This window comes from Corylus avellana, chromosome ca1, assembly GCF_901000735.1.
Source record: "Corylus avellana chromosome ca1, CavTom2PMs-1.0".
Lineage (NCBI taxonomy): Eukaryota > Viridiplantae > Streptophyta > Magnoliopsida > Fagales > Betulaceae > Corylus > Corylus avellana.
The window spans coordinates 41,868,813-41,939,559 of NC_081541.1; the positions used below are offsets into that span (position 1 = coordinate 41,868,813).

Below are 70,747 nucleotides of genomic sequence, written 5' to 3' on the forward strand. Positions count from 1 at the left end.
TCATCCTCTAACATTTTAATTTCCTCAAACTTAGAAACTAACATTTGAAGTTTTGAAGCTTTAACAAGATTTGTTCATTCATAAGTAGTTTCTAGGATCTCCCATGCATCTTTGGCACTATCACAATTTGAAATTCTGGAGAACTCAGTTTGTGAAATTGCCAAGCATAGAGCATTCATAGCTTTGTCATTCGCCATACGAGTTTGTTTTTCATCATTAGACCATTCAACTGTCGGCTTATCTAGAGCTTTAAATCCAGATTCAATGACATGCCAAATGTCTATAGATTTTAAGAAAAATCTCATACAGGACTTCCAATAGCCATAATTTGATCCATCAAAATTAGGCACAGTGTTAAGGGTTTGAGACATCTTAAACAAGAAACAAAGATCACACTCGGGAATTTAATCCTTCACAGAGTGAACCCGCTCTGATACCAATTGAAAAATTCTAAACAGATAAATATCATAATTTTATGCGGAATTAACGGATATTTATCAAAGCAAACAATCACCAAAATATGAACAATCACACACAAAGATTTTGGTGACGAAGAGGAAACCTTTTAGAAAACGTTCTAAAAGTAAAACCTCTCCGAGGCAGCCAAACCTAGGAAATCACTATCAAAAGATTATCCAGAGATTACAGACAGTAGGAATACGTACAACCCTTTCCAAGACCTTGACTCTATAAGATCGACAAGCCTCCAACTTGTCTCCTCGCTCACAATCTTCTTCAACATGATTCTCCTTTATCGGACCCTTCTGATAGACTTCAATTAAGCACACAATCAAAACTAACAAAAATCCTCTAAGAGGAATCAATTTGGCTCATAACAAAATAATCACTCAAGCACAGCCTCACACGAACTCTCTGGGAGTGAAAATTCATACCTCTCTCTTCTATAATGATATATATATATACCCCTGACAAGACCCTAGACCTAACCCATTTAAAATCGTGTTTTTTAGCCTAAAACTTATGGGGTGTCCGGACAGGTTAATGGGCTGTCCGAACAGGGCCTTGCGGAGCAAAATTTTAGTTTCTGGAAATGCGGTCCGGACCCGGGGAAGGGCGGTCCGGACTGGGCATGCAATCAGCATTCTGGAAATGTTGTCCAGTCTTGATCAACAGCTCCGTTCGATGGGCGTTTGTGGTTCGATTGAGCTAAAATTTTGCAGAGACGTTCATAACACATGAATATACATTATGAACGGTGGAGATTGGATTCTGAGTATTCTATATCAGTGTTTGAGCTCATGAACAGTAACCTCTGCATTTTAGAACTGAATTAAGCCAACACAAGAACTAATAGTAACTAATCACCAAAGGAAAAACAAAAGCAACTATACTCAAAAATACGTAGTGTTGAAAAAATAGACTTAATCTCTCCGGCTAAAATCAGGGCTTTAACAGCCCTAAAGTTTTAGCCCTAGCTGAGCACCTGGTGCTGAAATTAGAGAACATCTCAAAACTTCCAGGGCAATTATGCAAATAAACACATACACAAATGCTTCCAGCAAATTAGCAATCCTATTGCATGGAGGCTAAAGCATATAACTTGTTAGAATATATTCAGAATTCTGATTTTATTTATTAATTTATATTTGTTTAGGGCTTAATTTTGTTTTCCACCATCCAATCTACTGGAGCTTACTTTTGTAGGTGTAAAATCAAGAAAAAAAAAAGACTTTTCCAGTTCTAATGAAACCTCTTAACATATGTTGAAATAGCTCTGATACCATGCACATTGAAATAATGATTATGCAGAAATAAGAGCGGAAGTAATGTTGAAAATAAATACAAAGAACTTACGGGTGGTTCGGTGTTAGACATCTACGTTCATCACTATGAATACTCCTAAGGGCTACATTGTGCTCATTAACTTAATTTGTCTACAATACAAAGGTCTCTATTTATAGGGTAATATCTAAATACAAGTTTGGTAATTAAATCTCTTTGATTTGATTACAATCTCAATATATAATTATAATCAACCCATAAATAAAGAATATTTCAATATCGGCATAATTATGGAATATATGAAAAATATAATATATTTTCTATATATTTTAACAACATATATAAATAGTGATTAATTTAATCAACCAACTTAATTCTTAATATGTTGCGCATACTCTTTCATGTAATTCCAAGGGTTAAATAGTTTATCAAAAATTGAATTTAGTTTATTGCATGTGGATACGGTTTTGGTCAAATATGATTGAGAGCCAAATAAGGGTTCCTATAATAAAATCTAAGTCAATATTAACAACTCTAGATTCATTGTAATCTTGTTTCTTTCTTCTTCCATTTTTTTTTTTAATAGATAATTGTAATCTTGTTTCAACTTGCATAATAGTTTGAAGGACCCATTCTCTATGAAGCAATCTCATTGGTTTTCAAAATAAGAATTCCTTGGTTACTATCTGAGCATCTGTCTCACATTATTAGGTTTGCGTACTTAGATAGAAGTTATAATTTTGTAGTAATATTCATTTAGAAGCTCTGAGTCTATATCGATAAGAATTAATGGTATTTGAAGATATTTTAAATTTGTCTCAAATAATATTTTCGGCTTTTCACTATAGTATATTATGATAATTATTTAATTTTAGGGGCGTTATATTGCATCACTAGTTGGGTGGATTACCCGTGGTCAGATCCAGTCTAGCAACTAGGAGATGGCTTGCCATGTGAATTTTCGGGGCACCAGGATCCCTGAGGATTTTTGAATATTAGGGATACATGACTTTATGAATATACATTTCCACTGCTTAGTTATCTGGTTGATCAGGGGTAGTGGTAACAATTGAGATTATTTACAGTTGAATAAATCCAGGGACACTATAGTAACAATCCAAACTATTACTAGTTAAATAATTTGGGGGCGTTTCAGAATTATCATAGCTAAATTGGATTATAAACCTCCCAATAACAATGATAGAAAGAAAATATTATTCAGAACATGCTCATATCATTTAATTCAAGCCAATATCTATTAATGATATGCTATAGATAATTTGTGATAGGTCTAGCAGAATAAGAAAAATTTGAGTTTCATTTCAATACGGCCTCCATAGAAACGAGGCAAGTTGCTTTTTGCCTCATCGTGTTCTCAAATGGATACTACTCGTCTTTTAATTTAATTTAATTTCCTAATGACTCTACATCTCTATTTTTATTTTTTTAGTCTCTATAACCTTTTGACCAATGCGAGGGAAACTAGTTTAAAATTAAAGAAGTTATCATTTTTAAAAAATCACAAATATATATATATTTTCATTCAATTATATTAACATATAAAAATCAATTTTTATTTATAATGCCAAAACATTAATATAAAATTTAATATGACTTCTAGAATAGATTAAAGGCCTGCATATATATGGATAGTATGAAATGGGTTGTATAAAGTTATAAAGTTAGTGGTGACGAATCTATACTTAGTATAAATAATTTGGATTAATCTCTTGTAAAAAATATGGGGTACACCATTTATGCGGAGTCCACATAAGTGTACGAATTTAATGGTTGATTTGTAAGATAAAATAGAAAAAAAAAAAAATATATAGAAAAAGTATTGACACCAATCATTTCTCTTTTTTTAAAAAAAAAAAGGTCCATCCACAAAATTAGTGTTCTTTTTTTTTTTATTCAAAGTGGGAGAGCCGAAAAGGGGAACAGAAAATTAGTGTTCATTAATGAAAAAAATGAGAATAAAAATTACAAAATACATGTCAAATCTTAAGTTGCTTTGAGAAGAAATATGGAGAAAATAGTGAATAAAAAAAGTCTCACAATCTTTGTTTCCAATAATAGTTGAAAAAAATATTATTTTAGAAGACACTCACATGATAATCTCCCACATACTTATTATTTGGGGGTAATTATATTTTCTCCTATCAACTACAACGCATTGTCACTTTGCCCCCATGAACTGACAACCCTACTATCCGACCCTATCAAAATGGTAGTTTGATAGGGTCAGATAGTAGGGTTGTCAATTCATGAGAACAAAGTGACAATGCGTTGTAGTTGATAGGGAAAAAGGTAATTACGTACCCCTATTATTTGTTTAGAAAATCTATGAGGTTTTTTTATTTTATTTTATTACTATTCAAAAGGAGGAGGGAGTTTTTTTGCAAAACTTTTAAGGCACCATCCCCTTATATATTTTCTTGGTTTCGGACCAGAATTTGAATTGGAGAGGAGCCAATCCTATAAAATAGGAGACATGAGAATTTTACATTCCATAAATCTTGATAGATTTCCAATCAAGTCAAGCATGGGCATCAATATATTTGTTGCATTTAGATTATCAAACATATTGAACACAACCTAATAAAATGACAATCTCGTTCCAAGTAAATCAATGTAATTTGCTATCACTTCTGGACCTCAATTTTTAAAAGAGGATCTTTGCTTGCTTTATCATATCGATCCTTGGAAATAACATTTTCTCACATTGTGCACCACTTTTGATTTGTTTCACAACTAGCTTGAATTGTTACTTATCCTCGGAAATAACATTTTGTCACTTTGTTCACAACTCTTGATTTGTTTCACAACTCTGTTGAAGCTGCTGATTTGTGGATTTTTGTTTTATGTTGTTTCTATTATCCTTGTATTTTTCTATTTTCTGTGTTTATTGTGGCTAGTTGTCTCCCTGCTTGTCTCTGGATTATTCATTTGCTGGAGCTTGTTTTGTTCTTGCCTTTTTTCTGTTTTTTTGGTAGAGTTATTCCCTTTAACCTATTTCATCGTGTCGGTTTTACCAATAGGGCTTTGGGTAGAGTTGAAGGATATTTCAATGGTCATACCCCAGTCTGTGTTCTTTGTTTTTGGGATCCATGTAGGGTTGAAGGGTTTTGAGATGGTCATACCCCTTCTCGCCCCATGTTGGTCCGTAGGATATTCCATTTTTGAAATTTGACCTACCTTTACTGCCTTCTTTGGCAGTATCAATTCCTTTGATGTTTCAGGTCATTTATTTGACTCATTTTCAATTGTTCTAAAAATGGCTCTTTTGCCTTAATTTTTTATTTTCTTGTAATCTCCCTCTTCCCTGCATTGAAAAAAACGATTAAAAGAAAAAACTCATATATCACTACCACTAAAAGCCACTAGCGTCACTGCGATCCCTCATATGTTAAATGAGCCATTGACTTTATATCTACAATTACGGAATAGAATCATTATAGCTACATCTACTCAAAATTGGATTATAAACCTCCCAAGAACCATAATAGCTAGAAAATAATATTCAGAAGAAGCTCATACCATTTAATTCAAGTCAATATCTTTTAACGATATACTATGGTGAATCTACGATAGGGTTAGAATAATAAGAAAATTTTGATTACTAAGATATTACTTCTTGAATAGAATACTTTTATGAAATTTCATTTTCAAGATGGCCTCCATAGAAATCAGGAAAGTTGATTTTTGCCTCATCATGTTCTCACAATCCTTTAATTTATTTTCATTTCTCCATTGAGTCTCTATATCTCTTTTAATTTTTTAGTCTTTATCATTCAATGGTAACAACTAACAACCTTTTGAAATACGAGGCAACCTTTCAAAAAAGGAGGGCTTTGATTTTTCTTATAATTTTTTTTGCTTCTAAACCTTACTATATATATGTTTCATAGAATTTATAACATTCATATCTACTCAAAGGTTTTCATCCTTCAAGACAATATGGAGCGTCATGTCAAAAGGGTTCCACTTCATTTCTTATTCGTTCTTGTGTGGTTTTTGTTCACTCTTTCTGTTAAATCAATGTCAATGAAGAGGTCCTCATATATTATTCACATGAATGGGTCTCACATGCCCAAGGCTTTTAGCACTCCCCACAATTGGTACGTATCCATGATTAATAATTCCCTTCAATTTGCAAGCCCTACGTTATTGGACAACCATAAGCCCCAACCATCTCTTCTATACACCTATAACAATGTTCTTCATGGTTTTAGTGATGTTTTAACTCTAGATGAATTGGAAGCTTTAAAAAAGTATCCAGGGTTCATCTCAGCTTATATTGACACAACTATCACGCTTGAAACCACCCACACTCCTAGCTTTCTCTCCCTTGATGTCTCTAATGGCATATGGAATGTCTCCAACTATGGTAAAGATATTATCATTGGAATTTTAGATACTGGTGTATGGCCAGAAAGCCCCAGCTTCAATGATAAGGGTATTTCTGCTGGAGTTCTATCTAAGTGGAACGGTTCATGTGAAGGAGGAGAAGATTTTAATTCTTCCATGTGTAACGGCAAGATTATAGGAGTTAGGTACTTTAACAAAGGTATGAAAGGATTTATAGATCCTAGCAAAATTATTAGCAAAGACTCTGCTAGGGATGATATAGGGCATGGGACCCAAGTTGCCTCTATAGCTGCAGGTAACACAAAATCTATTAAAATGATATATGTTCTTAAAGCATACAATACTCACGTACATTTTTAATTTTTACAACTAACTATGTCCACACCTACTTTGTCCTTCTAGGTAACTATGTTGATGAAGTGTCTTACTTCGGTTATGCTAAAGGAACAGCCGTTGGTATTGCACCACATGCAAGGTTGGCCATTTACAAAGTCTCGTGGAATGAGGTAAGTAGAACTTCTGATACCGTTTCAGGTCTACGTCAAGCCATCGATGATGGCGTGGATGTGATAAACATCTCCTTTGCCACTAAAGTAACACTGCCATTGTACGAAGATGCTATTGCAGCAGCATCATTTTCAGCCATGGAGAAGGGCATAGTGGTTGTAGCCGCGGCAGGGAATAAAGGACCGAATGATGATACCGTATCCAATGGGATCCCATGGGTTTTAACTGTCACTGCAAGCACTATTGATCGATGGTTTGCTGGATCATTGATTTTCGGAAATGGTGAAACTATTTCTGGATGGTCTATGTTTCCAGGTGAGACCATATTACAGAACCTATCATTAGTGTACAAAAGGGCCACTCTATCATCATGTACTTCACTTGAACTATACAACGTCAAGGACAAGATTATCATGTGCGATTCAGGGAATTTCACTGATCAAATTGATTCTATAGCTAAATCAAATGCATCAGGAGCAATAATTGTCTCCGACATTGCAATATTACGACAAAATCAAGACATAAGACGTTTTCCTTGTCCTTGCGTTGTGATCAGCTCAAAAGAGGCTAGAGTTGTAATGTCTTATATAAATATGGAGAATAATGATTCGCCAATGGTCACCATGAACTTCAAACAAACTTTTACGAAGACAAAGCCTGCACCGACTGTGGCTTATTATGCTTCGAGAGGACCATCATTGAGCTTCCCATATAACTTGAAGCCAGATATAATGGCACCTGGGTCATGGGTCTTGGCTGCTTGGGTTCCAAACATACCAGTGACCCATACTGGTTTTAAAACAAATTTATATAGTAGTTATATCATAAACTCTGGGACATCCCTTGCTTGCCCTCACGTTGCTGGTGTAGTAGCGCTTCTAAAAGCTGCACATCCAAACTGGAGTACAACTGCCATTATTTCTGCCATAATTACCTCTGCAGATAAATTTGATAATACTTTTTCTCCAATTCAAGACTATAATTCTCATTTTGCTTCGCCTTTTGACATGGGAGCGGGTCATATTAATCCTAACAAGGCACTTAACCCAGGTTTGGTTTACGATGCAACCCCCCAAGATTTTGTGAATCTATTGTGCTCAAAGTTCAGTGAGGAGCAAGTCTTCACCATTACTACGCGAAATTGTTCCAACCCATCACCTGATTTTAATTACCCATCATTCCTCTCCTTTTATAGTGATCGTAAAGCATCATTTGTTCATACATTTCAGAGGACCGTGACCAATGTTGGGGAAGGTGCTGCAACTTACGAAGCTAAAGTGGTACCTGTACCTCTGTATACTATAGTTGAAGTCTCACCCATGACACTGGTGTTCCAAAAGAAGTATGAGCAACGATCTTATAATGTAACTATTACATACAAAGGAATGCTTAGAGATCAGGAATTTACATATGGCGAGCTGGTTTGGGTCGATAAGACTAGGAAATACAAGGTGAGCAGTCCTATTGTCGTGCATCCTAGGGTTGAAGGTGTCTTCTGAATTTGTACAATTTTCTCGAAGAATGTTTGTTAAATAATTTTTGTGTTAGTGTTAAATTTGAATTAAACATGTATAATTTTATCTCAAGTATATGACAAAGTTATCTCTATTCGACTCCTACGTAAGATGTTTCAGCATGATGCAAAGGGTATATGTTGAAAACCCTTTCTTTTCTTTCTTTCTTTCTTACTCTATTCTTATCCATAAACTTAGTTGAAGGACACTGTTCGCTTGATCTGGATGGTTCGTACATGAAGATCAACCAATTAGATAACGTAATATAACGATTGGATACATTTTTAATTGATAACTATACATATTTTCTTTTATTATCATTGTCAAATTGTTAAATTACATTTTACTCCCCCTAAATTACAACCACGATGTCGACTACACCCATTAACTACAACTCACGACTATTGAGATCCATATTGATAAGGCAGTAAGGAAAAATGCAAAATGAGTTCATGTGGTATCAAAATAAACTCATAAATTCTTGAGGTAGGCATAAAAAATAAAAATAAAATAAAATTAGTCCCTACACCTAAATTACGTCTAGTAATTTATCATATTCTGTTAGTATGATACTGACTTTGTTAGGACATGGATCGGCCAATACAAAGCCCAACACCTCTAGGCCCGGCCCAATGTGCAAGCCCACTAAAGACAGCCCCAGGCCGAGACATGATCGGCCCAATCCGAAGCATGGCTAGCCCACCGAGGGCATAACAATCTTTCCACCAAGGGTGCAATGGTCCTTCGGCAAGTGAAGGAGACCCACGTTCACTAATGAACGTGGGAATGCACCCAGCGCCCAAGCAAAGCCCCCACGTTCACCAGAATATGACCCAACTGTCAGTGCCAAACTAGACACGTGTGCCTGAGGATAACTCAAGTACCCACGGGCCACGTCCAACACAAGCGTGGTCGAGCCACCCACTAACACACTCCACGATCTCATGATCCTGGAGTAACCTACAACCCACGATCCACTTCACCAGCATTGTGCACATGGATCCTCAGGAATGTGGGGTCGAGAATTACGGGGAGATAACTACTACTTGATACCTATAAAAGGGAGTCATCAATTCATTATTTGGGTAATCTCAACTCTCTCTCTCTCTCTCTCTCTCTCTCAAGCTCTCATTGAGCATTTGCTCTTTCCCTCTCAGATCAACGATTGACTTAGGCATCGGAGTTATCTCCCGCCGGCACACCACCGGCAGCTCTTATCCTATCTTTGTTATTTTTCAGCCCAACGACTCCTCGTACATTGTGCCACATCACACCTCGGAAAACTGTCATCAAAAAACTTAAATAAAATATGTGTCACAATTTTATTGGCTCTACTATCATATTTTATTAAGCCAGTAGACGAAATTTTGCTGTAAAAACTAAATTGTTTTTTTTTTTTTGATATACTTCAGGGACCTCTGAATTTATTTTAATACCACAATGAACTAATTACAAATCGGACAAACTACAAAGACTGATTTTATATTTTTCTCAAAAAGGTGACATGGAGAGTACTTCGTTTACAAAACAAAAGAAATAAAATGAGGGATACTTTTTCATCCCCATCACACATTTTAATATATATATTAAAAATTGATTCGGGTCTTCTAGATGATAAAAATTACACATTTTAAAATTGCTATAGACCTTAAAACTGTAAAATCAAGTGCAACGTTTCAACCCTTGCCTAGAGCCTATATAGTAAGAGAACTTTTTTTTGACTTTTATAAAGCTATAGAAAATTTAGAAACGCAATGTTGCTTGCTTCGTTCGCATTCTCACATGCATGCACTAAAATAAAAGTATATAATTAAAATGAACTTTCGAATCGAAATGTTAAGTATTCTTTTAATATTTTTTTAATGTCTTCTCAACTGTGATATAACTTTTAAAATCACCGTTAAATTTGATATTATCATTATTGACTTTTAAAATATATAAACTCTCGAATCGTAATATTTAATCAAAATAAATAATTGGCCCAATAACAATATAAATACATATTACATTTTTCCTTATAATTTATTGATTAAGTATTGTATCCATAACTATTGTTGCTGTTTGCCAACGAACCGCCTCTTGTGTTGCCATTCCAAACGATAAAAAAAGTCAAAACAAAATTTCTTTCATCTTTCCAGACTATACCTAATAGATGGATTGTATTGTGGGAGCAAAATGCCTTTTCGTGGTCAGTTTCATATTTTACTTTTGACTTGAGTTTTTAACTACAAGCCAAACGCCATTTCAAAAAGCCCCCAAGAAAAAGGGAAAGAAATTTATGCAAGGAAAATAGAATAACTAAGGATCACGTGTCTTTTGACCTAATGGCCAAATATTGGAGTACTCTACTTAACCCAGATGTTAAAAAGTCCTAAGTCTAGCTATAGTTTTGAAGGTTTAATTTGCCTCAAAATTAAGTTAGCTTACATTAATTTCAAGATGCAATTAATCTTTACTTTGGTTCATGGACAAGTGAAATATATATATATATATATAATTTAGTTTCCTAAAAAAAAAATACAAAATTTAGCTACATAATAGTGATAGCTAAAAATAAAATTTACCAATAAGAGCATAAAATTTATTAAATAAATAAGCTAATAAACGTTTGCTACAAAATGTTTTATATATATATATATACACACACACACACCTATGCTTTTAAGGAAAATTTTGACAAGAAGAGTGGTAAAAATATAAAAATCCAATCTAAATAATATGGTTATCTCCCGATATAAAATTCTAAAGCAATTATAAGTCAAAAAGAAAACATAAAATAAGAAGATCAATTTACACTATTAGAGTTGTTTCACATTGCGATTTCGTAGATTATGATTTTAAATCAAATTGAGAGTAATTTTTTAAAAAAACAATAATAATCTGTCTTTTCAAATAGTAAACAAGAAACTACATTTTTAAAAACACAATTTAGGTTTAAAAGTCAAACTATACTTTTACCAAAAGATTAAATGTATTTTAAAATTACAATCTTAGAGCCTGTTTGGAATTGTTTTTGAGAAATAGAGCTTTTAAGGGCCCATTTGAGATTGTGTTTGAGGGGTCTAAAAATGCTTTTAACACTCAAAAAGCCCATTTGAAGAAAAACGTACTCGTTTGGTTAAAAAATTAAAAGCGCTTTTAAGGATCCAAAAAGTTTAAAAATGACTAAAAAGCACTTTTGGTAAAAACTTAAAAATGAAGCTTTTGTCCAAAAGCTCTTTTTGACTTAAAAACTCTATTTCTCAAACGCAATTTCAAACAGACTCCAAGTCAAAAAGAGATTTTGGACAAAAGCTTTATTTTTAAGCTTTTGTTAAAAATGCGTTTTGGTCATTTTTAGGCTTGTTGGACGTTAAAAAGCGCTTTTAATGTTTTTACCAAAAGAATACTTTTTTTTTTCAAACGGATTTTTTGAGCGTTTAAAACATTTTTAAGCTCCTCAAACACAACTCCAAACATGCTCTTAATCTTAAATTAAACACGCGCTAATAGCTGATGTGGAGTACACTATCAGGAGATTTGCGTCACACCAAATCCACGCGCTTGATCAACCATTTAAGAAACAAAAGTATGCTTAAAAAAAGAGAGACAGAAAGTATAATACAATTAAATAACGAATAATATTTAAATCAACTAAAAATTTTTAAAAAAAAATAATAATAATAATTAATCTGGCAAGAGATGTGCATGTTCCACGTGAGTAATTGAAGAACTTTCATGGGAAGCACCAAAATAATTCATTCTCCATCACCAAGCGCACGAGCATCTCAAACTCTCTCTTCTATCTTCGCTATAAATCAAAAACCCTCCAAAGCTGTTTTCCACAGTCACCGATCGACGCAAAAAAAGTACAACTTTCCCAATATAGTAAGTGTTAGCCAATACCATTTATCAGTCGATGGAGTCGGACTTGGCAGTTTTGGAATCAATCCGGCAACACCTTCTCGGAGATCCAGAAACTACTGGGAGTTTCTCGGCGATGAGTTTCGAGAATACCCAGGTGGTTAGCAATGTTGTTCTGGAACCGATCCGGCAATACCTTCTCGGCGATTCCGAAACTGCTCGGAGTAGTTTCTCGGTGATGAGTTTCGACAATGCTCAGGTTGTCAGCAATGTTGTTCTCAGCGAGAATTGGGGTGCGTCACTGCAAACAGTGACCGAGGAGCGTGAAGAACACACGCCACGATATAGGGGCGTGAGGAGGAGGCCGTGGGGGAAGTATGCGGCGGAGATAAGGGACCCGAAGAAGGGCGGCATGAGGGTGTGGCTCGGAACTTATGAAGCGGCTAAGGATGCAGCTTTGGCTTACGACCGAGCCGCTTTCAAGATGCGCGGTTCAAAAGCCAAGCTCAATTTTCCGCATTTGATTGGCTCGGGTGAAGCCGAGCCCGTTAGAGTGACTCCCAAGCGCCGTCACTCGTCAGAGCTGCAATCTTCATCGTCGTCGGATAATAGCTCTCCGAAACCAAAGAAGAGGAAGAGCGGCAGCGATGGTTCAGTGGTTCGAGCCGAGTCGAGTTGTGGAAGTAGTCCAATAGAGATGTCAATGGTTAATGATCAATCAGTTTCATGGTGGACGTTTGATCATCTGACTAATGACATCACTAATCCCTTCTTTACATTTGATCAACAAACAAATTGTAATGAGTGACCCATTAATCAAATTTTCTTTTTTTCACTTTGTCTTTTTCCTCGAGCAATATTAGAATATAAATTAAATGATTAAATTCATATTTTTCTATTCGCTTAAGTTTTTAAGATAAATGGTAATTTAATTAATATAGTATCAAAGCCAAATGTACCATGAGTCCAAATCTTATCTCTGTCATTCACTTTTCATTTGAATTAAATATTGTACATAATGGACCTCATTAGGTAAATGGGAGTTTAAAACCACACGTAAGAAAAAAAGTTAGAATATAAATTAAATGATTAAATTTACGTCTTCTTATCGACTTAAGCTTTAGGGGATAAACGATGATTTAAGAGTTTAAGTATATGTTTTATCATTGATATTTATCTAAATTCGAAATTCATTTTCTTAAAAAAAAAAAAAAACAAAACAAAATAAAAACGAAACGCATCTCAATTTGGTTCTTTTGTTTTCTAGAAAATTTTGTTTTGCTCTTTTTCTTTTTCATCATCTATATTATGGCGTTGAATTAATTGAGTTGATGAAAAGTTTTCAATGATGTTTCTCATTTTTTTGAATTAGAAAAGTCTAGTCAGAAACCAGCAAAATTAAGCAATAGGGGCTTACTAATTCTCCTCCTAACATGTGTTTCGGTTGCTAATTAATTAGGTGATATAATTTTTGAAATTGTATCACGTTCTTTTTGAAAAAAGTCTCACTTCAATCATTTTTGTCAATTCATTAAACAATGTAGGGGAAAAAAAAAAATCAAACTATATTTTTTAGAGAACACAGACCAATAAAAGAACTTAAAATTTATATCGTTTATCGATGAGGAAGCATAATATTTTAACCTTAAAAAAGAAAATGAGCCACTCAATTACAAGTTGGAATAATTAGTCAAAGACATTTCCAATCTCTTGTTTTGAGCTTATGTTTGTTTCTGAGGAAAAGGCAGGTGGGAATATCTTTCAAATTAATATGCATTTCCTTCAAGCTACATATATATATATACATCTATGATTCCCTTCACTTCAAGTTTGAGAAATCGATCTTACACATTTGATTCAAGATTTGACATTTAAATGTATAATGTTTATTTATTCACCTAAAAGAAAAGGAACTTAACTGTACGTATTCATATTTGATCCTATTGGGCCTGATCAGAAATACGAGAAAAGCAATGACTTTGGTGTGTGTGTGTGTATAAATATATAATAAAACTTATTTAAGTAATTTATAATTAGATTCCAAGTTTTAAAAAGAAGAGGAAAATTATGGGATAAGTGTCAGATTTTCAAGAGAAGGTGGGCAATAATAGAAACATGTTTTTAATTATTTGGTGTATCATGTTACACACTGAACACTGATCATCACAAAATTATAGCACCTAAATCTTGATGTATTCCAAAAAATGGTAATTAGAGTCTTGAATTTATTGAGATATTATAATGATTTTATTTTGACCATTATGTGATCCTAAGTGGGGGGAGATAAGATCTATATATGGCTTATTCTGTGCTACCACTTAATCCATATCTGTATATTAATTTCCAGAAGAAGTACTAAATCGATCGAGTCTTGAATTGATTGAGACATTTCATTAATTTCTTTTTGACTATGTGATCCTAAGTGGGGGAGACATGAGTCTTTTTATTTGTGTTGATTAATCTCAATCTTAACAAGGGAATCGAAGTGGGAGGCAAGAATTAATGAGCAATAGGGAAAGCTAATTAATGTCACTTCTTTCTTGTAGAAAAATACAATAGAAAGTATTTTTTGAAGTGAATCATCAATCTCCAACCTTTGTTTTTTTTTTTTTTTTTTTTGAAGTAAATCATTAATCTTGAAAAGTTAGGATGCATGAAAAAAAATGCGCCGTAAGTACAACGCTACGAATAAAATTTGGACTTTCCTCCGTTCACACTTGGTCTATGAAATACAATCTACAATAATCAAGACATGAAATACTGTAATATATTATGAGAAGAATAATATTACTTTTCACATTCATTTATTACATTCATGTCATACTCATCTGACATAGCCTATTTTCAGTGGTTTATTATAAACCACTTAAAGCATGTCATGTCAACAAATGTATCATAGTGTGATAAATGGATGTAAAATATAATATTACTCATCAACTTTTGAAAATAAAATAATGGTATATAGTATTATTTAACATTCTAAAATATCATCATAATATTCTGTGCACCATCTATTATATGATAATCTAACATTCAATAGCATATCATAATATTCTTACATTTCTAATCACGGATAACCCATTTAAGATTTACTCTTATATATATATATATATATCATCTACATTCCGTGTATTTGTAACCCGCAAGTGCAGTTGGAAAGAAGAAAATGATTAAGGAATATTAAAGAGCATGAATTCTACATGTTATTCCAAACCCAACAACATATAAAAAGATGCTAAAAACGCGTAGATTTGACTGTGAAAATGGTCGAAAATTGTCCTCATGCTTCTGGAATGGCAGCCTGCGAGCTCTGACCACTGCAGAATGCCCATAACCTAATATTGTACGTAAAAGCAAACTCAATTATTTCTTTTCCTCAAAGATTCCATTCATTAAACCAATAAACTTCTTCCCATATATCTATCACTCCTCCCCATAAAGATTATAGAAATAAACAAATGAACCGACGATTACGACACGAGCACAATCAAATAAATAAATAAATAAAATCATTCCCAGCACAAAAAACACATGCCCACAGGAAACGAAACTTCGTAGAAATGCATGAATATATATATATATATATAGCGATCACCCAATAAGTTATTATCAATCCCCACGAAGATGTATAATTAACCATGTTCGGAGAAACCACAACTTCGGAGTCCGACGCTGCTCTTTTAGAGACAATCCGGCGACATCTTGTGCAAAACGATCTTCAAGACACGGCGTCGTTTGTGGCAAAAGTTTACGACAGCAACACGCTACCGTTTAGTCGAAGCTCGAGCTTTGGCAGTCACTTTTTAATGGAGAGCTGGGGGGAGTTGCCTTTGAAGGTGGACGACACAGACGACATGGTCGTTTACGGTGCTTTACGTGACACTGTGAATGTTGGATGGGCCCCGTTAGATAATGCTGCGGTGGCGCGTGAGGAAGGTGTTGATATGGCGCGTGAGGCGCAGGTAGCGGAGAAGTACAGGGGGGTGAGGAGGAGGCCGTGGGGAAAGTATGCTGCCGAGATAAGAGACCCGAAGAAGAGCGGCTCGAACTCAAGGGTGTGGCTCGGGACTTACGAGACAGCTGAGGATGCGGCTTTGGCTTATGACAGGGCCGCTTTCAAGATGCGCGGCTCGAAAGCCAAGCTCAATTTTCCTCATCTTATAGGCTCGGATGAGTGTGAGCCAATCAGAGTGACTGCCAAGCGTGGCTCTCCGGAGCCGTCGGCTTCGTCTTCCACGTCGGAGCCTAAGCCAAAAAGGAGCAAACTTGACTCCGACGGTGCTCGCAATTCGAAGTAGACTGCTGAAACGTGGCGCCCAGTTGGCTGATGAATTGTATATATTTTTTTTGGTTTTTTTTTTTTCTTTTTCTCTCAAATATCCCAATCCAATCCACTTCCGCCGATATTTTTAAGGAATAAATGTAAAATTAGTTATTTAGTTGGTCTAAATTACCAAATTATTTTATGTGATATAATAAATAATTTATAAGTTATTTTAGTTGATCTAAATTATAAATCACTCTATGTGGTATACAAAATAATTTATACGTCTTCAAAGTAGGCCAAAATAACTATTTACTTCTTGAAATCAATTTCCCTTAAGTAACTCTATCACGTCATACTCAATAAAAACACGACATGTGTTTTTATAAAAAATTTTGACTTTTAAAAATGACAACTACGATTTTTCAGGTTGTCATTTTTTAGAACAGAAATATCCTTCAAATCAGGAAGAAATATCCTCCAACCAATTTGAAATAGTGTTAAGTGTCTATAAACATTTAAAACATACATTAAATTCTTAAGATCATTAATTGCAGTTTACTAACTTAGACTAATGTTTTAAATGTTTATAGACACTTAACACTATTTTAAATTGGTTGAAGGATATTTCCTCTAGTATGATTTGGGGGAAATTTTTGTCTCATTTTTTATACGATAGGAAATAATTTGTAATTTAGGTCAACCACAATGACCAATTTTACATTTATCCCTATTTTTAATTTCGCTCTCGGTCTCAATTTTTTTTTCCTTTAGATTTGGTTTAAAAAAATTAAAAAAAAAAATCAACTCAGTTTATTAAATTTTTAATTGTAAATAAAAAAAATATGTATATAAATCACACGTGTGTAAACGAAATATATAAACTGCGATGAAATTATTTGGGCCCTCAAACTTTATAATGTTTTTGGTTTTACCGTTAGATTTGGGTAGGAGTTAAGAGAGGTGGTTAAGGTGGGGGCTCTCAAATATTCAAATATATATGATTCCTGAATCTTAGTTGTTTGCAGCATCATCATCATTCATGTTTTAGTCCCTTCATTCTTGGGAAACTATGATCTCCTCAACTATTATCATAATTGTGATGTTTTTTTTAATGTTTTAATTTTTGCAGTGTTCCCACAATCTACCACTTACAATGTCCCTCTTCCATTAAAATTTGTTCTTAAATAAAAATAAATAAAAAATAAAAAAAGAAGAGAATATAATGGTCATTTTGTGACCCCAAAATATATATATATAGCTTAAAAAAAAGACCTACAGTGTCGCTCCAGATCCACAACGTGGCCATGGGTCACAAAAATTATTAATATCCCGGTGGGGTTGAATCAGACTATAATTCAATTGGTATTAAGGAAGTGTGTGTAGTTCATATCATCTAGGCCCCTCCGAAGCAATTCACAATGGTCAAGTGCTACTATAGTTACGCCCAGATAGAGTAGTCTCAGTTGGCTGCTCCATCTTGCTCATTTGCATAGAGGAAAAAAAAAAAAAAAAAAGTGGGAGGGGTATTTTTTATTTAAGAATTTTTTTAAAAAAATCAATGGTGTAATTGTTTGTTTTAAATTTCATGGGGCATAATGGACATTTTGCATCTCTTTCTGCTTAACTTTACAAAATTTTCGAATGGAGGAGGGACATTGCAACCCCAATATTAGATTTGAGGGATATTGCAAAAAATGAAACATTAGAAGAAGAAAAAAATAAATAAAAATAAAATAAAATTGAGTGAAGGAGAATAAGTACTGTTTTTCCTTAAAAATATATATCATTTTAAGGTGGTGGTGAAATATTGCATAATAAATGCTATGAGCACATTTTTTTCATCTACTTTCTGTTTTAATTTTTTTTTGTAAGTACATAAGAACAACCAAACTAGAAACAACAAACATAACAGCCAAAAAAAAAAAAAAAAACAAGCAAGTTAGCGAAAAATTCCAATTTAGACAAACAATAATTAGCACCTCACTGTTTTGGAGGGAGACCTCAAAGGTGGAAGTCGAGTGAGAATGCAACTAACAAAGCTGGTGGTTGTAACCCATGATGAAAATCAGGAGTACTAATAAAAGAACCCCATAAAACTTAGCTTATGCGCGCCTAGCTTAAGAAGAAACTGAAGAGACTAAGAAAAATTACAACAATTAAGGGCTTTCCTTCTAAAATGGTGAGCTTGATAGCATCATTAGGAGTCAATTAATATTCCTATTATTGTTTGAAAAAAAATGATAGGAGTATTAAAACTTTTATTAAAATTGTTTTGCAGCATCATTTATAGTCTACTGTTTAATTATAGATATGGGTGTCACATGGACTATCACGTAACTGTCTACATTGTAATAGTTGATGTGACAAATACTATATATAATGTCGTAAGACACTTGCAATAAAAGTTATAGTACTCCAACGACGCTCTCATTTTTTTTTTTCTTATCACCCTTTATACTTATCATGCACGTTATGGAATACATTAAACAAATACATATATGATATATTCTCAGTGGATAAGATAGAGTCAAGTTGCAGCTTTACTTTTACACATATCAAGGCTGATAAGATAGAGGCCTTTCCAAATTTAAGCAATCATTCATCTCCATCTCCAGACAAGCTAAGAAATAAACAAATATTTACAAAAATAAAAAAGAAAAGAAAAGAAATAAAAGAAATAAACAAATATTACATCGTATTCCCATCTAAAACATGTGCAAAAATTACTTGAAGAAGGAACTTTCATGGCGGTATGAAAAAGACATGCATTCAATATTCAAACTAGCTAATTAATTACCTCCCAAAATCCAAAGCCATGCAAGTCACACTTTGCCACCAACTCTACCTTTCTTGTCACCGACTCTGAAATTCCATTCTGCTCTCAAATTGTGTTGAATAAGGTTTCCCTCGTGAATGAATATTACTATTTAATTCATTTTTCTTTTCTTTTTCTTTTTAAAGAAAAAGTTATAACATGCATTCACATGATCAACCACTATAATTATCAACTAATTAAACCTCAATATTCTCTCTCCCCCTCTCTTCTTCTTCTTCTTCTTTTTTTTTTTTTTTTTTTTTTTTGACATATCCGTACAAGAGGGGGAAGCGGATTCGAACTAGTGACCTTCGCTTCATTAGGCATGTTCCCAACCGATTGAGCTACCTCTTGAGGACTTCCCCTCTCTATATATATATAAAGAAAAACTACATTTTTCCTATCTAACTACCGCTCGTTTTGTAATGTTTCTCTTAACGTTTTAATTTTTGCAACATCCCCCAATTTATAATTGGAATTGCAATATCTCTCTTCTACAATACAAAATGATAAAAATACCGTGAAAATTTAAGAAAAAAAAAAAAGTCAGAATGCCGGATATTTTTGCTATTTTCTATTGCAAAATAGGGATATTATAACTCTAATGGTAGATTAGGGGACGGTGTAAAAATTAAAACATTGAAAAAAACAGAGGTAGTTTGTGGGGGTGAAGAAAAAAAAAACCTAGAACATGAGGTTGTTATCATTTATATTGACCTAGTTAACATTTGTTTAGTTCTCTTCCACTTTTGGCATTTTGTCTTCTTTTCTATTCCTAGACGTTGTTATTTGTTAAAGCATCTGTTTGACATGATGTGAACGGAATGGAAAACATAAAGTTGAACAAAGATAGTAATTTTCACCTGTTCAGGCTGGTGGCTGGCCACTCCCGACAGTAGCAGCCCACGTTCAGACGACGACAAGGTCGTGTCCCTCTCAACATATTATATTAATAATAAATAAATAACTTCAAAAGAGAATCGGAGAAACATGTGCTCACCAAATTGTATTGTGACATTGTCCAACTACCACGACTATCAGAATAAATAATTGGTTCACACAAGAGTTTCTAATGATTAAAATATTAATTTAAATGATTGAGTTTATTATTTTTTATAATTTAATTTTTTTAGATGAGTAGTAATTTAATCTAGTATTAGAGTTGGGGTTGTAAATTTAAACATTGACTTCACAATTTACCTTCAATTAAATATTATTTATTTTGGATCTCGTCTTGTTAATTTAAATTATTAAATTCACAATTTCTTATCAGTTTAAACTTTTTATATAAATGGCAATTTTGATTGCAAAGAAACTACTTGAGCTTTCGGAGAAATGCTAATTTTTCTGAATTTCCCAAAAATAAAAATAAAAATCTCTTCTACAATATCATTCAAAATCTACCTGAAAACTTTAGCTAATTAGCTCTATACACAAATGTGTAGTGACGATAAACTTGAAGTTCCCAGGATATGTGATTTGTGTTGGGAAAATTGATAATTAATTGGTTAACAATTTCCCACCAGCCCTTTATGCGAAAGACAAGTTTGAAAATAAAACGCACGAGAACACACACCAATCACACACGTACACAAAGTTTACGTGGTTCGGCAATATGCCTACGTCCACGGGGCGTGATCCGATCTCCTTCTTTACTATTAAGAAATATTGAGTACAATGGTACAAGCCTGAACCGCTCAAGTTTAATATCCCAAACCCAAGCCCTTAACCCCTTGTACACCCCACTCAACTGTCCCTCTCAAATATCCAGTAAAGAAAAACTCTCTACACTTTGTAAATGTCACAAAGTGCTCTCACCAATTTGACTTTTCCGGATCCCCACTTAACCAAAGGACTGCATGTCCTTTTATAGTGGCTAATCACGAAAAATAGGAGAACAATTTTAATCCAATTGCTACTGGGAAAACGAAACCATCATGAATACAAAGTCTTTTCCATGATGAAGATAAGCATTGCAACCCACATGTTTATCCACACACGTTTTCTCCAAAAAATCAAATTCCAGTTGTTCTTAGACTCCTTTTAAAACTAACCTTATCCTCTTATAGATAAATATGACTTGAGCCCACAACTTGAATATTGATATTTTTCAGCAATTATCTTCACACTTATTGACAATTTGAGCCATTATCAACAATCTCCACCTTGGCGAAAATTTGGCAACAACTCCACCTGAGACCTCAGGTCCGTATCTTGACCGATGCCCATCCCCACGCCCTGGGATGTCTTGCAAAACACTGTCTACACCAACAGTAATAATTCTACAAGAATTATCATGCTCCACCATAAAGAGCACATGCACTTAGAATTAAACCATTCCAAGAATTTTCATTTTTAGCACATGTCGAAAAAATCCTGCTAAAAAATATGGTGCAACTTCCATGTTTGGTTCCCCCGGAAGTTCATCAACCATCGACACCATTTTCCACCACATACCCGACATAAAAAAAAACCAAACCAATGTCTCGTATGCAAATGTGGACCCGCTAATAGAACACATCCATTATCCTGACATTTTTAGCGGTCATACCAGAGGATGTACATGCCCTTATCAAAGAACATCATCATCTCTCTCTGTAACGAGAGAAATAATATTAGCGTTTTTGGAGCAATCTGCCAAACCTGCTGCTCTCAACGTTTTTGTGTAGCCCAGATTGGATGTCCTTGACTTGTATTTGCCACAAGCCAAAGTTCATTCTTCCGTCGAACCTTTCAATCCCAAACTTCAAGGACTGCATTTCTTCTTAACTAGTAAAAATCCGCAACCAAGCTCTGATACCAATTGTTGGGAAAATTGATAATTAATTGGTTACCAATTTCCCACCAGCCCTTTATGCGAAAGACAAGTTTGAAAATAAAACGCACGAGAACACACACCAATCACACACGTACACAAAGTTTACGTGGTTCGGCAGTATGCCTACGTCCACGGGGCGTGATCCGGTCTCCTTCTTTACTATTGAGAAATATTAAGTACAATGGTACAAGCCTGAACCGCTCAAGTTTAATATCACAAACCCAAGCCCTTAACCCCTTGTACACCCCACTCTCAAGTGTCCCTCTCAAATACCCAGTAAAGAAAAGTCACAAAGTGTTCTCACCAATTTGGATTTTCCGGATCCCCCACTTAACCAAGGACTGCATGTCCTTTTATAGAGGCTTAATCACGAAAAAATAGGAGAACAATTTTAATCTAATTGCTGCTGGGAAAACGAAACCATCATGAATACAAAGTCTTTTTCATGATGAAGATAAGCATTGCAGCCCACATGTTTATCCACACACGTTTTCTCCAAAAATCAAATTCCAAGTTGTTCTTGGACTCCTTTTAAAACTAACCTTATCCTCTTATAGATAAATATGACTTGAACCCACCAACTTGAATATTGATATTTTCCAGCAATTATCTTCACACTTATTGACAATTTGAGCCATTATCAACAATTTGCTATTAAAGCTGACATGTAAACGAATCTATTCAGGCAGCCACCAAGCTTTGAGAGAACAAAGTTCATTTGTTTTGGCATAAAATACTTTTAGTTAATAACATTTTTTTAAAAAAAAATTTACTATTTTTTGATTTTTTTTGCAACCTTAAAAATGGTTCAAATAACATTTTTTAACATTTGGTTCATATGAAAAATCGTCAAATATTTCTTATATTTTTCATATAATCCAATGAGTTACAAAAAAGAGAGAAACGACAAAGAGATACGGAAGAAGAGTATGAGAATAAAATTTTTCAACCCTTCGGAGGTGAGGTTAGAATTCAATGCAATTGTCTGCATATTACTTGCAATTCTGGCATGCAATTGTTAAAAGCCTCTTGTAAAACCCACTTGTCCAAACAAGTGTTAAGACAACCCAAGACTTATTTAGACAGGTATACCCCATAAAGGGCCCTATCACATTTGTATGTCATATGGTATGAGAAAGCAATGAAAAATTGTTTAAGAATGACAAGCGTAAACCATTTTATGCTTTGTAAAAGTTATTTTTTTAAAATATTTTCAAGTTAACCAATATTTTACATCGCGCCAAACACTCAAAAAATAAGATAACATTTTTCATAAAATATTTTACGCTGAAAGGCTGAGTTCATCATTTCATCTCAAAAACCTAAAATTCCTTTCATGTCTACAGCCAGTGCAATTAATTTTCACATTACATCCAACCTGTTAAGAAGGTTTCCTCAATAGATGAGGGTTATATACAGTGAAGAAGTATGATTAGACTCCATAGGATCAATTCCAAAAGATATTGCAAACACAAAGTAAAGAGCAGATCCAGCAAGCTAAATGGGTAGGCATACTGAGCATTCAGAACTCTAACTGTGAAACAAGACATTTAAAGATATGTTGAAACAAATATACTATTAATGGGTAGCCCAGACATCTGAAACTATTGCAGGCAGCCATTTTCTTCACAAGACAAATTAATACGCAACATCAATAGCCACAAGTACCTAGCTACATAAACAAAAAAACATTTAAGCCGCACCACCAAATCTGGTCTTTTTCTTGCTGACTCAGGAATACAAGCTAATGATTATAGCAACAATGACAAGTTCACCATCAATGAAGAATCATTGTCCCCAAATGCAGAACCATCCGTTGCTTGAATCCATGAACAGACAAAAAAAAAATAACAGGCGAAGCCCAAAGCCAATCCCATGAGCTCCCTCCATCCATGTATTCGTTCAAGCAATCGGATGCCGCCTCCTGCATTTTTCCAACTTGTTAAGTCAAACAGTAGAATTTTTAAGCAATTCAAATTGATGATCCAAACTAATATTTAATGCAATTGTAATTAGGGCTCAACCTCCATAACCCTATCTACTTGCTTGTTCCCCGCTGACATATTAAATCCATACTTCAAATTGAAATAAATAAAAGCAAATAAAAGAAAATGAAAAATCCTGATGTAGTTGTTGGAAACTGTACTACCAAAAAATAACTTTAGAAATCCATTTTACCGAGTATTATTTTATAGGATGCGATAGATATAGGGAGAATGTTGACTTCACCAACCGATAGTAGATTGGTGGTAAATAAATCAATCGATGAAACAAGACTGTAAACACAGAATCAGATTAAAACTTCGACCGCGACTTCACGGGAGCAGAATCACTAAAAATGGCAAAGATGTATTGAATTACCTCTTGGGACGACTTCGGTCCTCCTCGTAGTCCATCACTCCACCAGGTTCAGAGTAGATCTCCTCATGCCCTCGGAAGTCAATGTCGGCCTGCTTACAGTGTGTAACTTCTGCCACAATGTAAGTAAGACACATCGACCAACATATCCCATACAATGAAATAAAGACTTTTAATCTAATAACATTGTAGCTACAGGAGATCAAAAGGAGTGTGTCATGAAACACATGCGATTTTTTTTTTTTTTTGGTGTACTCGAAATATCATTAAAAGCACAAAACACAACCCAAGTATACAGAAAGTATACAAAAGAAACGCTTATCTAAACGGAGCAAACAAAGAAGCACATGCAACTGTATAAAACCATAGGGTTGCAACTTCTGCCACAACGTAAGTAAGACACATCTACCAACATATCCCATACAATGAAATAAAGACTTTCAACCTAATAACAATGTAGCTACAGGAGATCAAAAGGATCATTAAAAGCACAAAACACAACCCAAGTATACATGAAGTATACAATAGAAACGCCTATCTAAAAGGAGCAAATAAAGAAACACATGCAACTGTATAAAATCATAGGGTTGCAACTTCTGCCACAATGTAAGTAAGACACATCGACCAACATATCCCATACAATGAAATAAAGACTTTCAATCTAATAACATTGTAGCTACAGGAGATCAAAAGAATCATTAAAAGCACAAAACGCAACCCAAGTATACAGAAAATATACAAGAGAAACGCAAAATCATAGGGTTGCAACTTCTATAATCTGATAACAATATACATAAAAGAAAGTTATACTTCCAACCCCCTTAATAATCTCTGGGACTCCCCAGAGCTTTGACTTGTGACGCACCCCTTCTGCTTGCACAGAGGGCACAAAATTAAACAGCATTAACAGCAACATCATATAATTCAATTCTATCCCCCAGTTATTTTGTTTCATCCCCGCCAGGCACCAGCAGCCACTTGGGTTCTCATTTCTATGACAAGCTCTAGAACTACATCAGTAGCAAACCTACGACAAAATGGTTCTATTCTCTGTTTAAAATTTTAAATTGGTTCTCTGAACTTGATTTGGTTCAGAAATAAATAATTAGTTATGCGGCCAATTAGATTGATTAGCTGTTTTTATTATTATTATTATTATTATTATTGGTAAGCTACATCTAATAACATCATATTCCAATGAGCTGGTCATGCTACACTTCTTAATAATGCCAACCCCATCTGAACTACAGACTCTCAGTTTTTGTTCTAGGTTTAATAGTTGCCATTCCAGCACATCTAACCAATTTTGCTCCTTTAACAACTTAGCCATGGATCGTACTTTTAAATGCACATAGAGAACTAAGAATTAAAAAATAATAATAATAAATGTCTTAAAAAACTAAATTAAATAAACAAACAAGGAGACTAACTTCATTTCCATAGGATGTCCCATATTCTGCATTTAGATAACTAGTTTTAAATTATGGAGAAAAAGGACAACATAAGCAATTCAAAACATAAAACTAGATTAAACTGACCTTGAGTGAAAGGGACTTCTTTACTTCTTCCACCCTATCCTCAACCTCCTTCCGGTGTTTCTTGTCCAACTCACTCATGCTATCAGCCCATTTAATCTTCTCTTGAATTGAGACAAGTAGATTGTCTGATGTAGCCAACCTATCAATGTTCATAAACCAATATTAGACATAATACTAACACCTATGAGAACTATTATCTTGAAAGACAATTTTTTATTAATGAACAAGTAGCTATAGCAATAGAAACATGTGACATGCTAGGTCAAGAATTGGAACACGAATTTGCTTGGACTTCGCCAGCTGGATTAAACAAAGGCTAACATACCTCCAGATGTCACACAGAACATTATTTGCTAAAAGGACTGAGTAAAGGCCACAGAACATGCAATTACTAAAGCTCACTCAAAAAGTTATATCACTCTCCAAGTGCTAAAAGTAACATAGCACCGGAGTTTATAAATGAAAAATTATAAATGCACCTAAAAGCAGGACCACTTCATGGAAAATAAGTTCTTCAAGAGAAGAAGATTGATCTAGCAATCAGACAAAAAACCAAATATCATCACAGAAATTACTCAAATGCTATTGGAACCAGAGACACTACCAGCTTGACAGCGTTTGTATCATGCCGCCAAGTTGACCAGGTCTTAGATCCCTCCCTGCTGCAAATTGAACCTGCAATACACAATCATAAACAAGTTAATAAAAAGAAATGTGGCAACTCAAAGAGAGGCAAGGAAGATGAGCTCAGACCTCAAAGCATCTTCGCAACTGATCCAGCTTCCCTCTAACTATGCCCTAATAGCAAGAAACACAAACAAAACAATCAGTACATTCTTATTTATGCTTTTTCTCATCTTATCAGTTATAGACTTATAGCAGACCCCTAACCAAAAGATACATATAATATAAATAAAGACCCATTGTAATTATTAATACATGTCCTCAAAGCCTTAAACAAAAAAGAGGTGTTCAGGACAAGAAAGAAAAGAAAAAACTTCCATTTGTCATCCATACCATCTGTAAAATTACAAAAGAAATCTATCTACATATAATAAAAGCATGAACTCCTAAAGTGAAAATTAAACAAGCAAAATACGCTAAACGAAGTAACAGGGGTTGGAGTTCTAATTAGGTGATATTTATTGTTAATTTAATTGAGAGATGGCATCATCCAAAAGAAAAAGGAAAAAAAATTAGAAAAAAAAAAGAAAAGAAGGAAATACGTCATAATAATTTTTTTTTTTTTTTTGATAAGTAAAGATATATTATCAAGGCGCAAAGGGGCGCAAAGGAAATACGTCATAATAATTACCAAAAGAAGAAAAGTTTAAAAATAACAAAAATCATAAAAATAAATTACTTAACAAGGAGTCAGCATCAAATATAAGGCGTTGTTAACATACACCCTATCACATATATAGTGTAGACAAGAAGTTAGCATTTGTTAAAAATTACTTAATTAGTGAACTCATAAAAAGGGAAGTGACCTCCCAAATATTTGCTTTATATGTATTAAAAATCCTGTTAATATATCTGATAAAACAAATTGTTATTTGATTTACCTATTATTTTACCTAAAAAAAATATCAATATAAACAACGATGTAGCATTAAAAAGGCACTAGGTGCAAAGCACATGCTGTTATACTTGTAACAAAAAGCAGTAACCATCATAAAGTGATTAAAGCATTTGAACACGGTTTCCTGTCATTCAAAGTATGATAGTGTGATAAAATAGTCATATTCCAACATCATAGAAAACATAAAACACCCCCAGAAGAAATAAAAATATATATATACATAAATCAGTATGAGTTCTACTTATAGCCCCTGAAATCATTCCCTTCAAATTTGATTTACTGACTACAAAACTCTATAGAAATAACAACCCTACTTCCCCACTACATGCAGCAGTTAAAAGTATATCCAAATATAGTAGGTCATTGATATTGAACAGAAAAATGGAATTCAAAGGGAGAATACCTACCGCATACATGCACTCATTGATTAGGAAGTCTTCAAGTTCACGTACATTTGTGACATCTAACTCCTGCATCAGTTGATCATATGGTAGGACCTGGGTATGGACTTAACAATTAGACCCTAAGACAGATAACAAGACATGTCACAAAGAAGCACCTAGAAGGGAAAACCTTCTGAATGACCATGACCTGTATGGTTCTAGTAAAATACATATAAGTAGGCAAAAAAGCATGATGCAGTAACCACTATCACTATCACTTAATCAGACAGGTAAATCAGCCTGTTCAAAAAGATATGAATTTGTTAAAAGAAATTGTTCAGAATCCAAGGAAGAATACCTTGTTTGTCTCAGCCAGTGTAAGCACAGTAAGTTGCTTTAGCTTGAGAACTTGTTCAGGGACCAATTGCAGAAGACGGTCAGCATTACCTATACGCATACATATTTCAATAGCCAAAATTCTATCACATTATGCCTTGCAGAAGCACAACTCAAATAAGGCTTAAGGGCAGGAAATTGTTAGAAGAAATTTGATAAAACAAGCATTACTAATTTACTATGATAAAACTCAAGATGAGTTTTTGTTAGTTGAGTGCCACATAATTAACCATGTTGCTTCCTTCTGTCAAATGGCCAGTTACAGGTGGGTTATTCCACAAGCCATTACAGCCTTCATTTTTTGCAAAGTTAATTAGCTTAAAGGCAAAAGAAAAAGATCTTGTAAAGTTCAATCATTCTAGCCAACATCCAGCTGGTATGGGAGGAAAGAGCTACAGGACCAATAACTAATGGATCAAGAGTGCTTGCACAAGTATGAAGCAAGTCTGTGATATTGTATCTTGAGACGATGTCTCATTTTCTTGGATTCTTAAATCAGATAATCATTATTCCAAACATTATGGGAGACTTGCAATACTCCGCAATTGTAATAAATTTTATCATTCATCTCATATTTTCAAAATTATTGATAGCCATAAGTTTACTCTGAAACATTCCAACCTCTTTCTTCTAAAAACTCCCAAGAAAACCACCAAGAGACCAACCGCCCCAACTACAGGGCAAAAACCAGCTGAAATTATTATAATTAGAACTCAAGAAAGCAAACTGAAAAGCAACAAGAGTAAGGAAATTTTACAAGCCACTTCTCAAAACCAGAAAATATATATATATAGCTCTTAGCTGTAGGTATGATTTTGATCATACAATATCAGAAAAAAGCAGCAAGTTTATAGGTTTTTTTTTTTTTTTTCTTTTAAAGCCTGTGCACATTTTCAACTTACCTCACACACAGTGATAATGTTCAACTGAATTGTACAGATATTCATAATCCCCCTCCCACTCACTACAAGCACCCATAAGCCTGCCTAATGTCCTTCATTGTTTGTCATTGTTATGGAGGCTTTAAACAAAATGATATCCGCTACAGTGAAGGGGAGTTTCTTTTCAGGATTCTCTGTAAGGTCTAAGAACATTGGTGGCCTTAACATCTCCCATCTCCTGGTCGTGGATGACACAATTATTTTTTGTGGGGCAAACCCTGATCACCTTTGTTATTTGGGTTGTTTGTTTTAGTGTTTTGAAGTCGTCTCAGGTTTGAAGATCAATCCAACTAAATCAAAGTCGGTCCTTGTTGGTAATGTCAATAATGTAGAAGGCTTGGCTCACATTTTGAGTTGCAGGGTTTCTTCCTTGCCTATAAAGTATCTCGGTCTTCCGCTATAGCTCCTTTTAAGGCCAAGTCTATTTGGGGATGGAATTAAAGATAGAGCACAATGTAGCCAGTTGAAAGAGGTTGTATTTGTCGAAGGGTAGTAGGATTACTTTGATTAAGAGCAATTTGTCTAATTTGCCTACCTACTTCTTATCTCTTTTCCCCATCCATGTTGGCTTTGCCAATCGCATTGAGAAGTTACAAAAGTTTTTTTTTTATGGGAAGGTAAATATCACTTGGTAAATTGGTCGAAGGTTTGTTTTCCAATTTTGGAATGGGGGTTGAGGGTGACAAGTTAATTGTATTTGACCGAGCTTTCTTAGAAATGTGGTTATGATGTTATGCTTTCGAGAGAGAGGCTCCATGGAGAGCAGCAGTGGATTGTAAATATGGCAACTTGTGGGGTGGGTGGAGTTCTTGTGAGGTTAATGAGTCATACAGGGTTGGGCTTTGGAAGTTTATCAAAAAGGGTTGGGGAGAGTTCTCTATATACACTAGATTCGAGGTGGGGGATACCTTTAAAATCAGATTTTGGCATGCTGCGTGGTGGAGGAAACCCTTATGGTAGCCTTTCTAGAGTTGTTCAGTATAGCTCGCTTCAAAGATGCTTCTGTAGCAGATATGTACAGCTTGCTAGCGACTCTCATCAATGGAACACCAGTTTTAAGCGTCACATGACTAGGAGGTGGATTTCTTTACCACATTCTTCGATTTTTTGTACTCCATCAGACTAAGACGAGGGTGGAGAAGACAAGTTGTGTTGGGCCCCTTCAAATAGGGGGTTTTTGATGTTCGGTCATTTTATAATGCCCTTACCACCCATGATAGTGAACTTTTCTCTTGGATTCATGTGCAAGAAGAGTGAAGAATATGTAGATCACCTTCTACTCTCCTGTGAGACTAATTATGCCTTATGGAGTTCTATCTTTGACCCCTATAGGTTAAAGTGGGGTTATGCCTTGGAGGCTAGTGGACCTCTTTGCATGGTGGAGAGGGCAGCAAAGTTCTTCTCAAAAGGTAGCAGTGTGGACGATAAGCCTTGCTTGATGTGATGTATATGGAGAGAAACAAATGACCGTAGCTTTGAGGATTGCGAGAGATCGGTGGTGGAAGTAAAGGCCTTCCATCTTCAAAACCCTTTACCAATGGACAGTCCCCTATGATTGCCTTCATATTCTAGTTATCATGATTTTCTTCGTCTTTTTCTTTCTCTGATTAGATATTTCTCTTGTATACTTCATATGTAGGTGAGTTGCGCCCTCTCCTTTTCTAATAAAATTTTGATTACTTATAAAATAAATAAATAAATAATTCAAGATTGTACTGTACAGTATAAACATGTAAAACTTTCAGAAATTGTCGTGAACATAGGCAGCATATGGCTATTAAGCTCTGTCCAAACAACACCTTACTGAGTGATAAATAAACCAATGCCTCAACCCTATATTATGAACAAAACTATTGTAGTAAATAATGAATATCCTTATAAATCAAACCGACAACTAGTGAGTGACAAAAAGGAATACAAATGCTAAAACATAAAGCAAGATCTGATATTCTTACGTTTGTAATCACTCCAAGTGCCATGTGCAAACAAACGAAGCACATCAAGGTACACAGAACTATCAGTTCCTTCAAGCTGCACAGGTTTATAGTTAAAACCCAGAAAAACATTGAATCAATTTTATGTGATACTGAATAATCCAAAGCCTCAAGGCCTTTTAAGTGAAACAATAAAGATGAAAGCCTTCACAAATTGCACAAATGGCCAAAGAAAATTAAGTGAAACATCAATGGCAAAAGAACTGATACACATAAACACGTTATAAAAATATGTCCAATGACAACTGGTCAACAATCTTTTAATTCATCTATACAATTCATTTACCAACATCTTGGCAATTGTTCATTCGATGTAGCAGAAATATCATCTACCATCATAACATTTAAAAATGCTTTGTTTCATTCGTTAATCACAATACGAACTTCAATATTATACCAGTCTCAAACCACAAATTTCACATAAAACCATGACCAATTAGACTGCAGTGAGTAGTAATCAACCCAAAAGTGACTATCAAGGAAAAGTGCCAAATCTAAGGTACCTAAACTCTTACACACACAAAAAAAAAAAGAAAAAAAAAAAAGAAAGATTTATCAACAAAAATACGTGCTGTTGCTATATTTCAATGCACGAAGCATAAAATTCATAATTTGACAACATTCAATTAAAAAACACGATTTTCAATCGGTTGCCCTAGCTTTCTGAGCAACGAAACAGAGCGAGAGCCGAACCTGAAGGACGGAGGGAACGGCGAGAATCTCGGAGAAGGCGAAGAGGGAGGGGTGCGAGGTGGCGTCGGCGACGAGGGCCCCGAGGGCCGAGCCCTGGAGAGCCGAGGCTCGCTTCACAAAGTGCTCGATCAGGTCCGCTTGCTTTTGCTCTATGTCCATTTTGTTGCTCTTCAAAAAAAAAAAAAAAAAAAACAAAAGACGAATTCTATCCCCCACAAAAATAAAAAACAAAAAAACAAAAAACGAACCCGAGCGAAGAAAAGCGCGTGAGCGAGAGCGAGAGAGGGGTTAGGGATTGTGGCGTTTGATTTCAGAGAAAGGGGAATTGGGAGGTGGATTTGGGGTTTTAGGTTGTGGAGCGATCTGCGAATGCCGCTGCCAATATTACGTACTGCTACTGCTACAGATGTTCTAGTACGAAGAGTTTGATTTTATTTCCTTGCTTCGCTCGTTTTTTTTTTTGGGTTTATTGCGTGTGCATTTTTTTCTTTTTCTTTTTCTTTTCTTTTTTTTTTCCTAAGAAAATAAATGTTTTATGTATATTTTTAAGCAATGACTAATTAAAACTCACTTTATATAATGTAGCTAATGAGTTTTAAAATATACTATACATTCGATTATCTTTTTTTTTTATCTATATCATTTATTTATTTATTTTTTTTATAAGCATTGTCCCATTTTTTAACTTTTAAAAAAGAGAGATGTGAAGAGATAAATAGTATAACTTTTTTTTGGAAAAAGAGATATATGAAGAAACGAATATTATATTAATAAGATGAATGTGTGTCGTGTGAACAGTAACCATTAGATATAGTGGCGCATTATTCACAAATACAACAATAATGTATTTTACATTTGAAATGTATGTTTTTTAGTGTTTTGCTTATCTATTTTAGATAAAAGTAAGAAATAACTAAGCTAATGTGAGTGAAGCACATGGTTTTGTTTGTTTGTTTGATATTATGATTTTACAATTCAAAAGCGCAATTTCAAGCTAAATTGTAAAAAATGTATGATTTGGGAGTGCGTTTATAAAAAAATTGTCATTTGTTTTCAAATCGTGGGCAATTGAGTAAGTTATAAAAAACGCACAATTTCAAGGCTGAAACACAATTTTATCACAAGGTTAAGAGCATTTTTGGGAGGGAATATCTTCAATTCGGAGGTTGCACAAAACCCTTGCTTTCTGCCAACCACTTAAGAGCTGACACCTCAACTTATTGCAAAAAACCAAAATGAGAGGAAAACACCACATTATTCCTCTCAAATTTGAGCAACCGCCAGACTCCGCCAACCTCCACCAAACACCGCCTCCAACGGCCACTCCCCCTCCTCCTCTCTCTGTTGGCTCCAAGGGATGGCTCGTAGCAACCCATGAGGTGGCCACCCCAGATGTGGCCGGCGAGCCACATCAGGGGTGACTCGCAGCCACCCCTTGGCCAAGGGGTGGTTGCGCGCCACCCCACAGAGCTAACGAAGAGAGATGGAAGGAGAGTGGCTGTTGGCGGCGGTTTCGGATGGTGAAGGCTGGTGGCTGCTCAAATTTGGGAGGAATACTGTGTTTTGTTCTCATTTTGGTTTGTTGCAATTTTCTTAAATTGCTGATATGTTAAGTGCTGAGTGGTTGGCAAAAAACCATTGTTTTTTTTCAACCTTCGTATAGTAGTAGCTCTCTTCTTGAGATTGCATTGGAAAATATAGTTTTTAAAGTAAAAACAATATGAAAAATATGTTTTTGACTATTTTTAGAGCAAATTTTATTAAAAAAAAAAAAAAAAACCACTTTCAAATCACTATTTTTTTTTAGTTGCGCAAAACCTTATTATAAACTTTAATAAGTGAGTTGATAAGAAGAAAGGACCCCTTCAATATTTTTTTCAAAATTCTGTTTTTCTTTGACCTTTTTTATTTTTTCAAAGCATAAATGATAAAAGTTTAGGAAAATAGGAAAATCTTTTAATGGTATTCCAAAAACAAAAATGAAATGAAATAAACCAATATATATATATATATATATCCTTGATTTAGTTGTGTTTCTGTAGTACGAAATCATTTGAATTAACAAAAAATCAAAGAAAGGAAGAAAGGAAGAACAGAAAGATGGCGGAGTCTGTAACAGTGGCAGATTCACACAGCAACACAGCGGCAGTGCAAGCAACAAACGACGACGCTTCGGCCAGTAAACTGTGCGTGATCGTTTTCGAATTGCGTTTTACTTTTCATCCATATCTGACAATATTACCATCCGAAGTAGTTGTTCTCGCGAAACTTATTTATTTTTTCCTTAGTTTCCGTTTGGTTCTCAAGAAAATGAAAGAAAAATGGAGAAATTGCGAAGAAAGAAAATAGTATGACGTATATTTCGCCTTTTGTTTTCCTAAATTTCTCACCAACCAAACGGTTCATTACTATGTGAGAATAATTGAGTCCTAATCTGATTTATAGCTTGCTTGGGCTTGAAATCTACAAGCTATTGGTGACAATGACTTTAGACTCAATTTCTTCTCTGTTATGTTATATACGTCGGTTATGGATTTGGATAATCTAGATTTCCTGCGGTAGAGTTTTTAAAATCGTAACATTATTTTCAATTGAATGGTTCAGATTTTATCACTTCAATATGTACTGATAATTGCTTTAATTCATTTTATCTCATTAAGTTGTACGCTGAATTGACAAAATCTGAATCATGTAACTAAAAATAATTGTCAGGATTTTAAGAACTCTATCGAGGATTTACACTCTGAAAACTTAAAGAGGATATTGATCCTGCACATATATATATACATGTATGTATTATGAATTTCATATACTCACGGCAATACTAACTTCTAACTGTATTGATGTAAGGTCCTGTGTCAGAAAGGGGTACATGAAAGACGATTACATCCATTTATTTGTAAGAAGGCCTGTGAGGAGATCTCCAATTATTAACCGTGGTATGAGATAGTCGCTGCAAAAGTATTAAGCATATATGATTTGTTTTGATGGTTATTCTTTTGCTTTTTATTCCTAATTGAGAGAATTTCCTTGCTTTTGGTTTTGCAAATGCTGTTAAGGTTACTTTGCCCGTTGGGCTGCTTTGCGGAAGCTTCTCTTTCAGTTTCTTGATTGTGAAAAAGATACGGAGGGAAAAGATCACTCAAGGAAACAGATATTATCACTTGGAGCTGGCTTCGATACAACATTTTTTCAGTTGCAGGTGTCTGAGTTTCCTTGTGACTTATGATAAGTTTAACATACGATGAACTTAGGGGTTGCATTTATTTCCCAGCAGCCTACAAGTTTCTCTGTGACGCTTTGTTTGTTCTATCTTTAATGGTTTTTTTTTTTTTTTACTGTGGCAGGATGAGGGGAAATTACCATATCTATATGTGGAACTGGATTTCAAAGAGGTGCAAGCTTGACGCATTCACTGCTAAACCATGTGTTTGGTAGCAATGCACTAGCTTATTTTTGTGGTTTAGTTTTCAGGAGTGCAAATTACATGAAAGAAACTTCACCTATCCATTTCCACTTGATCAAGTGTGCTTTTACTTTACGAGTAATGCTACACTTCACACTCATGTCACACCGGTTTACGTGACGTGTTTTAAGTGGCTTTCATTTTCTTTTAAGTGATTGACGTTGTAAGCCATTTAAAATACGCTATGTCAGATAGTGTGACGTAAGTGTGAAGAATAGCATTATTCCTTACTTCACTGGCTTGATAGTTATCTTTCCAATAGCAATGAAATGTATTTCACATCTGTTATTTCTGTCATGAAAGAAAGTTACATGGTCTTCTTTTGTTAATTAGTTATGTCATTTTTGATTGTTAGGTAACTAGTAAAAAGGCGGCACTTATTGAAAGTTACAGTCAGTTGAGGGACAGAGTTGGTGGAGCAGCATCGATCTCCAGAGGTAAGCTCCTGGGCTTATTGATGCTGTAGAACCCTGATTACTTTCTTACTTAATCTGTTTTGAGCTCTCATGATTGCATTTTACATTTTCAGTTATGTACAAACTGTGGTAAAGATGTACTTTTGGCTACCTCTTTTGTCTGTGCTTAACATACTGCCATATTGGGCTTTTTTATCTTCAAAAAAAAAAGAGGCGGGGGAGGGGGGTTATAGATGCATTGATCCATTTTTTTATTTGCTGCAGTCACTGGGCCTTATGCTTGAGAAGTGCTTATGCCGTTTTTCTTTGGTCAACTGTCTCATACTAACCTCTCATATGCTAGCAACTCAAAAATGTCGTTGAAGCGATTCTTTTTTGTGAAGAAATTAGAAACTATTGTAACTGTATAGGTGGAGTCTGTCAAACTTCAAGCCTAAACTGAAGTTAGATACTTCGAAAGTGTAATCAGGTCATGAAGTGCCATCACATGTTTGTGCTGTGGTCACTATTATACAAAAGGTTCCTCAGAAGACTCAATTATCTTGCATGTATGATGAGTTACCTAGGTTGTACTTATCCAAAGACAAAGACGAGATAAAGATGTGCTTTGTCAATCAGCTCTAGCTCAAATTTCATTTCCTCCCCCTATAAGAATTAGGTGAAGGGTGAAGTTGTGGGGTCTTGACCAACCAGGTGCATGTACTTACTAATGAAAGAAGGTGCACATGTAAGGCCGAAACACTTGTTATTCTATGATCAATTTGTCAAGGATAGCAAAGCTATTTACTATTCACATAAGGTAAAAAACAAGAATCCGATCATGACATTACCTGGAAATTGCAAGGAAAAAAAATTGAGAATTGAAGAAATAAGTTTAAGGGAAAAGGTCCAGAATTTGAAGAAATAAGTTCCATTTGATCAACAATGGCAATTATATGCTAATAAATGTTTGGTTTTCCTGTCTGAGCCTTTTCTACACATTCTGTGGACATAAGGTTTCTCCTTTTATTAATAATTATTTCTTATATTAAAAAATTGCCTTGATTGTACTTGTTTGATTACCATGTATATTTTATTTTTTAACGACAAAGTGAGATGGAAGATTTCCCTAATACTGTAAATGAATTGCAGAATTAGAAAATTTCCACAAGTTTTGTTATTTTAATATAGAAGCTTTGACTGGTTTTACTGCATGTGCTCAAACTACCAAAGGTATTATCGGATAAAGTTATATGCCATAAAAATTAGGTTCGACTGTGAAGTGAGCTTGTAATGGAAACAAATTACTTTTGGGCTCTGATCTTGGAACTTGAGCACTGACAGGGAGTTGCATCATTTAATCATAAGTTTTATGGTCTTATCTAGATTCTCAAAAGAGAAAATGTTCATTGTATTGAATGCCAAAAACAAATATATTGAATTGGATGTTTGGCTCACACTACAGATCATAGAGAATATATATATGTTACTCTATGTTTGCTTCCCCCTATCACTTTTTAAATTTGACAGAGTTCAGTGATGGAAAAATGGAATTCTCTCTTTGCAAGACATTATTAACCATAATGCCTAAAACAACGTTCATAATTTTCTTGTTTGCTTTTCCCTTTCTAGTTAGATGATCATGTTGTATACTCCCAGTATACTTTGGGGTGCCTTTATGCTTATAATAAAACGGATTATTACTTATAAAAAAAAAAAAAATTCTGCTCATCTTGGCTTGACACTAGATTTGTGTACTCATTCAGCACTTTTCATCTGTTGGCTGACAGATTTAGGATATGCTGTCGGAGTTTCCATTTGCTTTGTTATGTATTGATACAAAAGCATGCAAAGCTGTAGTTACTCAACATTTACTGATACACTTGTTAACAGAAAATATGATACCGAAATTGATGTAGAACAAAAGATGTGATAGCAAATCTAATATAGGACAAGGCTGTGAGACCAAAACGGGTTCAGGAGAATCTGGACAGCAAATTGTTTTAGGGTTTGAGACAAGCTACACTGAGGATTTTGGTGGGAAAAGACTGAAAAAATTAGTGAATATGGAGTTTTAAATGGTATAACAAATGGGTAGGATTTGGAGATTTAATTAAGAAGAAAACGTAGAGTTTGGGTGGCTGTTCGTCGGATGTGGTAACCTGAGAATAGTATTTGATCTCTTTTTTGGGGTTATTTGAGAGCTATTTGATGGATAGCTGATATGAGGTTCTTTAGGATTGGATTCTAGAGAAATAATATATGAAAAATCAAAATTAATATTTATTAGAATTCAAACAAAATTGCTTGATTTTTTTTTTTTAAAAAAATAAAAATAAAAAAAAAATAGAAAGAAGAAAAAAGAAAGAGACAAGCCTAGGCATCACACCGAGTTTTCTCAAGTATCACACTTGTTCCTTGGCATCATACCTTGGAGAAGGGCTGCATCACACAATCCTCAAGAGCAATCATTACTGGAAATTTCATAGCTGTTTTCTTCATCCCGCCGTAATAAAAAGAGACCCTTATATATAGGCATTTAATTCCTAACCTTAATTGATTAAGACTCATTGGGCTGTAACTACTAAAGCCCAGCCAAATAACTGGCGAAATCCATAAATAAAACTTAATAACATAATAAACCCAAAAATAAAACCTAATGGATCAAAAGTACAGCTTGTGTCAGTATATATGAATTTATAAAAATACTCCCGACTCTTAAAATTGAATAAAATAAAATCGACTTCTCGTTGCCTGCATCACTTGCTTGGAGTTGCAGACTCCCTTTTAAGATTTCTTCTATAGTTGCAAATATAGATGGATATGTAACTTAAAATCTTCAATTTTCTTGCTTATACACAAATTAGATATTTAAACTGTTATGCTTAGACTAATTTTTCGTATCTTACTTTCCAGAGAAAGGAGAAGTGCTTGGTGATCACTACAAGCTACTCCCCATTGATTTGCGTGATATACAAAAATTAGATGATGTCATAGCTTTAGCTGATATGGATCCCAGGTTTAGTCAATTCCCTTTCTTTCTTGTTAAAATTTTATATTGTTTTATACTTTGGGAAATTTGGGCAGTTGATGTCTCCTTTTAAGGCTTGTGTAATTACCTATGGTCCAGTGATAACTATGACGTCCTCTAGCTACGTTCTATTATTTTCTTGTGTTTTATACGTGTAATTATCGAAGTTCCATATTTTACCTGTGGCAAGAACTATCATTCTATGGTTTTGTGCTGATTTTGTTTACAGATAAATTCTGATATTAAATTATCTGTTTTGTATTTGAGGGATACTCCTGCCATATGGCATTATGAAATCTGGTTTTTCCCATTCATACTGAGAGATGATTAAGCTGCTCCATTCTGATGTTGTTATCAGCTTGCCAACATTTATAATTGCAGAGTGCGTTTTAATATACTTGGATCCAGATTCAACCCGAGGTATAGTTGGCTGGGCTGCAAGAACATTTTCTACAGCAATATTTTTCTTATATGAGCAGGTTTTACACCTTTCAAACCTTAGAATTTTTCGTTCTCTCTGTTTGTTGATTGTGCTTCTCTCTTGGTGCTCCTGCCTTCTATCGGTTGCAAGTTTTTGATCTTGTATTGTTATATGGTTGCTTAAAATATTATAATAATATGTGGTTTATTTTCCTTTTTATTGTGTTGATTTTCCCCCAACAGATTCATCCTGAGGATGCTTTTGGGCAGCAAATGATCAGAAATTTGGAGGTATGGATATTCTTTCTTTAATACATTAGGCTTCATTCATTGAATCTTTTCTAATTTTTCTTTTAGCTCTAGGAGTGGATCATATGAGCCCTAAAGATTTATTTTACTTCGATTGGGATCCTCTAGAATTCCTAGGGTACTTTACCTTGTAGAGTTCTTGAAATCCCAATCATTATTTTCAAACTAAATTGATGGGATTTTATTACCTCAACCTTTACCACTTTTGAAATATTTTTAATTTATGTAAATATTGAGTTAGTAAAGGTGGTAAATGTTGAGTTAATAAATGTGTTAAGTGATGAGGTAGAAAAATATGAACCATTTAATTTGAAAATAATAGTTGTGATTTTAAGAATTTTACAAGATCAAGTATCCTAGGAACTCTAGAGGATTTTGATCCTTTCTACTTATTATTTATCCTTTGGTGATAGATGAATAATTTATTTTTGATAGGTAATATATAAGAAAGTTAGAGGATGCAATGTGTGTGAAAGATCACTACTAGGTGGTTGCATCTCTTGTATACTTATCGTGTACGAGGGCTTTGCCTCTTCTAATAAATTATTATTCATAAAAAGAAAAGATCACCAAAGGGGAGCACAAGGTAGAATGAGAAAAAAGAGTGTAGGGATTTTTCTGGAAAGCACTTAACAAATAATGACCAAGTCACTGAACTTTCTGCAGCTGTGCTTATGTGATAAAAATTTGTTTCCTACGATTGTGTTAATAAATTGCAAAGATTCTCTCCAGTACCTCTGTTGAATAGAGAAAGATATTTTCAGGGGTAGAATAGATAGCAAGGAAATAATTGGTAAACAAAAGTTGTTGGGGTAATCATATGTTCCTTTCCATTTCACATGGAAGCAGAAATGCCGAAGGATGGTGGTTTAAGCATTTTGGATTCTCATGGTTGTCCACATTGCAGCATTCTTCTTATATCTAGTGAGCCAGTGTTCTAGTTTCTGATTGGAACAGAGCTGTAAACTATTTCATTTCTTGTTCATGTTCATTTTTTTACCTTTATTTATTTCCTTATTTTTTATTTTTTATTTTTTTTTTAGGAAAAAATATAATTTAGCTCCATAAACTACCAACCATTTTCATTTTAACCCCCTAATGTTAAAAAAGGGATAAAGTAGCCCCCCGAACTACCAACCAGTTGCAATTTGGCTACTCCATTAGTCATTACCGTCAAATAGGATGAAAAATTCATACTACGTCGTTTTGGCAAGGTTAAGTTACTAAAATGCCCTTTTTAGAAAAAAAATCAAATTAAAAAAAAAAAGGCCACAAAACGGCGCCATTTTGTAAGTGTTAATACCCTAAAGCTAAGGACACGCAGCTGACCCACGAAAAAACCTAAGCCATCTTCTTCACTTCACGCAGCCAAGGCAAAATCTGTGAAAGGGTTTATTCTTTGATGACTTTTGGCAAAAGAAAGAAAGATTGCCTTGCCGCCAATCCAAGTCTCAATCCCATGCCAGCCACAACCAACCAAGGCTCTTAGAAGGGTAGGGATATGGGTGCCATGGATTCCAAAAGAGGATCTTGCAAGTACTGGAAAGGAAATACCATAGCGGGTTCCCGAATGACCGGTCATGATTAATGGGACCAACAGGATAACATTGGCAGCAACAACGGTGGCATTCCCTTGCCACCAAGCCATGCCAAGGTCGACAAGGCTGCCGGCAAGATAGTACGATGGAACACCCAGACCAATCCAAAGACTAGCCATTTCCAACCAGGAGAAACTCCTTTCAAGGGGTGTAGTTGGCTTGAGATCATCATTGGTAAGACTGGGATGGGCTTCGAATTCATCAAACTCGGGACTGGGTGTGGATTGGATTGACACCATGGGGGTGAAAATGGAGCATATTGGTCGAGTCAATTTGGTATTTGACAAGAAAGAAGTGGTGGGAAAGTGAGAGGAGCATGGCTTTTGGAAAATGGCAGAGGTGAGTGAAGGGTGGGGATGGAGATGGAAGCTGAGACATTTGGACACCATGATTCTGATCCAGTGGGTGATTTCAGAATCAAATGGTAAGGAATTTCTATTTCAATCAATACGATGTCGTTTTGTGGGCTTCTTTTTAATTTGATTTTTTTTCCCAAAAGGGCATTTTAGTAACTTAACCTTGCCAAAACGACGTAGTATTGAATTTTCCATCCTATTTGACGGTAATGACTAACGGAGTGGCCAAATTGCAACCGGTTGGTAATTTAGGGGGCTACTTTATCACTTTTTGAACATTAAGGGGCTAAAATGAAAATGACTGGTAGTTTGGGGGGCTAAATTATATATTTCCCCTTTTTTTTTTTTCTTTTTTTTTTTTTTCCTTCTGATGTACTAAAAAGATTCTGTTTGAGGAAACATAGAAAGAGGTATAAGAGATATTAGGGAGAGAATGTCTTTTGACCTAGAGAGAGAGAGAGAGATGGTTTTGACTCGTTAACTTCTATGTTTTTTTTACCTTGAGATGTTGAAATTTTGCTACAATTGAAATGAATATATTTCTAAATGGATTATTCGCCATTGTGTGGTGTGTGTTTTTCGTGGAAAACTTCCCCCCAAAAAATGAGATTTTTATGGCAAGGAGTCCCTAATTTGAAAACTGAGATGTACTATTCTAGTTAAAATGTTATGTATTGTGATTATAGAGATCCTTATGGAAATAAAATAGATAAAATTGTTCAGGCTGATTACTTGTACCTCAATCCTCATCTGCATAGTGTGTACTCTATTGCCAATGAAGTCTCTAGCTGCTCTCATTAGACAGAAAATTGTCATCATCGTTCTCAACATGTATGGTTGATTTCAATGTTTTAGTCCATCAGATGAAATTATAATTCTTACCTGATCTTATTTTAAGTTTAGTTCCTGCATAAAGTTTGGTCTGTATATAAGATTGTTTGTTGCTTTTTCGTTTCAGAGTCGAGGCTGTGGACTCCTGGGAATTCATGATACACCAACTTTACTTGCAAAGGAAAAACTCTTTCTTGACCAGGGATGGCAGGTATATCTTGTAATTTATTCTCTTGACAATAAAAAATTTCTTCTTCTGATATAATTGTTTAAAATATGTATGCAATGTGGATGAAGACATCTAAGCTCAAAAGGTGAGCAACACTTTTAAATGACAATCGAGAAGTCATCTAGCCAGCAAGGCTTGTCAATGGTTGGGTCAGGAATTGGAATTGGGATTGCAGTTTGATATGTTACAAAAGTTGATTCAAATTTGGGTTTTATTTCAAAAAAATTTTGTTACCTGTTTGAGAACTACATTTTGCCTTTTTCATTGAATCAATCCTCTTTTTTTCTTTTCTTTTTTCTTTTTTATATGAGTACTGAATTAATCTTCTTTATCTGCTACATTAATTCTAATACTTTATATGTGGATATCAGAGGGCAGTCGCTTGGGACATGCTGAAAGTTTATGGTACTTTTATTGAAGCTCAAGAAAGACGAAGGTATGTGGCCTCCATAAATCTCGTGAAAGAAGTTCATTCTCATAAACTTTGCCATGTGGCCTGTTATACGATAGGCTGATGGGTACTGGCATACTTTATTTTACACCATCCTATAGGGTCTCAGCTAAAAATCTGCTTTCTCGTGAAAATCCTTAGAAGATTTGTTTTGCCACTTTCTTAGAAGTCCAGCCTGTATATGTTAGCCAAAATATCTGCATCATGTTTCTATTGTCTAATTACATACTTGTATCCAAGGGTCCCTGAATAAGTTTTGTCCATCTTTGCTCCCCAAGAAATGTCTTTCACAGTGTGATGCTTGTACTGTAACTAGTTTACAACATGATAGAGTTCTCTAGGTGGTGCAGTTTACAGCAATTAGACTTCTGGGAATCCTCCTTTGTTCTGAATTTGAACTTTCAAGATCTGTTGCAATCCAACTTGGTTTACTTTAAATAACTGACCTGATGTTAGTTCTGTCTTGTATCTTCCTCAGAATGAAATTTATGTGGGACAATGTTCCCATTTTGTGACAAAATTTTGAACTCACTGATGCACGTAATACTCTAATACAATATATTTACTTTTTCCTCCCTAAAGCACGCTAGTTTAACATTGAGGTCTGATGTTTATATGTTAAAAAATAGTTGGAATAATCATTAATCTAATTTTGACGTGTTTTATGAACAAGTAAAATTGGTTTTGTCTTTCAGATGGTTTAATAGTTATTACCTCTTGCATTGAGTACATTTTTTTTGGTTTGAATCAAACTGGATAGGAATCTGTACCTGTTTGAGACTGGATTAATTGGTCAAGTTCTCATAGTGTTACCTCTCATTCAGACAAGTGGTCATGCAAACTTAGTAGGACACTATTTACTCCATATTGGGACTTATTTGAACTGTATTATCTTAAATTGTTAACCAATGGATACCTAATTAAATAAATCGGATCCTTGGTACTGCATACTGTCTTCTCCTCCTGGGGTTTCTTGTATCTATATGTGCATCTCTTTTCAAAAAAAAAAAAAAAAAAATTGGAATCAAATAGCAGTACTACTGGATTTTTTGGCCTGGTAAACAACATTTTGGAAACTCTGAACATCTTTTCTGTATGAAAACACATGGATAAAAAGTATAGTGCACCTGTGATATTCTTCTTGGGACATTGTCAGTATGATTAAACCATAATCACTGTGGGACACATCATCTTTGCAAGTTTAGATGTGAGCAAGAGTTGCCTGTAATGTCGAACTTTTCATTAAGTCTAAAATTTCATTCTCGAGTTAAATGGACAGTAATTTCTAATGTGGGAGTATTCTTGGAAGTAGAATCTTAAACCTTTTATACGGATAATCAATCCATGTGCTTCTGTGTGCCATTTCTGCCATTGTGGTTGCTTCCTCCACCAAAAAGGAGAATCTCTGCTTCCTGCCTTCAGGGACTCTTTTACCTGATTTTAGATTTACTCTGATACCTTTGATTTAATAACTATTTTAGTTGTACAATGATCCTATGGTTGTGAGATGATGGAATCACAGTTTGCTTTATAAGGTTCTAAAGTATTTTGTTTCTAGTAGGATATGGAGGATACTTCTTTCCCTGTTTATCTTTCTATCTTTCTATTCGTTTTCTCCACTTTTTCATTGGCAAGCTCCTTTCTTTCTGAAATATTCTTGGGAAGATGCTCATCTGTGACATCTGTTGATTAGGATTGAACGGCTGGAGTTGTTTGATGAATTTGAGGAGTGGTACATGATGCAGGCAAGTCATCCTGATTTTTGTTGTTGCTCTAATATTCTGTCTATTGCAACTAAACGGAGTGGGTGGGCCTGGGCCAAATAGAGTTGGTCCTCTCTCTCTCTCTCTCTCTCTCTCTCTGTGAGTTGCGATGCCATTGCGGTCCATATGTATGGGACCAGGAGTAACCAACAGTCCAGCTGTTGAGAGGCTAGCTCACTGCCCAATAGTATTGTTTGCATGCTGCCTACATGGGTACTATTATTAGTATTATAATGTTCTTATATTTTTTTTTTTCTCCCAAATTTCCAATTTTCAGGAGCACTACTGCGTGGCTCATGCAATCAACGATGCCATGGTATGTCTATGTATGACCCCCAAAAGGCATTTCCCATATCTGGCTTTACATCATCTGCCATGTGATTTTCCTGCAACTCTCTGGATATTTGCTGTTGTGGTCATGCATTCCAAATTGAGATATTTGCTATTTGTAGTTGAGATTTTTCTTTTTGTGTGCCATAATTTGCATCTCCTTTATTAGCCATGAGATAACTTGGAATAATATTCTTATACCTCAAAAAAATAGGATCTACCATTTCATGTTAAGAGCAATGTTATTTAGTAGGTTACTATGCGACTGTCATACAACTTAATGATGTAGCAGTAAAAATCAGCTTTTAAATCAACACATGTCAAAAAAAAAAAAAAAAAAAAAAGATTGATTTTCATTGCCCCGTCTACTAAATAGCGTTACACTTCATGTTATCATGTTGCCCATTCAATGGTGTAACAAAAGCGTGATTGGATGAGATTTTGGAGCATCGTACTATACATATTATCAGAAACTTTCAATTAAGGATCAATTGGCTGAATTTAGTTAGCATTTCTATGCTTTTTTTTATTTCAATCCATCTACAAAGCAGCCACCAGAGGATGGTCCTGATTGGGGATTCCTTTTTTTCTTTTTTTCTGTTTGGTCTTTTTGGTGGTGGGGTTGGGATTTATTGGTCTGTTCACGCAAGAGGGGTAAGGTTTGACACTTTTTCTCTCTGGTTTTCCTTTTATGCATCAGGGTCTCTTTGGGGATTTTGGCTTTCCCAACGATCAGCAACACATGCTGAACCCCTCATCAGCACCGCCATGAGAGAGCATGGAGATACGCCATATCATATTTTATTACCAAGTTTAGTTGAACTGGTAGTATCAGTGAAACACGTGAGACTGACACGTGCCAGTCCACCAATTTGGGGGGTTGTCAGGTAAAGAAGGATTTCTCAACTACTAGTTGGTCATACTAAAGTCTCCAAAAGGATAATGACTTGTGTGGATGCGTCTTTGTGCTTTGTTTGTTTCCCTCAATGAAAACGGATCTTCTTTTCTTTTTTTTTTTCCTTCTGTGCTAGCTGTTTGGCAAAGAAAACGTGGTGGGTTCCACCCAGCACCAACTATATGTCATTGTTTCGGGTTGTGGGGTCTTTGGCCATGTGGAGAAATAGAAAGATAATTTGCATGGTTGTTTCTTTTTTATGTCATTTTCTCTCTTCTTTCTCACTTTCACTTTGCTTTTTCTTGTATTTTTCTTGGATGACCTTAAACGCCAATGAGATTGTTAGAATGTGCAAAATCAAAATGTGGGCATTTTGTGGCTAAAATGGTAATTTCCCGAGTGAGAAAACTGCCCTGATTTTTCGGATTTGTTTGGCCCAACTGTAGGAAGTACTGATAGGTCAGAGTAAGAAAATTTTGACTGTTCAGATTGGGGTAAGAAGTACACAAGGGTAGAGGCAATGAGGTGAGGTGTATTTCTCTCTGGGAATATGCTTTTCTTTCTCCAAAGACATAAAAAGGTCATGGCTCTTCCGTGAAGAAATGGCTATTTTGTTACTTCAAGGGACAGGTAGTAAAAAAATGTCTAAATCATTGAGTAATTTATTGGCGTGGATAAAATGACACCGTTGAATTGCAGCACCCACATGACGCTCAATTTTAGAAATTGGAGATTTAATTGGTGGAGATGGTTGTCGTTTTGGACCTCTTTTGAAGCTTCTTATGTCTTCTTTTTTGGTTTCTTTGCCAAGTAAAAAAGAAATGACATAAGAAGCTTCTTTTGTCATTTAGAGCATGGGAAAAGTCTCCTGATATTCATCTAACAGCAATTTACCAATTGGATTAAAATCTTCTCCATACCTTGGGCATGTGGGGAAGAAAATTCTTTTCAATTCAGTTTATTAAACTCGCGTGTGCTCTTGAACCGTGTGATTTTCTGACCCAATTTAATAGATTGTAAAGTAATGTTATTTAGTAGATTATTATACGACTATTATATCACTTGATAATTTTGCAGTAAAAATCAGCCAATTTAATCATCACTTAAAAAAAATAAAGAAAAAAAAAGAGTTGATTTTTCATTGGAGTAATGCTATTTAGTAAACTGGTATACCGTATACGATTGCCGTACAAATAGGATGACATAACAGTGAAAAGTAGCTATTGGAGTAACACTTGTAAAAAAAACCAGGGTTAAATTTTTACTATTATGTCACCCTAGTTATATGGTAGTCATGACAATCTATTAAATACATATAATTACTTTTTTACTGTTACGCAATTTCAGTTAAATGATAGTCATATAGTAGGCTAGTAAATAGCATTATTATAAACGGTAATATAAGAATTAACTCCAACCCAAGTAATTTGAAGAAAGAGGGAAAAAACTTTATCTTGATTGATTCATCATCTTTCTCATCCGAGGCTACTCCATTGAATCCCTAGGTATATGCAAGAATGAGTAATTTGGGTCCACAAGAAGGAAAAGTTTGGCACCAAGAAGACTTTGATAAGCAAGTGTGAGATAATGCACTAGAACAAAGGAATGGCCCCACTGCATACCTTTTTGGAAGACAACAGTTTGCATCATTTTCTTTGGATTACCGCCCAACAAACATACCCTTAAACCCTCTCTCTCTCTCTCTCTCTCTCTCTCAGCCTTTTAGTGTCTGCTTGGACTCTTACATATAAAAAAATGTATATATATATTTAAAAAAAAAAAAAAACCCCAAATTTAGGGGAAAATAGATTATTGTTGCAGCTTTTGGTGAGCTGAAGCCTTTGTTTACTGCTAACACTGTTCTTTATTTTTTAATTATTAGAGAAGATTGTAAGGATGTTTGTACTTATACTTGGTGCCTATATGATTCATTTTTTGTCGCATTCTTCTATTGTTTAAGATATGGGGGGTGGCTCAGAAAAAAAAATATATATATTTGTAAAGGGAATGAGGGTGTACGACTTGCCGTACTAATTTGCCTGTCTTCTTCCGGATCTGAAATGGCTACACAGCCTACACCTACACATACTTTTTGCAAGTTGTTGTTTGAGGGGTTGTTGTTTATTGAGTCTTTCTAAATTGGTGATTACAAATCCAAACCATACTTTTCATGTCAGAGAGAGAAAGATTTAGGTTTAGTTTTGTTGTATTTAATGGTGTAGGTGATGTTATTTTATATTTTTAAAACAAATTAAATGACGTGAAAATATATATAGTATTAGATTTGTAAAATTTAATATTGACCATGAAATATGTTGATCCTAGACTTGTAGGGATTGAAAACTGCCCAAAAAGAAAGGTAGAAGGGTTAGGGCTTGGTTGCCAATATTGATTGAAGCAAGATGATTAATTTGCATATCTCACTTAGCTTTTGCTACAATAGGCACCAACTCTTTTATGGGTCCATACTCTTTGCTTCAATCACATTGAGGTCCTTCATGTGATACAATTAAAGGAGAGGCCTTAGCACTCCATTGTTAGCACCTCCCCCTTGAAGGAGATTCTTTATCAATTTTTCTTAGCCTCGAAAACCTCACCTCACCGCCAGTTGGAGAATTGTTCCCATTATTTCTGATACTTTTGGTCTCCTCAATTTTTTTTTGACAGTTGAACTGTTGTCAAGGTTAATAGGAGCGCGAAGCACCGTGCTCACAACGGAAAAGGATTCTCTCCATTTTAATTTTTTTTTCCATTTTCTCTATTTAGTGCATTTTGAAGGGTAGTGTTGTCTAAAAATTTTAATGATGGTAGTATATTAAATGCATTGCCCTTCAAAATGCACTAAATAGAAGAAATTTGAAATGGAGAAGATCCTTTTCCGCTCACAACATAGTTTATTCGGTCGCTATCACCCGCTCAATTGGCAGCTTTCCTACTAATTTAATGTCATCCTTGACGGTGGAAAAAAAATCATCCTTAGTAGATTTTGTGCCCTCCCTTTTTGTATTTGATTTTGCTCCATACTCTTGTTTTGCCTATCTCATTTAAAAAATAATAGTATAATAAAAAATATAAAAAAAAAAAAAAAAAACCTTTTTTTTTTTAAGGTTTTCTTTCTTCTTCTCTCCCCCCCCCCTCCCCCTCCTTTTTTTTTTTAAAAGTGCATGAGGAAAATAAAGTTGAAGAATTTTATTGATATTCTTGAAGAATCAGATGCCCACGAAGAGAACAGAACTGGATCAATGAGAAAAAGCACAAGAGTAAGAAAGGTCCTTTCACACCGTTAAGTTTTCTGTCCATTTTAACGGCGAAAGTCTAAAGTTCAAAACTTTTTGTTGAACATAAACAATAAAAAGATGGGGAAAAAAAAAAATTAGAAAAAAAAGTGTGTACGTGGATGTATGGATAGTTGGGTCCAGTGAGACACTGTGGAATGGAAAGCATGGGATAAAAAGAGCATCCTTCTTTCACCGTTTTCAATCTCTGCCTTTCATCTCCCGCTCCCTCTCTTTCTCATTTGCTTTTCTCCAAAAGATCCCACTTATTGCGGAATATCTTCTATGCTTTGCCTTGCACTTGTAAAACAAAAAATAACAAAAAGAAGAAGAAAAAAAAAAACTATAGGAAAGGAAAAGTAACACAAATGATTCAATTTTCTCTTAAAAACCCTCTAAAATCTAAATGGGTTCTTGACCTTTATGTAATTCTTCCAAAGTGAAATTTTTTGGGTAATTGTAGATGACGAGGAAGGAGGCTCTAGGATAAGAGCTTGACGGTGATGGAAAGGCAGCGGAGAAGTAGAGAGAGAAATTGTGATAAGTGGAGAGGTGACTGAAAAGAAAACGCAAAATTCTTTTTACCATGGTAGATGACGGAATATATATATATTGGATTCCCATGGAGGGGTTAAAAGTTTTGAATTTGGAGTTTCAACAAGTAATTATACCAACCCAATTACAAGCATATCCAAATTTGAATTAGAAAAACAAGAGATAAATATGATTTCACTTGTATTTAAGATCAAAATGTCAATTTTTCCAATAATTTTCAACTACATATATTTTCTTCTATAATTACATGGATAAACAAATAATTGAAACAACCCACATTGCCTCCTCATTGTGTGTCGGCAATCGTAGAAAGGGGAGTATTTTGCATTAAGCAAAACCAGCTTTATATGCATTGAAATGTTGGACAAGTAATGGACACATACCCCACCTAAGAGCTATTACACATGGAATAAATTTTGAATTTAAATTATTAACCGTATTAAAAAATTAAATTGATTGAAATGAATGAATTTAATAATTTAATTAATATTTTAATATATTAATAGCATTACTATATGAAAAAGTTATAAAGAAACTTAAGATCATAGAGTATGATGTGCTGAAATGTAAAGTATTTTTGTTTTGGACCGTTTAAAGACAAACCAAAATATTTTGAAATAAAGACATGTATTTATTTTTTCATGTTAGGGTGGAGATACTGTTGTACCAATGAGCATAAGAGAATAATTTTGTCTTCAAGTACAAGATTTTGATGATTAGTTGTAAATAATTTTGTCTTCAAGTACAAGATTTTGATGATTAGTTGTAAACATTGTTTTTTAAAAATGAAAGTTGTAAACATATGATTTTTTTTTTTTTTTTTTTTTACATGTCCATACAATAGGGGAAAGCATGAATTCAAACTAGTGACTTCCGCTTCATAAAGCGTGGTCCCAACTGATTGAACTACCCCTTAGAAACAGTAAACATATGATTTTAAAATATAGTTAATAAAAATAAGGTTTTTTAAAAATGCAGTTAAGCGTTTTGGTAATATTGTTGTTCAACCTTTAAAATTATGTATTTTTTAAAATACACTATTGATTATTGTGCCAAAATGTGATTTTTTATTTTTTTACATTTTCAAATTGCTATTTTTTTTCTTCAAATGCACTCCTAAATATGATGTTTTTGTAATTTTATTTTAAAACACACATTTGGACTACAAAATGGCAAGGCCAAGCACATTCTTAGTTAAAAATTGGGAAAGAGAGAGAGAGAGAGAGAGAGAGGAGAAAAAATCAAAAACAAACAATTGGGAAGGAAAATCCAATGGGCATAGCAATAAGGCCAATATATATATATATATATAGGAAAATTAGGACAAAATGAGATTCCACTTGGTGCACAAAAATAAAATATTTTTCACAAAATTCAATATATCTTATCACAAACACCCCTACCCAAAAGCAATTGTTCCAGTTTGAAAAGAATCAAATAGAAGAAAAAAAAAAAAACAAAAGGAAACACTTGGTAATAATAGCTTTGAAACTCAATAATCAAAGCAACAGGCCCACACCCACACAAGTTGTAAGAAGATTCTCCCAATCTTCCAACCCCCCCCCCCCATCATGAAACAAAATGGACCCTTCTGCCTTCTGCAATCCATATTTAATTAATCCAAACAAATCCAATTATCACCCTTAATCAAAACATAAACAATCCCCACTAAACAAACCATCATTAGGTTAATTACCAAACTCCCTAAACTAAAAAAGGCATAAACCACCAAAAAAATTAATAAATAATAATAATAATAATAAATAGCTATCAAAACCACATCATTACAATATGGTTACCAACTCTCCTACTTCGAAAGTTCAGATTAAAAAAAAAAGGAAGAGAAGGTATCTACCATGCCCAAAAGAAAAAAAATGTTTGGGTAGTTAAGGAGGTTTTTATTTTTATTAAATTACTCTTATGTTTAACATTTATTAAATTTCCCTCTTATATATTTTTAATTAAATTTTACCACATGAAATTAGGTTATGTCCAATAAAAAATAGACAGTTATCTTATAAACTGAGTTTGAGAAATTTTATCAAACCTAATGTATAATAATGACGTGTTCTTTAAACATGGGAAAGTTACATATTTTTTTAATAGTAGGTACAAACTTGGAAGAAAATTTATTAAAAACATTATGTGCATCTCACATGTTGTTAAAAAATCTATGTGTTTCTCACATGTTAAGAGACACATATTATTATTATAGATTAAGTTGAAGGAAATTAATGCAACCCAATTTGAAAAAAAACTCGGTCCATAAAAAATAATCACATATTCCGTTTATTTATAAGCCAACTTATATAAGACACACCGCATTAGGCCCCTACCATGTAAGGTAGACACTAAAATAAAATTGGAATAAGAACTTTCTATTTTAGGTAGACATTTCCACAAAAATGTAATAGGAAGTTGTTTCATAAAAGAAAAAATGATAAGTAGTACGCCCTTATTTTATTGAGTTGACGTGGCACTGTCCATCGCTCTTCAATTTTTTTTTAAACCAAAACTAATCTAAAAATTGATGGATACTGTCACGTTAGCTCAATGAAATAAGAGCATAACAGATTTTACTTAAGTGCGGTAAAATCAGAAAAAACTAAAAAACCCGTATTATAATTTTTTCAGCAATCTAAATTCAATTCCAATTTTTCTCTACTTAGAAAAAAAAAATTCAAATTAAAAAATTACACGTACTCTTCATGAAATTGAAGAGAAGTTATTTCATAATTAATATTTTACTTTACAAATTTAATGGTGATAATATGTTGTCTCATTTTTTAAAAACTTTTAAATACAATATCAAAAAAAAAAAAAAAGTCGTTAGATTAATTAATTACGAAGTCTCCCTACACTAACTAAAATATTACCAATTTAGAAAGCTCCAAAAAAGAAAAAGAAAAGAAAAGAAAAAGGGTAGGAAAGAAAGGGATCAACAGTAGACCGTAGTCCAACTATAAACTCATCTCTCTTTCTCTCTCTCTCTTTCTATCTCCAATCTCCCTCCTTTCCTTTTTCAGTCTCTTCCCTCCATCACCACCAACACCAAAACTGTTGTTTGTTTTTGATTGATTTGCTGTAAAAAAACTCTTTTTTTATTTTTTTGTATTACATGTGAGATGGGGTGCACGGTGTCAAAGCTCGACAACGAGGACACGGTGCGGCGTTGCAAGGAGCGGCGCCATCTCATGAAGGAGGCTGTGTACGCGCGCCACAACCTCGCCGCCGCACACGCCGACTACCTCTTCTCCCTCCGCCGCACCGGCTCCGCACTATCCTCCTTTGGCGAGGGCGAGCATCTCGCTGTCTCCCACGACGCCCGTCCCGTCTTCCTCCACCCCACCATTCCCACCACCACTCCCCTCCCTCCACGCGTCCCTTCCCCCTCCCCTTCTCCTCCACCGCCACCACAGCAACAGCCCAGAACGCCGATGATGAAGAATCCCATGCCCATGCCCGTGCCCAACAATCCGAAGCCGAAGCCGAAGCCGAAGTCGAAGCCGAGACTCCCTCACATACTCTCCGAATCGAGCTTCTCAAACTCTCCGCGAAGCGAGTTCTTCCCGACGGCCTACCAGGCCAACTCCACGTACTCCAGTACGCCCTCCCAGACGTCGTCCGTGTGGAACTGGGAGAACTTCTACCCTCCATCCCCTCCAGACTCCGAGTTCTTCGGCCAGCACAACACCAACACCCACTTCAATCAACAGCAAGGCCACCATTTGGACGACGACGAAGAAGAAGAAGAGCTCGAAGAAAAAGCGACCGAGTACGATTTCTTCGAGAATCGGGAGAATCGCAAGAATCGGAAAGAGGAGGAAGAGACGGAGGACGAGACGGATGTAGTGACGGAGGCTGAGAGGGAGCGAGAGGAGGTGCAGTGTAGCGAGTGGGATAGGGATCACTACAGCACGACGAGTTCGTCGGAAGAGGAAGTGGAGGGTGAAGATGGGGATTTGAGGTCGGAGATCGGGACGCGGTCGAACTTCGGGGGGTCAATGGCGCCGCCGGTGCCACCGATGGCGAATTCGGAAGACGCGGGGTCGTCGGCAGGGAGCTACCGGACCAGGGAGATCTGGTCGGAAAATATGAAGGTGGTGGTGAGGCACAAGGACTTGAAAGAGATTGTGGACGCCATCAAGGAGAACTTCGAGAAGGCTGCCGGCGCCGGCGACAAGGTCTCCGAGATGCTCGAGATCGGTCGGGCTCAGCTCGATCGAAGCTTCAGGCAGCTCAAGAGTGAGAGAGAGTTTCCCTATTGTGTTTTTCTTAATTTATTTTGTTTTGAAGGAGTTGTTTGGTTGCTGAGAAAATGTTGGAATTGCTCGGGGAGTAAATTTAGCTCTTCCCGTTCAGAGTTGGGTTAGGGTTTTTGGATCAAATCGATTGAAGATCTTGGGATAACTGGAATTTTCCTGCATTTTCTCAGAACCCAAACACAGAATTATGATTGCTAAGGAATCTGTCTGGTTGCTGAGAAACTGTAGGAAAACGTTTGGTTACCCATGATAGGTCAGGAGTTTTAGATCAAATTGATTGAAAATTTGAAATTTTGGTAAAGTTGGAGTTTCACTGAAGGAATCAGTTGATTTTCCTGCATTTTCTCAGCACCCAAACACAGACAGATAATTGAGATTAACATTTTAGATTTGGGATTTTAAATAATTATATTTTTGATTGTTAAATTTGCAGAGACCGTGTATCATTCAAATAGTGTGCTGAGCAACCTGAGCTCGAGCTGGACCTCAAAACCGCCGCTGGCCGTTAAGTACCGGCTCGATGCCGGTTCACTCAGTGAACCGGGCGGTCCAAAGAGCCTCTGCTCCACTCTGGAGCGGCTCTTGGCCTGGGAGAAGAAGCTCTACGCCGAAGTCAAGGTACAATTAATTTATTAGTTTAATTAACAACTTTATGGATTATTATTATTATTATTATTTTATGGATATGAAATGACACAAATGCTCCCTGATGTAATGTGGAAATCCTGTGGATAGTGAATTGATTGGCCTTTCTGCGTGTGGATGATGCGGTGGTGATTTGGACTCTTGTCGCTATGCTTCCAATATTTTCTTTTGGCGTATGCCTTTCTGATGATGTTTGCTTTCAATGACGACAATGCCCTTGCATGCTCCTGGTTTTAGCTAACTAACTTTTCTTCTTGGCTTCTTTCATGGACTGGACTGAAATTAACTACCTAGAAGGATTCTACTACCCTCTGCATATTCTGCTTGTGTCATAAGATCTGAAATTTATTTACTTTTGCTGTGTGTTTGTACTGCGGTGATAATATGCATTTTATCTGCCACAAAAGCATTTGTTTCCCTATAAGGATCCACAGGAATAGCCTAATGCGAAAGACTTTATATGAGACTCGCCTGTTGAAATGGGTGGTCGGGTAGTTCAAAATTTATTTGGGTAGATGGATTTCATATAGGGTCTTTTACATTATTTGTCAAAATTGCTGGTAATTCGAACATGTAATTGTTGAAGCAATGAATAGCTAGTTTTTTGGCTGCTGCATTTTATTTATGTTGAAGCTGTATGGTTTCAAATGGATATGTGCTGATGCAGGCAACAAATTTTATGAATTTTAGGCAAGGGAAGGCGTGAGGATTGAGCATGAAAAGAAGTTGTCCGCTTTGCAGAGCCAGGAATACAAAGGGGAGGATGAAACCAAGTTAGACAAGACCAAGGCTGCAATAACGAGGCTGCAGTCACTAATTATTGTGACATCTCAGGCTGTCTCTACCACCTCAACTGAAATCATTGGTCTTAGAGACTCCGATCTTGTGCCCCAGCTTGTTCAACTTTGTCACGAGTAAGTGTTTTATCTTTTCATTTCTTTTACTGAGTTTATTGCTATGCATTGATGACTATGAGGAGATTATGATGATGATGATGCACATATCAACTGAGAATGATGTTATAGTTCACAAAAATTTACTCATAAGTAGCCCACTGGGATTTCTTAATATGTGAAGTCAATAACCACTTTGGCATACCTAAACATTTCAAAAACTTTTGGCCAAATAAAAAAATATATAAAAATATTATATACAACACTCTCATCCTACCAGCATTCTGCTAAGCTGATGTGTTAATGTTTACCAGTCCTTGAATTTTTATTTTTTTATTTATTTATTTTTTTAACAATGATTGATGAGCACTATCACATCGGTTTAGTGGAATAAGAGCGTTTATAGCATTACTCAAAAAAATTTGGTTTGACTTTTCAAAAATTGATTCCAGATTCCATTAGTTTTAACTTTCACTTTCACAGTTCAGGTGGATATGTTTGGCCACTAGTTAGTGTGATCTAAAATCATGCACTAGTCTGCCTTTACAATGTAAAATGGTTGCAAGTTTTGTATTTTGTTATTATATAACAATCCAGGTTTTGGGATTGAATCTCGGCTTTGGTACTCTTGATTTGACAAAATTCATTTTATTTGACTTGAGTAGTTGAAGCTTTTTGTGCCACTTGCTTCATCCCCCCTGTAACTACATGTGCCTTGTCGTCCTGGACTATTTAATTGCTGGCTATCTCTTAAAAGCTGAGAGTGGCCCCACTCCGCCTCTCCAATGGTTTTGTTTCCTTTGATCTGTAGGCCCTTTTGGGGCCAAAAGTAATTGCGGGGGTGGAGTAGGTACATGGGGACTTAATTGTGATATGACCCACAATTGTCTGTTTCTAGGTGAATGGACTGGTTGCTAGACATTTGATTAACTAAGTCAAGAACATATCATCATTGTCATCATTCCAAACTGTTTTAGTAGGGCCGACATGGTGGCTTTACAATAAAGCATTGGACTACAGTATATAGCATGATGATTTTGGCATGATTCTTGTAGGAAGAATGCCGGTTGGCCATTAATTATCTAATTGTTTTAGATCCCCTGTTTTTTTTTTTTTTTTTTTTTTTCTCCTGTGGGTCCATTCCGTGTGGTAGCTTCTAGCTACTCTAAAGTTATTTGGAGCTTGAATGCTTTGCCTGACAAGTTTCCTTCCAAGCTGCTGAAGCTCTCTGTCACTGTCCAGTAGTGGGAACTTCTTGGTGGACATAAGCTGTAATTAAAGCTATTTAAAGAACCATAACTTTCTGACCTGGTTCTAAAACAAATGAGGGAGGGGGGGAGAAAATATCATCTTTGGAGAGGAATTTCACTTATAAGACATACTCTGCAGCCATTGCTGATTAATTCCTGATCTTGAGGTGGCCAGTCATTGCGCTTTGCATTGATAAGTCTACAGGTGCATCTCACATGTTATTAAAAAAAGGGACACATGTCATTTTTATAAATTAGATTGAAAAAAAGAAATTTCAACCCAATTTGAAGGAAAACTTTGTCTAGTCCACAGCTGACATTTGAACATTTTCAAACGGACTGGACATGTGAGTTTAAAGTTAGTAGGTATGGTATATATGATAATGCTGCGTGCAGGGATCAAATCTTATAATAATGTGAGTACATAGGTTATCAGTAATGAGGTGACAGGGAGGTTGGGACACCCGAATTGAAGCATGGATTTATGTTTGTTTCATACTTTATGTAGGTTCTTGTACATGTGGAGATCAATGAATCAGTACCACGAAGTTCAGAACAACATTGTGCAGCAAGTCTGGGGCCTTGTGAACCAGAGAACCAAGGTTGATTCAACTTCCGATTCACATCGGCGGGCAACTCGGGACCTTGAATCAGCTGTCACTGCCTGGCACTCCAGTTTCTGTCGACTTATAAAATTTCAACGGGAATTTCTCCGATCCCTCCAAAGCTGGTTCAGGCACACCCTTACACCGGTCACCAATGACAACACCAATGCCAATAGGGAAACCTCGGATGTATATGCCTTCTGCGATGAGTGGAAGCTTGCCCTTGATCGTGTTCCCGACACGGTTGCTTCTGAAGCCATCAAGAGCTTTATCAATGTTGTTCATGCAATATCTGCACAACAATCTGAAGAGCTCAAGATAAAAAAACGAACAGAAACTGCATCAAAGGAGCTTGATAAAAAGCATTCATCTCTTAGAAACATAGAAAAGAAGTTCTACCATTCATACTCTATGGTAGGTATTGGGCTTCCTGATGCTGGGTCAGAAACTGGGCAGGCATTGGATGCCCGTGACCCACTTGCCGAGAAGAAATCTGAGCTTGCAGCCTGCCGGAGACGGGTGGAAGATGAGTTGCAGAGGCATTCCAAGGCGGTAGAGGTGACGAGAGCAATGACACTAAATAATTTTCAGACGGGCTTGCCAGGTGTTTTTCAGGCATTAACCAGTTTTTCTGCCTTATTTGCAGAGGCTCTCAATTCTGTGTGCAACCTTTCCTATGCTATCAAATAGATTACACACTTATTCTGCTTGTGTTTCTGAGGTAATTTGGAATGTACAAGGGCTGGGTTTTTTTGTTGGCAGGCTCTTATTATTGTTACTATTATTAGTTTTGGGGGTTCTTTTTACATGTAAATATGAGGAATTTTGTGATTTTATCACCCTCTTTTGGTGGGAAGGAGAGTGTCTCTGTATAGGAAATTGCTGGGATTGTTGTATCAGAGGTTCACAAATTCTGCAGATGAATAAATACACGCTTTCTACTCTCCCTCTTTTCCTCCCCCTTCCAACCCCCCCCCGCCGTATCTTCTGTGGGAAGATTAAAGAGGGGAGGGAGTGATGGAGCTAATTATGAAGCTAGAGGAATTTGGCAGAATTTTCACTGTAATAGTTCTTCTAGGGACCCTATAATTAGTTCATTATTGAGGTGGGCTCAAATGGCCCTGTTGAGCTTGTGATGCTTTTTGCAATGGTGACTGACTAAATATTGCTATTGGCTATCCCCCCTCTTCTTTTTGTCCTTTTGTTTTTCTGAAAAAGATAATGTTGAGATATGAAAATGAGATTGACAGCTAATCTGGACAATTTACATGAAACATCACTCGATGTGAAGTGAAAGATGAAAAAAAAAAAAAAAAAAACACACACACTTATGAAAGTACAGCTCAAGCTAAAGTGCAAGTGCATGGGATTCCCCACAATTAATCCTCTTGCTGCCAATCCTCCTGTGAGGGCCTTGAGGGGTTGGCACTGTTTATGCATGTGTTTGGGCAAATTCCATGCAATCTTAAGAGGCATTCACAGGGCTTTGATTGCTCAAATTAGAGTCGACAATTTTTAACATGATTCGTAAACTTAATATAAACTTAATACAAAATTAACGAGTTGGAGTTGAGAGGTGTAACTTGTTTAATTAAATGAGTTGGGTTAGAGTTGACTTATATTGTTTTATACACATATCTTGACACGACCCGAACCTTACCCACAACAGTTAGGATTAACAATTTTTGACTTAACCCATGAACTCGACACGAACTCTATAAAATTAGGTAGTTAGGGTTGATGAGTCGAACTCATTTAATTAATGGGTCTAGTTATAATTTACCTATATAATCTTATATTAATGTCTTAACATGATTCAAATTCGACAAGTGAACACAAATTATCTCCCTCAGCTCAAGCATATGTTTGGGCTTACCTGTTTGGACTTTATTAAGAACTTTTCATAATTGCCTATTCGATTGAATAGGTAATTGTTCAAAATCCTTAATCATAAGGAATTTCGATCCAACTGCAAGTTTGACACTAATAGTAACCCATTTATTTGAAGAATAAGTATTTAAAGTACTTGTTATTATTCATCTCATAGGGTTGCATTATTGTTCCACTTACTTAAGAAATAATGCTCTTCTCAATCACTTTTTCTACCAATGATTTCTTCCTACAACAATGACTTTGATTCAAATTATCAGAAGTTATGATGGAAATAGTTGTTGTGCCATACATGCTTTACTTTTTTCTTTTCTTTTCTTTTTTTTTTTTTTTTTTTTTTGTTGTTGTTGCTAATTTCCACTATTAATAAAATCCAAAAGTTGATTATACAATTAAGATTCCATTGGAGCTTTGGGCTACTGAGTGAGCTGGCAGTAAGCTTGGATCAGCCCTAACATTTCCTATTCACCTCAGTCTTGGATCTGATGCCTCCTTTTACTAGTTATTAAACTCCCTTCTCACCCTTATATAATCTTGCTTGACACTAGTAAGTAAAATATGATTTTTTTTTTTTTATAAGTTATTACATTTTAACGTTTAAGAGGATGAATTAAATAATTAAATTCCTTCATTTTATTATTTTTAAAATTTTTAAATAATTGGTGATTTAACGTAGTACCAAAACGAAAGTTTTGAGTCTAAATCTTGACTATATAGTTTATCCTCCATTAAGTTAAATATTACATGTGTGGAGTTTCACTTATTAAGGTCGCATTTGAGTTTACACCGGGAAAAAAATGTTAAAATATTAATTTAATAATTAAATTCATTCATTTTATCGGTTTTTTCTAATTTACAGTTATGGGGTGATTAGACATCTTGTAAACGGTTAAAGATTACTTCTTTTTTTTTTTCCTGAAAGCGACAACAAGTAGAGTAGCATCGACCTAAAGTGAAATGAGAAACTCTGATACTTAAGTCAGTAAAAAATTTTAGGTCAGAATGCCATTACCATACCTCCTACTTATTTGGGTTTTGGCCTTGTAGTAGACCTCTTGTGGAGTAGGCCCTTTTGCTAGAAAGATAATAAGATAAATTTTGGAAGATAAACAAGTTCTTTTAACCCACTTAAACGAAAAAGATAACAATTTTCTTTTCTTTTCTTTTTACTTTTTACTTTTTACTTTTTTTTTTTCTTTTTCTTTTTTAAATTAAAGTAGGTATGATTTGGCCCATCATAGTAAGTAACTCATAACGTAAAGGTGGTAGCTTTCAGAAACCAATTTTATGTTTCAAGAAAGGAATTAATATATTTCATGATGATTAAATTGTTAGGGCACGGCCAGATTCCACATTCATGGAACCATTTCTGTATAGTGGAGAAAGAGGGGACCAAGTAAATGGATGAAAAAAGAGCAGAATAAACTCAGTATTTGTGGGCCTCGACTCCTTTTAATCATATGCTAGCAGCTTTTGGTTTGGAATACCAATCAAAATGTTATCATTTTAGGGTTTGCTGGATCTCCCTTCCTCAACCCTCCACCCTCTAATATTATTATGGTATTCAAGGACGGAACGAGGAGAGTCGGGGGACGGGACCGGGGCCATGTTCTTGGGATTTTCTTGGGATTTTTCCTTTTTAGTTCTTGGGATTTTCTTGCAATTTTATGTCTTTACCGCAGCCTGCACGTGAATTATCGTACTCATGGCTGTTCAGGGCCTGGTTCGTCTATGATGGGTTTTTTTTTTTTTTGAGTAATGTATGATAGTACTTTCAAATTGTGAATAGAGAGTAATTCACCTTGCATTCATATGATATTTACTGCAGTCTGGAGGAGACACTAGCTTTAGTTATGGTTTCATCATTGCAGTTGGTGGGCTATAATTCAATCATTTGTTCATTACATCTGGAGAAAAATGATACGAATTGATTTCATAAATCGTTGCACTAATTGGGTTTCAAAAAAAAAAAAGGGGGTCTTTTGAAAAAAAGGGGAAAAAAAAATTATGTTTTTACACCACAGATAAGGGGTGCATTTTTTAAAACAAACGATTTTTAAGGTCAAATTACGATTTTACTAAATGTTTAACTGAGTTTTGAAAATAACTATTTTTTAAAATTACACTTCAAAACCGCTAAATCAAACGGATGCGTAGTATAATGTTTCCTGACTTGGAAAGTTGGGTTCAGAAGGGGCTGGTTCAGGGGCTTTTCAAGAGCAATAGCTGGAGTGTGGCTGCAGAGTTATGGGCCTTATCTTTGATTGCCTCAGACTTGGGACGAATTTTGTACTGTTGTTTCTGTTAATACATAAACTTATTTGTACCAAAAAGAACAATAATAAATAAATAAACTTAATTTATATTTCTGCATAACGTTTTTAAAAATGCATCTTTTTGCCTACTTTAAACTACTTTTTATTTTTATTTTTATTATTATTTTTATTTTAATGTATGCTTAAATAAAACACTTACTACAATTTCATTTTAAAAACGTGTTTCGCGGGCCAAACGCACTCTTAGAATGGTTACACCAAAGATGTATAATTGATACTTAATTCGGTAAGGGGCCTAAGGACGACTACACCCTTTTTTTTTGATGTACATTAAAATGGAATAAGATGAAATGATAGTTTTTTTCTAAACTGGGTTTGAAGAATTTCATCTATGTCATTTTTATCGACTAAGTTGAAAAAATTTATTTAAGCCTAATTTGGAAGAAAACTCTGTCCAAAAAATAAAAATTCTCTTGTAAATTTGATTGGGTTTGTATCCATTCTGCATCCATTGCGTCTGCCGCAGCATATGTAACGAGTGGTGTAATAAATTTTTGTTGGAATTCTTCATTATTTACTTCTAATAATAATGACAAAGTTCTTTTCCAAATCGGGTTGGAAGAATTAATAGACATCTATTGTTAGAACATGTGATTTTCACATGCATTTTTAATTATCACGTCCATTTTTAAAAATACATGTAAAAATTACATGCTCGAAAGATAAATGTCAGTTTAATAGATTTAGCGTAAGAAAATTCCTAATATCAAAGCTTGAGTTTTGAATTAGCTGGATTTCTTGTTATGCCCCTTTTTTTTCTTTCCTTTTTCAACAAATGGTGGCAATGCTAGAGTACAATAGGTAATCCCTAAATCGATGATTCACACATTCAAAGCATAACCCAAGTGTTACTAACAAAATTTACCCAAAATTAATATGTGGATTGCAACTGATAATATTAGCTCCAACAACTTGCCCAAAAAAAAAAAAAAAAACTTTAGCTCTAATAAGACAAATGAGTTCTCTACATACAATACTAGCTTTGTGATAATCTAAATTGATTTTGATGTCAGGCGTGGAATCCATCATCCTCCGTGAACATGAAGTATCAATCTTCCAATTCGGGGGATGGGTAATATTATGTTATGAGGTGGGTAAGGTGAAGTTCATTAGCAGAAGACAGCAATGTGATGTTGGATTAACTGATGATAGTAATACAACACAGCATGACAATCCTGTATCAAAAACTAAAAGAACTCGAAGTCCAGATACTTACCACCAGACTTCATCATGTCTGTCCCTGCCATCCTTTTACTGTTGCTACCAACCCCAATTGTGTCAACTGCTCCAAACTTCACAGGAAGTTCAGTCTCCATTGGTCTTGGGACTTCTGGGGGTGTGCTACATCGTATAAGAGCCCAATTTACACCCTCAAAGAAGGGGTGCTGCTTGATCTCAGTAGCACCCCTCTTCACCCCAAGCCGGTGTTGTGGCTCCTTAACCAGCAAGCCCCGGATGAGATCGCGACTCGCATAACTGGTTGTTGGTGAGTCTTGGAATCTGAGCTGCTGCCCAACCACATTAAACAGTGTGGCACGGTTGCCTGAGCCTTTGAATGGGGTTTTTCCATAGAGTAATTCATGCAAAAAAATGCCAAATGTCCACCAATCAACTGCACTGCCATGGCCTTCTCCCTTGATGATTTCTGGGGCTAGGTATTCATGGGTTCCAACAAAAGACATAGACCGGGCTGCGGTAGGCTCCGCAACAAGCTCTGGAAGTGTACTGGACAGCAACCCAGGTTCAGTTCGAGGTCTTCGGGTCTTCTTCTTGTTTTTCTGAGGGAAGATCCGTGGAATAAAACAAGCAGGCTGGATACATACCGATGAAGGCTCAATGCAGGCAGGTTGGACGCAAAATGCACCACCAGCCGCCCGTTTTGAAGGGTCGGAATCATATGAGGTTCTTATCAGAGTCGGTGAAGAAGCACATCTTAGGGAAAGGTCGAAGTCTGAAAGCATTATGTGGCCGTCATCACGAACCAGCACATTTTCAGGTTTTAAGTCCCTGTAGACAACTCCAAGCATGTGAAGATACTCAAGGGCCAAGAGAACCTCTGCAGCATAAAATCTGCATACATCAAGAAAACAACGATTATATTTTCTGTCAACTGGAAAACTTGTATGTAAGTGAGAAGCACCGGCTTAGGACACTATGATAATAACACAGCACTGCTGAGTTACTATTGACAAAAGCAGATAAAGAGCGACTTGTCAAACAAGATAAACATCATTCCTTGACAGTTGAGTAGAATTTTAAATACTTGATAATAAACATCCAGCATTTGATGTTCCAGACAGTAGTGGTCGATGGAAATGAGTAAGTAGACAGTAATTCTATGCGCATTAGAGCACAAAAGGTGCCCTGATCAATCTAAACAGTTAATATGCTTATCTTGCTGAACTGACTTTTTATCATATACAAAAGGTACTACTTTTTTTTAGAACTAATCGAGATATCATTAAAAGTGAAAGACGTCCCGAGGTACACAAGAAGCATACATGAAAAAACACCTAACTAGAAGGAGAAAAGAGAACAAGGAAATCATGGTAACTAATCACTAAGGGATAAATAAAAGCTGCCATTCAAAGATACAAAGTATAGCTTCTCACAGTCCTCAAAACTTCTATCATTACTTTCTCTTCACAGACACCACAAGAGGCATGAAGGGAAAGGAATTCCCTGCCAAGAAAACATTCAAAAGAGGAATTCAAGTGGACTAGCATAATTGGAGTTGTAAAGATGTGTTGTTACAGCGCTGAAGATGATGAAATTTCCCTCACAAACGTTCACCAAGTACAACAGAACAACCAACAACCAACTATGTCATAAAGGCAATGTTTCTACACTAGGAAGCCACCAGCAAGAGTGATGCTCAGCTTTCTCTCCTTCCATGGTGCATATCCCCAAATCATATTATCACATGCATTCATGAAAAGGAATGTAAAAGAAATTAGCAGCTTGTTTTATTGACATTCTTTATTTGATTTCCATTTGTGCATGGCTAAGTGGCTCAACATTCAATAGCTTCATTGATGTAGATCATCAAGGAATAGGAAGTACACAAAAACTTACATGCTTTGTCACTATTTTGTTTATTGAGGGCTGTTCTACAAATACTACAAGATTACAACCACTCTAAACTTATAGGCGCATACTTCCCTTTTGTTCTTTCCGCAGAAATTTGTTGTTTTTTCAGCAGATGAAAAAAGAAATTTAAGCAACCAGAACACAACTGACAATGCAAGTATATTAGATGGTAGACAGGTTCATCAGAATATATTAGACAGAAATGATGTTAAAAGGAAAAATGAGCACTAGACACACTGGACGAGCACTCTAATCTTAGAAAAACTTTATGCAATTTATTAATTTGAACAACTAACCTGATTTTGTCAATTTTTTTGCAATATCATAATGCCGTATTAATTACAATAGATATATTTCAGATCATGAGATTACATTAGATATATTTATTCAACACTATTAGTCTTGCTTATCGAAAAAAAAAATTATTCAAGACTATTAGTCAGCTTTTAAACATTTCAATCTTATAGTTCAAAGCTAAATTAAAACAGAGATCCAGTTTTGTCGAGGAAGATTTTTTGCTTGCTAAGAGCCCGCTGAGAAGAAGGTTCCCCACTAGTGACTTTCTTAACTAGACACTACCAATTAGAAGGACCCAAAAACCTAAGTAATTGTTATCATTTACATTCTACAAGCCTCAATGCTACAGAGGAACATGAAAGCAATGAAACTATGTGCCTCTAATCTCACATAATGGACACAAAGAGAAAGATTATGTAACATCAGAGAGCATCAGTGAATAAGTGTAAGTTTCTATACACAAAGAAACCAGTTGAAAATAGAAAGTAACCACATAGGCATAACAAATAAAGCATCCGTAAAGCATCTCTCTATGATTCCTAGCATTTTATGTTATTTGAAAACTCTCAAGATAGCAAGATCATGGACACAAAATGACAGATAACCTCCTCAAATGCAAACTTCAAATAAAGAAATGCAGAAATTATGAAAACTAGAACCTTTCTTTTTCCTGAAAAGAAAGGAGACTTAACCAAAATGGACATAAGATGACAATTGTTTTTTGATAAGTAATGGACATAAGATGACACTGCCCATAGAAACAAAGCCAAATTCAATGTGAGATGGAAGACTTTGTGAAAAAAAACAAATAAATGCTATAGACAGCTGACAGAAGTCTCTGCATTATAAAACATACCGTGCAGCATACTCAGAGAAATGTTTCCCAGGTTGCCGTTGCCTCAAAGTGTGGAGATCACCCCCCGGACAATATTCCATGACCAAACAGGAGAATCTGTCAGTCTCAAAATGTGTATATAAAGTTGGAAGAAATGGATGGTCCAGCAGCTGCAAAATCTCCCTTTCTGTTTGAGCCCTTGTCAATTTCTTCCTGCTAGCAAGGGATGCCTTGTCCATCACTTTCATTGCAAAATAACAATGAGTTCCACTCAGCTCAGAGAGATACACACTGCCAATGTCACCACAACCAAGCCGCTTGAGCAATCTAAAATGACTCATGCCCAAAAATCCATCCCTTGCTCGAATGGCAAGAATAGCCTTCCACCGAGGATCATTTCCTTTATGAGGCTTATTAGCACTCCCAGTAATGTTGCTCCAGTTACTATCATCACTAAGGCCACTACTATCACTTGCTCGACTAACACTAGTTTTTGCACTCTCAAGTGAATCCCCTCTAACACTCCCTTTTGTACTCTCACAGTTCCTCTCCATACTAAGCATTCCATCACTAGTGATTGCATCACTCCGATATGTACTGGCACAGCTATTGACAACACTCATAGCTGTCACAACACCAGTACTATCAATGCTACTATGTGGACTTACATTGCCGCTTGGCGGCAAAGAAGCATCCCAAACACATTCCCTCTCCTCAGAATCAGGGGGAAGGAGAGAGTTTTCTGCATTTTGTGATGCACGAGGAACTGCAAATGGTGAAGACAACCTACCCACGTCATTTGGTTCTTCAACCAAACTTTCAGCAGGTGAAAGAACAGCTGGGCTTGGTTTCTTAGGTGGAACCCGGATTGAAAGATCTTCTAGAAAAGGACCCTTCATAGACAAGCTCTTCATTAAGCATCCAGCCTCGGATTTTTTTTGACCTATTGGTACATAGACCGTCTTCATTAGATCTGTATCAACAGGTTCAGGGGGATGACTAGCCCCAGAAAAAGAACTAGGACCACCTTCCTCAAATGGATTCCCACTGCCCTTAAATGTAACAACATCAGGCATAAGTTCTTCATCTTCAGGCAAAGAGGCTTTTCCTTTCCATGTTCTTACAGGCACAGGTGAGTCTAAATCTTGAGAGCCTCTTGTGTCAGACCTACCCACATCTTCTCTTACCAAAACCATATGCATCTTTGGTGTCTGACCCACTTCTTTCACCGGAGCCATGCGTGCATTCGGTAACTGACCCAATTCTCTTACGGAGACTGTACGCGCATCTGATAACTCTCGGATATTTGATAGGTGACCTAACTCGTGTGCATTTGATAGCTGACCGAATTCTCTTACTGAGTTCATACGTGCATTTGAGACTGTATGCGCATCCGATAACTCTTGGATATTTGATAGCTGACTTAAGTCATGTGCATTTGATAGCAGACCGAATTCTCTTACTGAGGTCATACGTGCATTTGATATCTCAAAGGTAACAGGTACTTTCCCAGTAAGTGCCTTTGACTCTGGGACCCTAGCCATGTCCTCAAACTGTGTATCGTTACATAGAAAATCTTTTAGTCAAATAACTCTGCAAATACGAATGAGATTTAATTCAGAGGGTGCTTAAATTCTTTAGTTAGATCTTACTAGTACTCCAACAAACAGTATAAATCTAGAAACTCTTTTAGTCAAATAACTCTGCAAATGCGATTGAGATTTAATTCAGTGGGTGCTTAAATTCTTTAGTTAGATCTTAATGAGTACTCCAATAAACAGTATAAATCTAGAAAATATTTTAGTCCAATAACTCTGCAAATACGAATGAGATTTAATTCAGAGGGTGCTTAAATTCTTTAGTCAGATCTTACTGAGTACTCCAATAAACAGTATATATCTCATTCCTTTTCCAAAGACTATTCATGAATGCAAACTTTCTTTCTAATCAGTGAAACACCATTATCATAAAAGTTATAGCCTGCACAACCATTACCTAATAAAGCATTTTTCGTTTCATTGCTTAGGTGCCATTAATAAATAAACATATATAAGAAATCCAAGAGGCACTTGGGCAAATCTATAGCCTTACCCTCCATTTGGTTGCCAAGAAAGCGTTTTACAAGGTGAGAAACTAAAATCTGTTTATGTTGATCAGGTTCCCTAAATTACAAGATAACATATAGCAGCACAATAAAGCAAAGAGAAAAAGAATCCATGAAAAAGCAGCTATTGGACATCAAAGAGTAAGCAATTATTGAATGCGAATGAGCTTTGTGGATGCATGATATCAAATAAATTCAAAACCCACACTGACCCTTTACTTTGAGAGACTTGAACTGCAAAACCATTAAGCAGAAAGCCCCAATTTGCAAGATTCTCAGAAAACCCTCCAGATCAAGCAACTAAAATCATATGAAAGATTCATCAAGTCCCTAACTTCACTCACAAGAATCTCTATGACAGAATCATATACGACATCACACAAAAAACATAGGCTGAAAAAAAAAACCTCCCAAATTAATAAAAAAGTTTTTTTAAAAAAAAACAAAAACACCAGAAAAGCAAAACCCACGAGCTGAGAAAAGCAGAAAACGCAAAATTCCCTATGTTTTCGCTATTCCATTAGAGCACATTCCCCACATAATCCCTTCACTTCCACGAAAAACCTCCCAAACAAATAAACAAATTTTCTAAAAATATAAAAGAAGAAGACGAAGAAGAAGAAGTCAGAGAGAGATCTCCAAGTCCCAGAAAAGCAAAACAACTAAGAACCAAAACTAACATTTCAAAAGCAGAGATAGAGAGAACCCACCAGCAGTGAAACACAAAGAACCTGAAAATCCGTATGGACACGCCACCCCACCCTGTACAACCATAACACCAACAATCTTCGCTTCTTCTTCTTCTTCTTCTTTAACTAAAACCTCTCTCTCTCTCTCTCTAAATAAATGGTGAAAAAGTTGGCACAGACCCAGAATTCCTTTGTAGAGCCCGAGCGGTGTAGAGCCTGCTCGAGCTCAGACCTCTCTGTAAAACCCTTTTTCTTTCTCTCCCTCTCACACACTAACAACCACTTCGCAGTACAATTCTCTCTCCATTCTATTCTATAGAGGCATAAGGGTGCTCTGCAAGAATAAAAACGCTTTTTCTGATGGCGGTTTTTTAATGTTCTTCGTATGGTTTGTGCCTCAGCTTTTGCTTTTCTTGCAGTAGTCGTAGTACACCATTTTTCTTTCTTTGCGCTGCGCACTTTTTGCAGCGAGACTCATGTGTTACAGTAGCAGAGAGAGAAAGAGAGTGAGCAAGAGAGAGAGAGAGAGAGAGTTGTGGGGTCCTGCGGTGGGGGGCGCGTGGGCCCTGCGGTGGGGCCAGGTGTGTTCCTTCTTTGAGCTACATTTCTTTTCAAGGTCTATGTTTGATTTTTGTCATCACCGTGATTCCATGGAGCGGGTTTGGATTTTTACTTTTTGTTTTGCAATGGCCACGCGGAATAACGGCGCGTGTTTTGAGTTCAATGGCAAATGCCAACTAGATTTGTTTTTCTCTTTAGGTAGAATAGATATTGTCTTTAATAGGTAGTTCAATCGGCTGAAATCACACTTAATGAAGTAAAGGTCACTAGTTTGAATCTTTCTCCTCCTTCTTGTGCAGACATATCAAAAGAAAAAAGAAAAAAAAAAAAGGTAAAAGAGATATTGAGATAAGGAAATATAATTTAGTTCATAAAAAAAAAAACTAGTTTAGTGGTATTGTTTAATTAGTAACATTCACATCATACTAAACAAATTTACTCTATATTTTAGTTCAAAAATTATTTTTTTCTATTTTAGTTATTTAAATTTTCAAAGCACTTATATTATGCTTAGCATTTTTTATTTTTGCTATTTTTCTTACTATTTGCGAGAGAAAGAAAAAGAAAGAAGAGGCCCTTGCTGCCTTGCTGACTACTCGACTGGCAGCCTCTTTTGGTAGTAATTTTCTTTCTTTGGAAGGAGACGCTCTCCTAGTGGTGTTAGCTATTAACAACACTTCTCTCTTTTTTTCTTTGAACTTGGCTAATTGTATTTTTGATATTAGAGTTTTAGCTTTCTTTCAAAGCTGGAATGCTTTGAAGGTGTCTCGTAGTGCCAACTTTCGGGCACATACTCTAACTTAAGCATTCCCACAAGATCGCCTATTCTCTCTTCTATTTGGATCAGAAATGAAAAAGATCTTCCTCAATAGTCATTTTCCCTCTTTCAATTAGGGAAAAAAAAATTAAAAAAAATCACATAATTTGAGGGAAAAATAGGGTTTAATGACTTTTTGTGAACTTTGAAAAATAAACCCAAGTCAATGTTAAAATTTGTTTATGAGTGTTTAGATTGTTTTTTGTTTTTTAAAATAAAAATATTAAATATTAAAAAAAATAATAACAAAGGGTGTCATTATTTCCCATTTTAATTGTATTTTCACCTTTAGAATAAAAATAATTTTTTTTCTTTTTCTTTTTCACAAAATACTTTCACCTCTATAAGGATCAAATTTAATTATAATTTTTTTTTTTCTATATAATATTTTATATACAAACCTCATTCACGCACCATAAGAGAGCGTGAGGAAAGGCTCCCACTATGAGGTGATGAGTTATGAGATGATTAGAATCGCTTCCCAATTTTCTTTATTATCCTTTTTTTTTTTACTTTCATTCTTTTTTTCTGAAACAAATTGGTAATAATTAATTGCTAATAAATGTGTGTGGATGTAACAATGATGCCTTAGAGCACCATGATTCAACACAAAAAGATGAAAGCTAGGGTCCACCTTATAGGCCCCACATGGACCCCACTTCTTATTGTGGAATTCCTATTGCTTTTTGATCAATCTTGACCACTACCGTAGGTGTTATGTAGTATTTGCACAAGTGAGTGCGATGTACTCTAACTAATCCATGTGCCTCTCAACTCTCAAGACTAAAATAGTGGGTTTACAA

General features: G+C 35.3%; 7 protein-coding genes across 11 annotated transcripts; 5 read left to right on the forward strand and 2 right to left on the reverse strand.

Moving 5' to 3' along the window:
- Positions 1–5,703: 5,703 nt before the first annotated feature.
- Positions 5,704–8,120, forward strand: LOC132172545 (subtilisin-like protease SBT3). The gene is made up of 2 exons (XM_059584063.1): positions 5,704–6,409; positions 6,517–8,120. The coding sequence occupies exons 1-2, from the start codon at positions 5,704–5,706 to the stop codon at positions 8,118–8,120; spliced, it is 2,310 nt and encodes a 769-aa protein (XP_059440046.1).
- A 3,913-nt stretch (positions 8,121–12,033) lies between these two features.
- LOC132172555 (ethylene-responsive transcription factor 2-like) lies at positions 12,034–12,786 on the forward strand. Its single transcript, XM_059584075.1, has one exon. The coding sequence runs from the start codon at positions 12,034–12,036 to the stop codon at positions 12,784–12,786; it is 753 nt and encodes a 250-aa protein (XP_059440058.1).
- Positions 12,787–15,527: 2,741 nt separating this feature from the next.
- Positions 15,528–16,301, forward strand: LOC132167325 (ethylene-responsive transcription factor 1-like). Its single transcript, XM_059578266.1, has one exon. It carries the CDS (start codon positions 15,617–15,619, stop codon positions 16,274–16,276), a length of 660 nt encoding a protein of 219 aa, XP_059434249.1. The 5' UTR covers positions 15,528–15,616; the 3' UTR covers positions 16,277–16,301.
- A 7,054-nt stretch (positions 16,302–23,355) lies between these two features.
- LOC132181310 (COP9 signalosome complex subunit 7) lies at positions 23,356–32,173 on the reverse strand. 3 transcript variants are annotated; one of them, XM_059594476.1, is made up of 9 exons: positions 31,764–32,173; positions 31,032–31,107; positions 28,098–28,186; positions 27,764–27,853; positions 26,528–26,572; positions 26,379–26,449; positions 25,775–25,913; positions 24,240–24,328; positions 23,356–23,802 (listed from the first exon to the last, which is right to left on the reverse strand). In XM_059594476.1, exons 1-9 carry the CDS (start codon positions 31,920–31,922, stop codon positions 23,781–23,783), a joined length of 780 nt encoding a protein of 259 aa, XP_059450459.1. In that variant the 5' UTR covers positions 31,923–32,173; the 3' UTR covers positions 23,356–23,780. The 3 variants fall into 3 exon arrangements, with proteins under 3 accessions (XP_059450459.1, XP_059450478.1, XP_059450467.1); XM_059594495.1 differs by having other exon boundaries at positions 24,240–24,345; XM_059594484.1 differs by having other exon boundaries at positions 24,240–24,348; positions 31,764–32,172.
- A 1,616-nt stretch (positions 32,174–33,789) lies between these two features.
- LOC132167628 (leucine carboxyl methyltransferase 1 homolog) lies at positions 33,790–46,097 on the forward strand. 2 transcript variants are annotated; one of them, XM_059578636.1, is made up of 13 exons: positions 33,790–33,949; positions 34,614–34,702; positions 34,823–34,965; positions 35,111–35,158; positions 35,585–35,666; positions 38,541–38,643; positions 39,014–39,134; positions 39,319–39,366; positions 42,297–42,380; positions 42,770–42,834; positions 44,543–44,594; positions 44,890–44,938; positions 45,643–46,097. In XM_059578636.1, exons 1-13 carry the CDS (start codon positions 33,864–33,866, stop codon positions 45,831–45,833), a joined length of 1,161 nt encoding a protein of 386 aa, XP_059434619.1. In that variant the 5' UTR covers positions 33,790–33,863; the 3' UTR covers positions 45,834–46,097. The 2 variants fall into 2 exon arrangements, with proteins under 2 accessions (XP_059434619.1, XP_059434620.1); XM_059578637.1 differs by having other exon boundaries at positions 33,791–33,949; positions 44,890–44,928; positions 45,643–45,801.
- A 6,559-nt stretch (positions 46,098–52,656) lies between these two features.
- Positions 52,657–58,267, forward strand: LOC132183962 (nitrate regulatory gene2 protein). Its single transcript, XM_059597444.1, has 4 exons — positions 52,657–53,912; positions 54,366–54,550; positions 55,268–55,491; positions 57,229–58,267. The coding sequence occupies exons 1-4, from the start codon at positions 52,793–52,795 to the stop codon at positions 58,013–58,015; spliced, it is 2,316 nt and encodes a 771-aa protein (XP_059453427.1). The 5' UTR covers positions 52,657–52,792; the 3' UTR covers positions 58,016–58,267.
- A 4,144-nt stretch (positions 58,268–62,411) lies between these two features.
- On the reverse strand, positions 62,412–69,047 carry LOC132178233 (serine/threonine-protein kinase D6PK). 2 transcript variants are annotated; one of them, XM_059590685.1, is made up of 3 exons: positions 68,588–69,047; positions 65,795–67,326; positions 62,412–63,621 (listed from the first exon to the last, which is right to left on the reverse strand). In XM_059590685.1, exons 2-3 carry the CDS (start codon positions 67,315–67,317, stop codon positions 62,739–62,741), a joined length of 2,406 nt encoding a protein of 801 aa, XP_059446668.1. In that variant the 5' UTR covers positions 67,318–67,326; positions 68,588–69,047; the 3' UTR covers positions 62,412–62,738. The 2 variants fall into 2 exon arrangements, with proteins under 2 accessions (XP_059446668.1, XP_059446665.1); XM_059590682.1 differs by having other exon boundaries at positions 65,795–67,366.
- Between the last annotated feature and the right edge of the window lie 1,700 nt (positions 69,048–70,747).

Excerpts from the sequence above, each read along its gene's own strand:
- LOC132172545 (XM_059584063.1), top strand. The coding sequence starts at position 5,704 with ATGGAGCGTCATGTCAAAAGGGTTCCACTTCATTTCTTATTCGTTCTT. Across the intron at positions 6,410-6,516 it reads AGTTGCCTCTATAGCTGCAG|GTAACTATGTTGATGAAGTG; the intron begins GTAACACAAAAT and ends TTGTCCTTCTAG.
- LOC132172555 (XM_059584075.1), top strand. The coding sequence starts at position 12,034 with ATGGAGTCGGACTTGGCAGTTTTGGAATCAATCCGGCAACACCTTCTC.
- LOC132167325 (XM_059578266.1), top strand. The coding sequence starts at position 15,617 with ATGTTCGGAGAAACCACAACTTCGGAGTCCGACGCTGCTCTTTTAGAG.
- LOC132181310 (XM_059594476.1), bottom strand. The coding sequence starts at position 31,922 with ATGGACATAGAGCAAAAGCAAGCGGACCTGATCGAGCACTTTGTGAAG. Across the intron at positions 26,450-26,527 it reads AGTTGCGAAGATGCTTTGAG|GTTCAATTTGCAGCAGGGAG; the intron begins GTCTGAGCTCAT and ends TGTGTATTGCAG. Across the intron at positions 23,803-24,239 it reads GACCGAAGTCGTCCCAAGAG|GAGGCGGCATCCGATTGCTT; the intron begins GTAATTCAATAC and ends GGAAAAATGCAG.
- LOC132167628 (XM_059578636.1), top strand. The coding sequence starts at position 33,864 with ATGGCGGAGTCTGTAACAGTGGCAGATTCACACAGCAACACAGCGGCA. Across the intron at positions 35,159-35,584 it reads TGGAACTGGATTTCAAAGAG|GTAACTAGTAAAAAGGCGGC; the intron begins GTGCAAGCTTGA and ends TTTGATTGTTAG. Across the intron at positions 44,939-45,642 it reads CGATGCCATGGTATGTCTAT|GGTCTCTTTGGGGATTTTGG; the intron begins GTATGACCCCCA and ends TTTATGCATCAG.
- LOC132183962 (XM_059597444.1), top strand. The coding sequence starts at position 52,793 with ATGGGGTGCACGGTGTCAAAGCTCGACAACGAGGACACGGTGCGGCGT. Across the intron at positions 53,913-54,365 it reads AAGCTTCAGGCAGCTCAAGA|AGACCGTGTATCATTCAAAT; the intron begins GTGAGAGAGAGT and ends TTAAATTTGCAG. Across the intron at positions 55,492-57,228 it reads CTTGTTCAACTTTGTCACGA|GTTCTTGTACATGTGGAGAT; the intron begins GTAAGTGTTTTA and ends TACTTTATGTAG.
- LOC132178233 (XM_059590685.1), bottom strand. The coding sequence starts at position 67,317 with ATGGCTAGGGTCCCAGAGTCAAAGGCACTTACTGGGAAAGTACCTGTT. Across the intron at positions 63,622-65,794 it reads TTCTCTGAGTATGCTGCACG|ATTTTATGCTGCAGAGGTTC; the intron begins GTATGTTTTATA and ends TGATGTATGCAG.